Genomic DNA, 60,966 nt, shown 5'->3' with positions numbered 1-60,966 from the left:
TCTATATACAATTTGAATAATTAATTTAGCTTTAGTACAATGGCACTATAAAAGCCAGTTATTTTAATTTAGCAGACTTTATAATATCATTTGGGGGTCCTTTGCATTAAAAAGTTTGAAAACCCCTGAACTGAATGACGAAACTGTCTACACTGCAGTATATTAAAATCGATATAATCAGTGTTAAGGTATAATCACTCGTTTAGACACGGTGAGCAGTAGAAGTCAATGACAGGGGCAAGTCTGTTCTTGTCCCACGATTATTTATGTTTCTGTTCACATGACTCCAAATTTTAGCCAGGACCCATCCATTTTTAAATCATTTAATGTCAGTTCTGTACCGCCCTCTTCCCTGACAGACCGTACAGTTACCCTGTTCACGCCGATGCCGTCACAGTACGGGGGTTTTGGGACTTTTCAGAAGTGGAGGAGGCACTTAAATTTCGGTGCAATTCTTCAGCAGTCGCATTTTCTGTCAAGAGAAGCGCTGTACGGTTTTGTCTCTCACAGAGCCGTTGTTTTATGAAATAAAGCGCCGATAAGAAAAGAGTTTCTTCACAACACATCGCGATTTCCGCTTGTTTGGCTGTTGTTCTGCAGCGCATCAGCTGAAGACTAACAACAACAGGTTTGTAGTTATAAACTATTTATAAATCACTTATACTATTCTGACGTTTGATCTCCTGATTTCATACTTGACTGAATTAATAATATATGTAATGTAGGCTAATAGTAGATAGTAAACAAAAAAATTGCTCGTGTGCATATGTCATTTAAAAAGTTGTAAAGTTTAGATCGAGGGTCTTCAACAGGAGGTCCGCAAATTATTGTTTGACCCAGTTGTTTTATTCTGCATGGACAGAGTCTGTCTGTTTTAATGTCTGTCTGTCTGTCTATCTATCTGCCTGTCTTTTTTTTTTTTTTTTTTTTTATTTTGGAGGAGGTTTGGCACAGGGATTTACAGGGGAATTTAAAAATGTCACTTAATGTCAAAAATGTTGCAGACCCCTGCTGTACATCCCTGCTGAAAAGACCAGCTAAAACCAGCTTAAGCTGGTTGGCTGGTTTTAGCTGGTCGCCATCCTAGCCAGGCTGTTCAGTTAGCAGGTTTCAGAGGGGGTTTGAACACTTTTTAGCTGGCCAGGCTGGGAGACCAGCTATGACCACCTCGACCAGCTAAGACCATCCTGACCAGCTAAGATCAGCCTGACCAGCCTGATCAGCTAAGATCAGCATGACGAGCTAAGGCCAGCTAAAACCAGCCAACCAGCTTATGCTGGTTTTAGCTGGTCTTTTCAGCAGGGCAGCATTTAATGATTATTTCAATGGCTTTGCAATGTAAACATCATGAAGTATGTACATACAATAATATGGTAGCCTACCATCCATGTTTTTATAGGCATAAAACGCAACACTCAATTTTATACAATATGTAATGGGGGTCCCGGCTCCATCTCTCTACCCACCAAGGGGTCCTTGGCCTGAAAATGGTTGAAGACCCCTGGTTTAGACTGTTTCATGGAGTTTCAAGAAAATCTAGTGGTGGAGATGAATGTTATTTATATGCTCTTACCGTGAACATCCTCTCTAGCCTTTCTGAGGAACACCATTCACACATTGCCCAGTTGCCCCATCTGGGTCATAAATTAGGAAAACATTGGAAAAATCAGGTCTCAAAAACAGTGCTCATTTACTGGTTTGGTAAAATGCAAATTTTTTTAGAACATTTCTTTAAGGATGTATGCAAATAAAGGTTAAGAGTCAGCCATTGAAAAAAAAACCCTGACTGATCATTGACTGTTATGTGGATTCAGAGTTTTGATTTTCTTTAGATTGTCTGTTCTCTTACATGCTTTTATTTCACTTGATTGGGGAATGTGATATGGAATGTGATGCCAGCAGTAAAGTATTTAAAGGGATAGTTCACCCAAAAATTCTCTCATCATTTACTCACCCTCATGCCATCCCAGACTATCTATATCTTCTGAAGTGATATTATATGTGTAGGTTAAAGCAGATCAATATTTAACCCTTGTGCATCAATAAAAAAAAGTTACTCAGAGGTCCTTAGAGGACAAAAGTGTCCATGTCAAAAAACTGCCATAATAATATTATATATTAATATTATTTTCCACTTTCAATTAGTTAATTTTTTTTAACCAATATCAGTCCTGATCATAACTACCAAATATTCATTCATTTTCAAGATTTTAACCCTTTAAATGGTAGTTTGTTTATATAATGCCACTGTTTGTTTTTTATGGGGGTGAAAAAAACACAAAAAATGAATTATTTTCCATATACTAAATGCTAAGGGGAATTTTTTTTATTTTATTTTTTTTAATTTTTTTTTGATTAACACAGTCTGGGATATGTCAATGATTAGCAACAACACTGATGTTGATGCATTATTGTTTTTTATGCAGTGTCAGATTAAAAAAAACAAAAAACACTCAGGAGTGCAAAAATGTCCGCATCAAAGAACTGCCATAAAAATATTATATATTAATATTATTTTCCACTTTCACTGACTTAGATTTTTTAACCAACATCAGTCCCAAACATAATTACCAAATATTAATTAATTTTCAGGATTTTAACCCTTTAAATGCCAGTTTGATTACATAATACCACTGTTGTTTTTTACACACACACAAATTTCTCAGTACACACATACAAAACACACTCTGACATCCATACCAACACACTCACACAATTTTACCTGCATCATTTATTCAATTTGCCTGCAGTGCTCTATAATACAGCAAACAGAAAACAGGAAAAAGCATGTATTTGCTCCATAGGCTAAACATGAAAAAAATAGCGCCACTGGTGGAAAATATTTAAAATTTTAATTTTGAAGCCAGGGCTCCAGAATGAAAGCATAAAATCATAGAATTCATGATTTTATGCTTTAATGGCACTGGGATCAATTATTGCACTTTTAATGGGTTTCAATGGGGACATTTTTGTCCTTAAGGTCCTGAGTGTCAATATTTTGTGTACACAGTGTATTATAGATGTATTATAGGAACTGATGTTGAAATATCAAAATTCCCCCAAAAATACACACCTTTGGCAAAATGTATGCCATTGGCAGTAACACAGACAAAATGATCAGAAAAAACAAAAATGAAAAAGACAAAAATATCCCGAAGGTCGCACAAGGGTTAAGTCCTTATTTACTATCAATCTCCATCTGATATCGCACCCAATCAGTAGGTGGCAGAATGTAAAAATAAAGGTAAAGTTGTAGATTTTCAGTAAAAAAAAGGACTTAAAGGGATAGTTCACCCAACAAAATATTCATTTACCCACCCTCTTGCCATCCCAGATGTGTATGACTTTCTTTCTTCTGCAGAACACAATTCATGATTTTTAGAAGAATATTTCTAAAAGTAGGTCCATGCAATGCAAGTGAATGGGTGCCAAAAGTTTGATGCTCCAAAAATCACATAGAGGAAACATAAAATAATCCATATGACTCCAGTGTTTTATCCATATCTTCAGAAGTGATATGATAGGTGTGGGTGAGAAACAGATAAATATTTAAGTGCTTTTTTGTTACTATAAATTCTTCTCCCTGCCCAGTAGGGGGCGATATGCATGAAGAATGTGAATCACCAAAAACACAAGAAGAATGTGAAAGTTATAATTGGTGAATTTCTTGTAAAAAAGGACTTAAATAGTTATCTGTTTCTCACCCACACCTATCATATTCACTTATGAAGACATTGATTTAACCACTGGAGTCATATGGATTACTTTTACGCTGATTTATGCGATTTTTGGAACTTCAAAATCTTGGCACCCATTCACTTGCATTGTATGGACCTAAAGAGCTTCTAAAAATCTTAATTTGTGTTCAATAGATGAAAGAAAGCCATTTACTCACCCTTATGGTTGCCATAAGGGTGAGTAAATGATGAGAGAATTTTCATTTTTGGGTGAACTATTCCATTAAATATTGATCTGTTTTTCACCCACACCTATGATATCGCTTCAGAAGATATGGATTTAACCACTAGAGTCGTATGGATTACTTTTAGGACCTTTTGGACCTTCAAAGTTCTGATCACCATTCACTCGCATTGTGAGGACCAACAGTGCTGAAATATTCTTTTAAAAATCTTCATTTGTGTTCTGCAGAATAAAGAAAGTCTGATACATCTTGGAAGGCATGAGAGTGAGTAAATGATGAGAGAATTTATGTTTTTGGGTGAACTATTCCTTTAAGATGAGAAACTTAACTAACACCAAAACACATCCATCATAGGAATGTTGGAAAGTTCTTAAAGTTTGTTATACCTGCTCCCACATCTGTTGTTTATCAAGAGCAGGGGCGTAGATTCTGGGGGTGAATCTTGCATTCCCCAATAATCAAAACAAGCAAGTACAACCCTTGTTGTATTATTTATGGTTTATACCATAAATAATATTTATGGTATAAACATGTTGTTCCGAACCCGCATGACTTTCTTCTGTGGAACACAAAAGGAGATGTTAGGCAGAATCTTATTCTCAGTCACCAAAAAGATGCGATTGATGTGAATAGTGGCTGAGGCTAACGCGGAGCATGTTCCGCAAAAGAAAGTCATATGAGTGTGGAACAACATGAGTTGAGAGTGAGTGATCACAGAATTTTCATTTTTGGGTGAACCATCCAGGGTCGGAAATTAAGGGGGGTTTAGGGCAAAAATGGCACAAAAAATTACATAAATGCCCACAAAATTAAAAAAGGATGGGGCAAAAAAAAAAAAAAAAAAGCCCTAATAATGAATTCTTCTGGGTTTGTTCATTAGTAACATCTGATATAGTTCTTAATATTCTATTTTAAGTTATAAGTTTAAGTTTTTAAGTAGTTATACATATTATGGCATAATATATGAGCTGATAATGATTTAATTCTTAGAGTAGGAGATAATAAATTATAAATCTTGAGAATTTCTATTAATACATTGATAAAATTGATGTATTTGACATGACAAATATGCCTTCAGAAAGGTAAAAAATGCCCCTGAAAATCAAATCCAGGGGGCAAATATTGCCCCTTAATGTAAAAGTGAATTTCTGACACTGGAACTATCCCTTTAATTCATGTGTTAATGTTGCCATGTTTGTGTATGTGCAGGGGATGTTTGAGAAAGCGACGAAAAAGCTGGTCCGGCAGATAGATCCTAATGGTGCTCTGATTGCGTCTTCCAGTCTGAATGATTCAAAAAAACTCCAGCCGCTTGCGGTGGTGCTGAAAAGCCAGAAAGTTTGGTTCTGGCAGCAAACTAAGTACATACCTACACCTTTCACTCTTCAAGACCTGCTGCTGGGGAAAGCAATAAAACCAGGTAATGATCCTGTGTGAGTGCTCATAGGCCCACCTGCTTTTCAGACCTCAATTTGCACAGCACAATTCCGATCTTGCAGGCTGGTTCATTAGTTTTTGTTGGCAAACATGACACTGGTATAAGTCTCAATATGTTCTCAGCATGTACAAGTTGATTTCGATGTGCACAAAACTGCTCCAATGGAAATGTAAGTGTTATTGTAATGTGACGGCAAGAATGTTCATGAGCTATAAAATGAATAAACTTGCTTGACTGCTTCTGTCCTTGTTAAACTGAATATCCCTCTTTGTATGTATCAGTGCGTGAGGAGACAGACCTTGTGAAATATCAGGGAACATACACAAACTCTATGAGTGGATCTTTGGAGGTGGGAGGTGGCGGTGTCACCCTAAATGCGAATGGACAGGGCACGTCTAAACTCTGCTTATCTCTCGGGACACTTCGCAAGGAGGATGTAAATATTCCACAACTTTTGAAGGACTCCAGAGGCAGGTTAGAGAAAAACACTCATGCAATATGTATATGATGTCAATCTACTTAAAGGGATAGTTCCCTCAAAAATTTAAATTCTCTTATCATTTACTCACCCTCATGCCATCCCAGATGTGTATGACTTTCTGTCTTCTACAGAACACAAATGAAGATTTTTAGGTTTCATTTTTGGGTGAACTATCCCTTTAAATTGACAAGAACTACTAACGTGGTAGAAATTTCACACTTGAGTCTGCTTTAACCTCCTGAGATCCCCGCGTGACTGCTTTGTGCATTTTCCATTACCCTTTTTGATTTGTAACTAGTAGGACCCAATAAACAAGCAAAACAATTTTACCAAAATATATAGGAATGCATTTACTAATGTTAATGAATAGAACCATATTGTACAGTGATAACAAAATAAAACAATAACAAAATTTATATTAAAATGAAACAAATTGACCCACAGATGTGTTCATGTATAAAATATTAAAAATAACTAACATGGGGGGCCTGGGTAGCTCAGCGAGTAAAGACGCTGACTACCACCTCTGGAGTCATGAGTTCAAATCCCAGGGTGCTGAGTGATTCCAGCCAGGTCTCCTAAGCAACCACATTGGCCCAGTTGCTAGGGAGAGTAGAGTCACATGGGGTAACCTCCTCATGGTCGCTATAATGTGGTTTGCTTTTGGTGGGGCACATGGTGAGTTGTGCAGATGCTGCAGAGAATAGCGTGAAGCCTCCACATACACTATGTCTCCGCGGTAACGCGCTCAACAAGCCACATGATAAGATGCGCGAATTGACGGTCTCAGATGCGGAGACAACTGAGATTCGTCCTCCGCTACCCGGATTGAGGCGAGTCACTACGCCACCACGAGGACTTCGAGCACATTGGGAAATTTGCATTCCAAATTGGGGAGAAAAAGGGTAGAAAATCAGAAATACAATTTTTTTTAAAAAGAACGTTCTTTTTTTTTTTTCAACTTTTGAGGTAACGCGGTCCTACTTTCAACATATGTGGACATTATGTTTATCAGCACGCTGACACGTGAAAATGAACAGATTTTTTAAAACCGCATATCAAACTATAGACGCTAATCTTTACAACCAAACAGGTTTCAATCAAAAAACTTAAATAGATTTCTTACCAGAGGCACTTTTGTTGGCGCTGTGCCAGTAGCACGCTTCCTGTATATCAACGTCACGCTGTTGTGTCACGTGACGCAGTGCGCCAGAAGTTTAACCCTTAAATGACAGTGTAGAGTCTTGTGAACAGTATTCAGTCGGTTTTAATTTATTTAAATTACGCATTGCGTATAGCAAAGCCAAAATACAACATGTGTTGTGGACGTGTGGACGTGGTGTCGCATGAGGTTAAAAGAACCAAACTTGGACCATTTTTAAGTGGACCAAAAAGCAAACAAAGTGAAAAGGAACCCAGTTCTCTTGAAAGTGGGCTCAGATTTGGTTCATTTCACTTTTGACCAGCTTTTAGTCCACTTTTTATTCACACTGTTGTTTTTTGGAACCCGGAGCACTACAATATTGTATTATGTGTTCTATTTTTTATTATTATTAAAAAATTATTATAAAATAGTAATATATTTCTGAGGTAATTTCTCTACTTTGGACCTAAATTTTAATCTTATCTCTTAACATTTACAGTCATGCGAATAAGCTTGCAAATTAGAAATTTGACATGAGTGGGCAGACTACTAATTACAAGGCACAAGAGATAGGCTGCATGTCTTTGTAATAATATAGTGATTTGTTCTGGTTTTGATTTGACCTGTTGGTATTGATGGCCCCTGTAGTACGATAGACACCCATCACTCCTTGATTCAGCAGTCACTGAAAAGGAAAAAGGTTTTTACCCTCCTGAAAGAGCGAATCTTTACCACCTGTGAATGTACCATCTCCTATACCGGACTGGAGAAGAGCGGCTGCCTCGCCATTTTGGGAGCACGTTGTGCAGAGGTTTGTAAGAATTGCATGCATGTTCAGGGATTAACTGAATTTACACCATTGCATGAATGAATGTCTGTTTATCTGAGGGTGTCTCTGGTCTTTCAGATATTCATGAAAGAGACCGGTAAACTACAATACGACTCTGAGATTGCTATAGAGATCCCACCAGACACTGTAATGGCTTACAGTGTCATTGAAATGAACATCAGCAGTGATGGCTACTTTGGTCAGTGATGTTTACGTGGCTTTCCAGAGCACTCAATATCCATCTGATTTTTTTTTCATTTTTTTTAAATTATATTAATTTGTTTAAACTATTTAAATGCATTATTAATTTGTGAAAAATATTCTTAATGTCACTTACATATTACTTATACAGTGTGTCCCATCTGCTTTTTTCTACCCCAAGTACGCCAAATCCACATCAATAGGTCTCAAGTACCCCTTTTAAACCGAACCAGAAATGCATTCCTACTCAAATTATGTTATATTATTTTATTATTTATTTATTATATTATTATAGATATTATTTAGCCTAATCATTATTGTTATTTATGTTACTTCAGTTAGAGAGACACTGGAGCAAATGCACACCTTAAGTTTGGAGGTGCAGTTAGGACAAAACTTTCAAAAGAAAAATATAACCACACTCTTTTACAGGTTTATTTTATTACCAACGTTTCAGCAACAAGCCTTTATCAAGGTACAATTTTCTCACAATGGAGAGCAGTATAACTAGAATCAGTCATTACACACAGGTGAAGATCAGATCCATGAAATTCTTGATTCACTCTTTCAAACTGGTGAGATTACTAAAAGGGAACTTGAGTTCTTAAAGATCAAGAACCCTATTACTCAGACTTTTTATGTCTTACCTAAAATTCATAAAAATGTCTCGATTCTCCTCCTGGCTGTCTAATAGTAGCAGGGATTGACTCATTAACATCTTCAGTATCTACTTTTGTCGACTTATGCCATCTTTTCTAAAGGACACTAACCATATGTTGTCCTTTATTGATTCAGTCAATCCTGTCCCTAATGATATTCTGCTTGTATCTTTGGATGTTCTGTCCTTGTATACAAGTATACCACATAAGGAAGGCATGACTCCTGAGTCCATGACTTATTTATTATCAAAACGTAATGTTGACCAACAAAGGGGTGTGGCCATGGTGAGTGCATTTGCACCCTCTTTTGCAAATATATTATTGATATATGGGTCTTTTTAAAGAAAATGTCATCTATTCACAGCATGTCTTTAGTGCTAACGATTTGATTTTGGAAGAGATATTTGGATGATTGCTTCTGTCTTTTTAAGGGAAGTGTTGAACACCACGACTCTTTCCACCAATACTTAAATAATTGCTCTGAATATTTGAATTTTACCATGATGTTGATCAGAACCAAATTAGTTTTCTGGATTTATGGATTGTAAAAGAAAATTGGCTTCATTCTGATCTTTTTAGGAAACCTACTGCCAGTAATACATTACTGAGAGCTGATGTTACCTTTAAAGAATAGTCTTCCATATAGTACATTTTGTCAGATAAAAAGAGGAAGATTAGGAAGATAAGAATTTGAATGGTATGAAGAAATGTTTTTATCGCAGAGGCTATAATGCCAAACAGTTACAACCTGAAGAAAACATTTTTGAAAAACAATCCCGTTTTAGACCTATTCAAGAAAAGAGAAATGCTAAAAAAAAGTTCCCATTGTGTTTACCATGAAATATATTAAATGTTCAGAGCAAATCAAGAAAATCATAAATCAACATTGGCATATTTTACAGTCGGATAAGAGAATTGGTGTTTTTCAGGACCCTCCACTTACAGTGTTCAAAAGAGGACGTAATTTAAGATACTGCTTGGTTAAGACTGACTTGATCCCTTCTCCACCTGTGAAATTACAAGGCATGTTGACACCTGTCCCAGAAGGTAACCGTCATTGTAGTGCATGTAACCAATGTAACTACACTTACCGTTGAAGGTCATTAAAACATCCTCACTCTGGGATATCTATTCCAATAAAAGGTATAATAAGCTGCAACACAAAAGCTGCGATTTACTTAATAACGTGTCCTTGCAGTAAATCATATGTGGGAAAAACAAGCAGGGAATTAAAAACACGAATTGCAGAACATCGTAGTACTATAAGATATAAAATATAAATGACCCATTAGCAGCACATTTTATAGAACGTAATCATCCAGTTGCATCATTACGTTATATAGGTATTGAGAAGGTGTCACTACCAAGAAGAGGTGGGGATTTGGATCAGCTCTTGCTGAAACGAGAAGACTTTTGGATACACAGATTAAAAACTTTGGTGCCACATGGTTTAAATGTTGATTTTGAATTGAGATTTTTTTTTTTTTTATATATAAATGAGGAAATGAAATCAATTTTGTACACATCTTGAATTGAAGGTTGGGAGTTCTCTAAAACAATTGATTGTTGTGTGTGTATAGGGCTTTTTAGAATTTATAATTCTATCATGTTTTTAAATGTGCTTAAGTAATGTCTCTTATGACATACAAATCAGCCTGGTATCTCAATTGTTTTAATTGGTTGAGACAGGCTTGTTAGCTAATTACTAAAATCCATTGTGATGCCACTGTGTGTAATGACTGATTCTATTTATACTTACTCCATTGCACTTATATAGCACCTTTTTTTAACCTTAGCAGTTCCAAAGCACTTTACATTTACATTTATGCATTTGGCAGATGCTTTTATCCAAAGCAACTTACAGTGCACTTATTACAGGGACAATCCCCCCAGAGCAACCTGGAGTTAAGTGCCTTGCTCAAGGACACAATGGTGGTGGCTGTGAACCAGCAACCTTCTGAATACCAGTTATGTGCTTTAGCCCACTTCACCACCACTCTACACTGTGCTTTACACTGTGACTCATTCACCCATTCACACACCAATGACAGCAGAGCTGCCATGCAAGGCGCTAGCCTGCCATTGGGAGCAACTTGGGGTTCAGTGTCTTGCCCAAGGACACTTCAGCATGTGGAGTCATGTGGGCCGGGAATTGAAATGCTCACCCTGCGATTAGTGGCCAACCTGCTCTACCACCTGAGCCACAGCCGCCCCACGATTGTAAGGAAATTGTACCTTGATAAAGGCTTGTTGCCGAAACGTTTGTATTAAAATACATTTGTAAGAGAGTGTACAGTTTTATTTTTCTTTTGAAATATTTAAGTTACTTCAAACAAAAAACAATCATTATTGTGAGTTTAAAAACAGACTTGCTAAGGACCACATATACTATGCTACAAGTGTCATCCACTCAAATTTATAAAGCTTGCACACATAAATTTTTTTTTCTTCTTTCCCTAAATAAGAACTGGAAAAAACTACACACACACAAGATGAATCACAATTAAAAGTTGTCATTTTAACCTATTAGTACTTTTGTAAGTATTTTAATTCATAGTTCTTCTCTTTGACTGCCCTAATATTTTTATGCGCAGTTCCCGTTTTGTTGGTTTACCAAAGCAACATTTTTCCAAGTACCCCTTGGAAACGGCTTAAGTAACCCCTGGCTAAGAATCACTGATTTTAACTACTTTTTATAATAATAATAAAAAAGTGGACATGCTGTATATGTATTTGGACTTTCTCTGTTTGAAAGTTGTTGTTTTTTGTGACTGTTGGAGTGTAGATTTGTGCGTTGAGCCTAGTGGGATTGAGGCAGATGACATTTCTCAAAATACCTTTTCTGGTTACTCTGAGGTGGATGGTCTGTGGACACCACAAGAGATCAAGGAAGGGTCCCCACTTAGTACCCTGAAGAAAGGTATGTGTTTGAGTGCATGATATTTGCAAGAGTTGAAGTTAGATTGTCCTTTTTCTCCCACTTCCCCTTTCAGTTCCCAAAACAATCTGGCTGGTTAGAAAGACCTTGTCATATTTTTCATATAGGATATGAATCCACTGATTTTTTTTGTTTTGTTTTCTGAAAGATGTATGTGTGCTTGTGGTCTCTTTGTAGCACTTGCAGATGTTCAGATGAGGTTTTGTTTACTGGCTGATCTGTCTGCTGAGTGCTGTTCCTGCTTACTCAAATTGTTCAGCCAAATTCTGTTGGATAGATGCATCCTATCAGCTTTGATGGATAAGGTGAGTGATAGCTTGAAAGCATTCCCACAAATGGACTTTGTAGCCCCACTGTTTATAAAGGAGTTTGTTCCTCCTCATAACACTTTATTTTTTATCTTTCTGTCTTTCTCAGCTCGAGGTGCTAATCAGTGGCGAAGCACCATGTTTCTTCAAGAATGAGTTGTCTGATGAACAGAGCCAGGTCATTGGTGCATTTTTAGACTTGCTGAAGTGCGAACCATTTGAAAAGGGTGGTCACACCACAACATCAATGGAATTGTCCAATCAGAATGGATCTCGGGTATCAACAGCCAAAAACAATGGTCTTCCTTTGGCATCTGAAATGTACGGATCATCACAGAATGGTTGTCACACAGCTGTATCCCATCAGAATGGAAGTTCATCAAATGCAAAAGTTCTGATTGCTATGCATATGCTGATCAGCGCCACTGAGGGTTAGTACTTAAGCTTCAAAGTCAAACAAATCTTATGTGCAAGTCTTTAGATTCTTTTCGTCTGCATCATACACCCATCACTTTTTATTTATTATTATTATTATTATTATTATTATTCAGAGCTGACAGATGCTGGACAGGACCTGCTAGGACATTTCTGCACTTCTGAAGGTCTTAAAAGTCTACAGGATTTAGTAAGTTCAACATTGTTTAATGCTAATTCAACTCTAAATAATAAAATAATAAAAGGTTTAAAGCAGAATTAAAATTCTGTCATCCTTTACACATCCTCATGTTGTTCCAAACTCAGATGAGTCACAAATAGGAGGAATTTTAAAGGATGTCCTGTTCACTGATTTCAATAGAATGGCTGTTGACAAAAAAAGTTAAGCTTAAAAAGGATCCCAAAGTATCATAAAAGTAGTCTGTACGACCCGTGAAACATATTCCCGACGACTCATGCATCAAGTTTTCTAAAGGTATATGATTTTTAAGTTATTTTACAGTGAAAATCTTGACTTCTGTCATAGCTCTCCTATGCGTGTTTTTGAGCATGCATGAGAGAAGCATGTTCACAATGGCTCACGCTTAAAAGTTGCATAAGGAAAAACAGCGCAGGTTCTTGCGGGAACAACGCAAGTTTTTGCATGAACATGTGAACAAGCTTTGCATGCACTCAGGAATGTGCTGAGGAGAACCATGGCTAAAGTCAGGATTTTCCCTGTAAATACTTCACTGTATATACACTATATGGCCAAAAGTTTGTGGACACCCCCTTCTAATTAACGAATTTGGTTACTCCATTAAATCCAGTAGAGAAAAATCTTAATGTTTCTTTATGTAATGGCTTGGGCTTTGTGTGCTTCCAAATTTGTGGCAACTGTTTGGGGATAGCCCTTTTCTGTTCCAGCATGACAATGCCCCTGTGAACAAAGTGAGGTCCATAAAGAAATGGTTTACTGTGTCTGGCGTGGAAGAAATTGACTGGCCTGCACAAAGCCCAGACCTGAACCCCACTGATCACTTTTGGGGTGAACTGGAACAGCAACTGTAAGTCAGGCCCCATCGACCAACATCAGTTCCTGACCTCACTGATAGCCTTGTGTCTGAATGAGAGCAAATCCCTGCAGCCATGTTACTACTTACAGTATAGTGGAAAGCCTTCCCAAAAGAGTGGAAGCTGTTATTACAGCAAAGGGGGAAATTGATGCCTAAGGTTTTTGAAATCAAATGTTCATCAAGCACATATGACATCCACAAACTTTTGGCCATATAGTGTAGTTTCACTGTATATTTAATAACTTAAATTTCGGTAATCTTACCAAAACCTATCGTATGCTTTCATAAAACTCAGAAGACAACGTATGAGTTGCATGGATTACTTTTATGACACTTTTGGGTAAATTTCTAAGCTTTAAAGTGTCACTATCAAACACCATTGTATTGAAATCAGCAAATGAGACATCCTTTAAAATTCGCATGGGTTTAGAGCGACACAATTTAAATTTTTGGGTGAACTATTCCTTTAATGTGGTTATTTCTTTGTTCTATGACTGGAAAAGTGTCTGAAAACAGGTATTTTCACATAGCACATGAACTTTGGTAAATGTTTGGATTGTGTACTTTTTTGTTTTTTTCTGTAAACCTAGGCAAATCTTCTGACTGCTAACTGCTTGCCGCTCTGCAAGGATACCATTCCTGTTTTCTTACAAAAGGAGGATGAATTTCACAGAGTGGTGGAACTTTTTAAATCATGCAATGTTTTGTTAAGGAAAAAGGATAACATATTGACTGCTGAAATTAGTTCTGGAGAGGGATTCCTTCCGCTGGTTTTATGTATAGCCATCCATGGCCTTGCGTCCTTAGCTAGTAAGATTTGGTGATGGCTGATGTGTCAAAATGTGTAATGTATGAAATCTTCCTTGTGTTCTCAATACTGACTGACAACACCCTAGAACTAGACAGAAATGTTAAAGATGGATTTGTACTTGCTTTGTCTTTTTTATCTTTGTTCCTTTTATATCAGTTTATCTAATAACAAATATTTCTCTAACAAAATGCATTTAATAAATGTTTATGTATAATTTATTCATAAGTCATATACACACAATACCAAGTTATTTATTTTCCCTGCTACTATACAATTATTTTATGCATGTGCGAAGATTTAAAAAATCTGAATCTTAACTTTTACCAATTCTATTTTAAAAGGATTGATGTTGTTGTTATTTACATTCGAAACTTAAAGTAGGCCTACAAGTAAAACTTTATTTTAAAGAAGAAAACCTTGGCTTTGCTCACCTGAGAGCATTTAAATTCCTTTGTTTAGTTTAGGATGGGGTACTTTATTCATCCCCCAGGGGGAAATTGAAGTTTAGATTAGATTTATGGCATTTATTCTTTCTTTATATAACATTAAGGATGCTACCGTTTATCAGGTCTCTTCGTAATACTTTTAAGAATAATATAAAGATTTTTGTGTTATTCTGTGTAATTGTAAATATTAAATCCACATTAAGTAATAAGCTTAGTCACCTTACATGGAGTATTTGTGTTATAAATGTACAAAGTTCTTTATTGAAACCATTTGACTGAAGCTATTTGGACCTGGCTTTTGTGAATTTTTCAGATATTTTACTGGAAATTAAATTTGATTTTATAATGAAATGTATATGTGTGTGTGTGTGTGTGTGTGTGTGTATATATATATCTCATTCATCATATTATCTATGATGTGTTTATATATGTATTTTCAATAAAATCTTAATATTGACAATCTTTATCCAAAAGCTTCTGTGTTTGATGGGATCATGTATTTACATCATTATTAAATGGAAAAGAGGAACCGAGGGTAAAAATGTTCCGTTTATTTATTGCCTTGTTGTAGAGGTCATGATGACATGGAGACGGTGACAAAAACACATTAACAGAAACTTTGGCAGGCGTGTGATTTTGAGACAGAATTTTTGTTACATATAAGAAAAACATGCAGATGTTTTAATGCAGAGAAAGAGGTTGCTCAGAAAAGGTATGACTGAAAGCAACAGGACTATTTGTTCAGTTCCTTAAAGGACACTAAAGAAAACAACTGAGAATCATTAGACACAATGTGCATCCAAACATTTTACAACACAGATACAAATTCAGTGAATGTAAAGTTACAAAACAGACTAATTATAAAATAAGCTGCACACACTGATATGGACTTTTGCAGAAAAGAGATTCAATACATCTCTTTTGGATATGAAGACAAGCACATGATACAGTTCAAGTTATGTGGCTGAAAAAGGGTTGAGTCGAGGGTGTATGTAAACAGTTTTATGGTTCATAGTTTTCAGATCTAGATTGTGTTCTAGAATGTTCTATATGAGCCCTTGGCCTGCTACACTGTCAGGTTAGTCAGACATTTGAGAATAAATCAAAGTCACAGTTTAGGGTCTACAAAATGAAAAACAGAAACACATGCATAAATTACTAAAACAATAAATTAAAAAATATGGCCTCGGATTCATCAAGGCCAGCTTTAATTTTCCTTATTTTCTCTTCTCTCCAAACTCCCAAGATGTTACGATTAGAAAGATATCCTTTAAAAACATACAAATACTAAAATAAATAAGTACTCTTCCCTTTCAGTTTGAGTAGAAAAAACCATTGCATTGTGTACACAAAAGAGAAGTTGGGGCTATCGGTGAGGTTAAAGGAGATGACGCTCATTTGGTTGGTCAATCCAAACGCGTAACTTCACTTCCACAAATCCATCACCTCAGATACCACTCACACACACACACACACACACACACACACTCATACACGCTCAAACCCTCTTGTACGGTGATCTTTTAAAGGTGTCCTCAGTAGACCCAGCTCACTGGAACCCACTGCGGTTCATTGCAAAGTTTGTCCACGGCCGACTGCAGTGTCTCAAATGCACAGTCTAGGTTGTCATTGACAATGATGAGATCAAAGTAGTGTCTATAAGCCCGCAGAATACGAGCACTTTCATCCACAGTCTTCTTCAGGTCCACATCCTGAGGGAAAGAGAGAGAAATAGTTTCAGCATGTCTTGAATTAAGAGAGAATCTGTAGGTAACGGATTCAGGGGCGGTTCCAGGGGTCAGTGGATATTCGGGGCTTAGCCCAGACCTCTGTGGCTACATATGGGGCCATCCTTTAATGAAATATAGGACTAAAATACACTTTATAATTTAATTTAATTTAAACATTACATCTGTGGTGTGTCATGTCTAAAGTAAATCTTTAAATATTACTGAAACAAACTAAAAGGTCCCACTAACTTTCATCTCAGCCTCAGATATGCTCGAAGATCAGGAGTTGTGTGTTTATAACACAGTGTACTTTAAAAGGTGATTTTTAATTTTTGTCTCTTTTGGCATTCCATAGTCCAATGCACATTGCGACAATTGACAGTTTAATAGTGTATTACTGATTGGTCAGGTGTTTTAAGTTTTAAAAAATGCAGGCTGTAAATAGGCTAAAATAGGTGATTATGAGAAAAATTAGTTGCTAGATTTGCCAAAGTTTGTGAGGGTCATGGCATCGTTTCTTAATAATTGTGTTTTGCAAATGTACTGGCTCGTAACTTAAATATTCTGGGTTCAATACAAGTTAAGCTCAGTTAGAATCAGAATCAGCTTTATTGCCAAGTGTTCTCACGTACACAAGGAATTTTTTTGGGTGACAGGAGAAACAAGTGCACACAGAACATTACAGTGAGACACAGAATATAAAACAAGGCAAGAGTATAAATAGACATACAAATAATAGGACATATAACAATGATGTATGTATGTACATGTGCAAGTGGTGATATATGTGCAAGGTACGGGTATGTACAGTTATTGAATTAAATATGAGAATTTACATATGTACATGAGATTTGTATTTACATTATTGCACTGTGGGGGAGTCCTGAGGCAGTTTAATTGTTCATGTGGAAAATGGCCTGAGGGTAAAAACCATTCTTGTGCCTGGATATCCTGGCGCTCAGTGCTCTGTAGCGCCGGCCAGAGGACAACAGTTCAAGAAGGGAGTGGGCAGGGTGTGTGGGGTCCAGAGTGATTCTACCTGCACGTTTCCTCACTCTGGAGATGTACAGGTCTTGGAGGGTGGGCAGGGGGGCACCAATAATCCTTTCAGCAGTCCTGACTGTCCGTTGTAGTTTCCTTCTGTCTGACTTGGTGGCTAGTGAAGCACTTACAGTGGAAGTGAATGGGGACCAAATTTTGAACATTAAAATACTCACTGTTTCAAAAGTATAGCCACAAGACATAAACAATATGCATGTAAAAATGATTTTAGTGCGATAAAATCACTTACTAACCTTTTCTGTGTAAAGTTATAGCCAATTTTACAACTTTGTTGCCAGACCGATTTAATGTCTACAAACCCTAAAACCATAAAATGACTGTAAAAATTACAATTTAAACAACTTTACAGCTCAAATAAGTTTTAACAGAAGAATTGATGTAAGTGCTTTTATAAAATTATAAGCTTCAAATTCCTTCCTTTAAACCCTCCAAAATGGGCCACATTCATTCAGCCCACTGTAAGTGCCTCACTGTAACCCAAATCTTTGCTTTTTTTTTTTTTTTAAGAAAAGGAGGTCTAAATTCATTTTTATGTTAATCAACATTATGCCACAAATGCTGTTGATTGAGCTTAACTTGTATTGAACCTGGAATATTCCTTTAAATTTTACAAATTCCTCAAGCACATCTGTAGGTCTATATACTGTATATTTATAAAGTACTAGAGAGCATTTTTAAAGTTTCAAAAGTTTTCAGTGGAGGAAATCCCTGTTCCAGTGTGGATGAGGCGTAAACGTAGCAAAATCAATGTGTTTTCAACCAAAAACATATTAGTGTGGACATGGCTTCAGATAAGCCAGAACTGAATAATCAATTCCGTTTGTAAAACAAGATTTTTAGATTTTACTTTCTAAAGAAAATGTAAATGGTACTTGCTCATGCAAAAGCCATTGTTGCGACGCTAGGGTGATGCAGGTGGTTGCTAGGTGGTTTCTAGGGTGTTATCATGTTACTACGCAATTGCTAAGTTCTTCTGAGTGGTATTAAGTGTGCTGCTAAATGGTTGCTACACTGTTTGATGTGGTTGCTGGGGCGTTGCTAGGAGATTGCTTAATAGCCCAAAAGACAAAACAGCCCACGCCCCAGTCTCTATGATATTTTAGTCCCAAGAAATGTGGAATTTATAAATTAAAATTAAGTAAATCCAGTGGCTTAGAAAATACTAGCACTCCTCTCTTCAAAAATTTGCACTAATTCAGGTATCATGTCCGTAGGTCAAGCAGTACGGGACGAGTTCCAAAACAAAACTTAGTTTAGGGATTTGTTCACTAACTCAAAGTATGAGCAACATTAATAAAGAAGCTTGCCTAAACAAGCAGCACTAATCATTTACAGAAAACTCACTCCGAGCTGTTTGGTAGTGATTCCAGCATCAACCACAGCTTTGTGCATTGCCTTCAGTGTGTCAAACTCTGGTGCTGCGATGAACACAACATATGGCATAAACTCTGCTGTTTTCAACACCTTCAGAGCCTGAGGAGAGATCAGGAGAAGATTAAAACAGTTATGCTTTTGTAATATGAATATAAACCAGATATATCCTTTGTTTGCACACAGAAGCTTTTAAGGTGAAGTTTGTCATTTCTGAGCGACTAGCGGCACCAAAAAACGTTTTCCATTTTGATGTTTTACGTAAACAAAGAATCCCTTTAAAAACTTATGATTCAATAAATGAATAGTATGTGGCATTAACTGTCAACAATAAACCTCTTAGAGGAAACTGGTGAGTAGAAGTTTGTTAAATTACTCACCTGAGGATTGACATCTAGAATACAGGTGCGCCCAGTATTGACCACCTCGTGGATGGAATCGATTTTAGTGCCATAGAGGTTGCCATCATATTCTCCGTGTTCCAGGTAACGGCCAGCCTTAATGTCCATCTCCATCTCTAACCGTGTTACAAATCTATACGACAGACCATCTCGCTCATCTTCACGGGGCCGCCGAGACGTGTCTGAGATTGAGACAGAGGCAGAAAGAGAGAACGTTAAAATGAGAAATGGGTTACTATATAGACACTCAGTTATTGGTGATATTTTGTGGGTAGGAGTTTCACTGAGTGTACATATGTGTACTTACGTGGTACAGTGTTACCAAAGCGGGTGGGATGTAATACAACTAGTCTGTTTTTTAAGCTACGACGGCCCACTCCCTGTGCTCCAATCAGAACGAGGGTTTTTCTCTGAAATGGCGGCATACGTGCTACCTCTTCATAGATTTGAAGTTCATGTCGGTCAAATTCTTCAACAAAACAAATCAAGAGAGGGAGAAAAATGTGTTTAAACAGACATGGATTGGTGGATTAAATCAGTCAAGTCAAAACGCAAGATGAGACATATTTTGATAATCGAATTCAAATGAGATTTTGAAAAACTTTATTTAAAGTTCATATAACTAAACATCTGAAAAATGTATCAGAGGCTTACCTGAATTCTTAGCTGTAAGATACATCATCTTCTTCTTCTTTTTCCCAGTCATTGTTCCACACAGGATTCCTAAAAGGCAAGACAGAGCAAGAGAGAAATAATGTTATGTAATACTATAGGGGCCACTAGAGGGGATTTCACCTGTATTGTCTGTTGGGTTGTGGCAATAAATGGTTTTGTATGAAATTTCCATGGTAACCACAATTTTTGCCAAGAAACCAAAGTTACTAGAGATATTGTGACTGTAATAGTATATCAAATTAATATGGGATCCCTTTCAAACAATTTAAAGGGATAGTTCTCCCAAAAATGACATTCTCCCATCATTTACTCACCCTCATCCCATCCCAGATGTGTATGACTTTCTTTCTTCTGCAGAACACAATTAAGGTTTTTAAAAGAATATCTAAGCTCTCTAGGTCCATACAATGCAAGTGAATGGTGACCAAATCTTTGAAGCTCCAAAAAGTATGTAGAGGCAGCATAAAATTAATCCATATGACTCAAGCGGTTTAAAGGGATACTTCACCCAAAAATGAAAATGATCTTTTTATTTACTCACCCTCATGATATCCCAGGTGTATATGACTTTCTTCCTGTGATTTTTGGAGCTTCAAAAATCAGATCGTCATCGACTTGCATTTTAAGGACCTACTGTGCTAAGATATTTTTCTTCAAATGTTTTCTTGTGAAGAAGTCGTACACACATTGGATTTCATGAGTTTGAGTAAATAATTAGATTATTTTCATCTTTGTGTGAACTATCCTACAATCCTTGCCTTCTGAAGTGATCCAATTAGCTTTGGGTTAGAACACACCAAAATGCAACTCCTTTTTCACTATAAATCTTTTAGGAGCTTTAAAGTTTTGGTCACCATTCACTTGATTGTATGGACCTACAGAGCTGAGATATTCTTCTAAAAATTTAATTTGTGTTCTGCAAAAGAAAGTAACACATGTGGGATGGCATGAGGGTGAGAAAATTATGAAAGAATATTCATTTTTGGATGAACTATCCCTTTAAGCAGCCAAGTTACTACAGTTTTATTCAGAAACTGCAGTAAATTTAATATTTTTGTGACACTGTGGTAGGTTTTTGTAAGGGACTTTGTTTAAAGTGTGTTTACTTGTATAGAACTGTATATGCTACTTCTGGTGAGTGTTTCTGTGTGTTCGAGTGTATCACCTGCTCCATCCAAGTCTCTAGGAACAAATGCTTTTCTCTTTTCTTCCAGGAACTGACTAGGAATCAGCCCGGTAGCTCCTCCCACCAAATGGCATGCCTAACAGTCAAAACAAAATCCTCAATCAAATACAATATCCTCATCCAAGCAAACAGACCAATGCAAATCAGTTCAGAAGAGGCCAGTAAAGACCAGGCAAAATATCACACCTGCCACCAGTTTGGGTCTTCCCGGTTGACAATCTGCAGGATATCACCCCTTTTGAAAGCAAGCCCCGCCTCTCTGCATGGTATTAGATTGTCATTGGATGGATTGTAGTCAAAATGTGGTTGCACGTATACCTGTGAGACACAAAACAGGTCAGATTAGTCTAAACTCCAAAAAGCACTTAGCATGATTATTATATTCACTGATGTATTACATCTCCAATGATTTACCAATCAGCAAATGACTTCTGGAAAAAAAAATTACAATTCCGCAACAACTCTGTCTCTCAGGAAAGTTTAAACTCGAGCTGTTTGGCATATCTGATGGGATTACAGAGAAAATGATAATAGCCTACTGGATAAAGAAAATTTGGTGTAACTTCATTTAAGATCACTTGTAAAAAGTTTCTTATTAAAGTGATAGTTCACCCAAAAATAATCTCTCATTATTTACTCACCCTCAGTGACAGACACAGACCTTAGCAGGGACAGGTGCGGAAGGATAAAAAAGGGCACTGATTAATTTTTTTTAATTTTTTTTAATGAGTAGTAATTATGAATACTTAACCAATTTCTTTGCTTTGTGAGTATTTAACCATTTTCTTGTATATACACACACACACACACACACATATACATACATATATATATATATTCACACTGTACATAATTTTTTCCATTTTGCCTTTATCACAAATAATAGCGTATTCTGTTATATTTCTCACAAAAGGCACCATGGTAATACACTTGTTTATTTATTTATTTTCAGTCATGGTTTGTGATAACCCCATGTTTTTGACGTGTCATAGTAAAACCATGGTATTTTTTTTAAAAGTACCTTGGAGTACCATGACAGTATCATGAAATATGAACATGATCAATCATTCAGCACCATGGCATTACCCTGGTAACGTGGTGCACGGTGCGAAGGCGCGATGAGAAAGTGTGAGCGTGAGGAGATCAGCTGTTTTCCACGAATGATAAAGGGTCCTTGAATAATGTATAACATGTGAGTAAGGGCAGCTGGTGGAGTTTCTGGTGCCCCCCTATGGAGTTGGTGCCCTACGCAGACTGCGTAATATGCGTATAGGGAGCGGTGTTACTGTGGTAGCCTAATGGTATTTTTCTGAAAGTAATTAGTCTAATGGCTTATTAGTTTCAACAAAACCAAACTGGCTTTGGCTGAACCTGACAGCTTCAGTTTATGTCAATATTCTATAAAAGACTAATTTTATTTCTATCACTGAAAGCAACTTGACCGCTCCCATTATAATGAATAAATCTGTCTAAATTGCAGGTGCACAATATCGGAAATGCAGTAACAGTAGAGTATTATTCTTTTAAAGAACTTACAGCAAAATACATGGAGTGGACTTTTTATCTGACCTGTTACTCGTCTGAGGTAACAGCACTTCGATGCTCCGGGGTGAATCAAAACTGCATTTTTTGCTTTCTTGAAGGGCACTGCTGTGGGAGGGGACACCACTCGAAATCTCGTTCAAAACGAAAGTGAGAAAATGAATCTTTTCTCAGAGGGCCCTTCCATAAGACTGTTAGCGAAGGGTACATACATACAGTAATGTCATGTTTCCTTCAGGAGTACCCCCTTCAAGGGCTTTCCAGTTCGGAGTGAGTATAGGGCATATGGAAGATCACTTGTGATTGGAATATGCCCCGATCACGTGCTCCTAAAGGCACCTCTGCTTAATTTTGTTTAATGCGATTTACAAAGAAATCTCATAATAACACATTATTACTGTTATTGTGAGATTATGAGGATATTTTAATTTTGTTTTATTTAACTATTTTAATTAAATTATTAAAATTTCTCCCCTTTTTCTGGACGACCAAAAGGGCACCTTTAGATTTGTGCACGAAAGGAGCAGGGGCTTGTGCCCCTGCTGCCCCCGTTCTGTGCACGTCAGTGTTCACCCTCATGCTATCCCAGGTGTGTATGACTTTCTTTCTTCACCAGAACACATCTGAAGAAAAATAGAAAAATATCTCAGCTCAGTAGGTCCTTAAAATACAAGTGAATGGTGATTTCTCTTTTGAAGCTCCAAAAATCACAGACAGTCAGCATAAACATCATTCATACGACACCAGCTGTTAATTTAATGTCTTCTAAACCAACATGAACACTTTTGTGTGCGAAAAAGATAACTATTTAAGTACTTTTTAACTCTAAACCATGCTTCCATTCTGCAGCGGTATGCGCGTGACGTAATCGTATTGGCATTTGAAACACAAGAACTGACGCATGTGCAACACAGCCGGAAGAGCAGCACTGTTTACAACTCTGCAGGAGGAATGCTATACAGATGCTTTGTTGATTTTGGTTTAGATCTGTATTTATCTGTTTCTTTACTCACAATCATGCATTTGTGTGCTCATCCTGGATGTCTCAACAGAGAGGAGAACATGAGATTACATCTGTATCATGGCAACAGATTACGTTACACGAGAGACCGCTTGGACTCTACCCTCTCGTGTAGCCTAATGGAAGTGATGGTTTAATATTTAAAAAGTACTTAAATATTTATCTTTTTTTTTCTCACCAAAAGTGATCGTATTACTTTAAAAGACATTAATTTTACACTCGTATCGATGAGGTTTATTCTGATTGTCTGTGATTTTTGGAGCTTCAAAAGAGAAAATCACCATTCACTTGCATTTTAAGGACCTACTGAGCTAAGATATTTTTCTATTTTTCTTCAAATGTCTTCTGGTGAAAAAAGAAAGTCATACACACCTGGGATATCATGAGAATGAGTAAATAATGAGAGAATTTTCATTTTTGGGTGAATTATCCCTTTAATAGAGATAACCAGTAAAAACGGATTCCTCTTATTAAATCAAGTTTGAATATGCAGAAGTGTGAAAGAGATTAGAGATCTAAGGCAGAGGGCAATATTTTTTGGGGATGGGGGGGTCCCCCGAGACTGTCTTTAGCCATTTTATGCTTTCATTATATGGAAAAGAGCAGCGTGAAATTTTGCGAAACATATCCTTTTGTCTTCAACAGAAAAAATAAGTCATACAGGCTTGCAACAACATGAGAAATTTTCCTGTTTGAGTTAACTATTCCTTTAAACACTCTGAATCAAATACCTATACCTACCTCTCAAAGTCATATTTTGAAGTACTATGATCTAGTTTCATTTACTTCTATATATGTGATCATTTGTTTATATGTGAATTCCCTTCTAAAAGCCTTCTGAAATCACATTAATAAATTATAACTACACACATTCACAGAAAGAGAGAGACGTGTGTCAGATAAAAAATATATCATAAGCCATGTAATGAGATTGAATATTGCATGTGTGTGTCTTGCCCCAGATAGCATGTGGGGTGTTATTAATAGGGCTCTTAGGGATCATTTATCACAAAGCATCAAGGGATTTCACAAATGGACAAATTTGTGGAGCCCTGAGGATGAAATTCTAATGTGTTGGTATGCACACAAGTGCAATAATTTACAGTATATGTGTACGTGTGACACTGGGCACAATTTCACAAAGGGAGACGGACAGAGAGAAAAACTGGTGAAATAATCTGGTTTAAATGGTCTGCACGAATATCAGAATGAATGTCTACAAATGCATATATTTGCTTTTGCAGTGTAATTTTATGCATATTTGCTTGTATGCATAGGAGTGTGTGTGTGTCTGTACCTGTGGTGGTGCTGGAGCATCTCTATAGCTGGGCAGTATTTTCAGTGTTATTCCTCCACTACAATCTTTTAGCATCTCCTGAAGCTCAGTAGGATTATTGCCAACATCCTTCCCATTCACCTCCTTTATGATGTCACCCACATGTAGCAGCCCCTGCCTGTCAATCAGCCCTCCGTGAAGAATCCGAGCAATCACCAGGTCCCCCTTGTCCATTCGGAAGGTCACACCCTGGGCAAACCGATAACATGAGTAATTACATGAATACAGACACTCTTTCACACACCGAGAATACATAAATATTAAGAGGTCCTCTGTGTTTATCTGAGTTTATGGACTAGATGCTGACTGAAATTATGATTGAATGAGATAAGTAGTGATTGATGTTACATAGCCAAACCTAATACAAATGTATGTATTGTCACAAAAGTGCACACACATACCAGTGGTTCTCCTGCTTTCTTACGGATACCAATCATCCTGACTGCATCAGCCTGCAAGAGAGCATTGTTCACTGCTGCATCATTGGTTAATTCAGGAGGGGGTGGGGCCTCATAGCATTTAGATGCCACAATGTCATGGGCCTCCAGAAGAGACTGAAAGAGAAACATTAAGAAAAAGGATGAGATGAGACAAGTAGAGGCAGTATGAGAAGAGAAGAGACAAGACGAGAAGAGACAAGTTGAGAAGAGAGGAAAAGAGACAAAATGAGAAGAGACAGTAGAAGAGACAAGATGAGAAGAGTAGAGATGAGATGAAGTCAAGATGATAAGTCGAGATGCAACGTCGAGATGAGACGAGAAGAGAGATGAGAAGTGAGAGAAGGTACGAGACGAGATAAGACAAAGGTAGAGGAAAAGATGAGACGAGAAGGTATGAGAAGAGAAGAGACGAGATGAGAAGAGATGAGTCGAGAAGAGAGGAGAAGAGACAAAAAGAGAAGAGATAGTAGAAGAGACAAGTTGAGATAAGAAAAGACGAGACGAGACGATACGAGATGAGAGGAGGAGACGAGACAAGACAAGAAGGTATGAGACGAGAAGTGAGAGAAGGTACGAGATGAGATCAAACAAAGGTACAAGATAAAATGAGACGAGAGGAGAAGGTATGAGAAGAGAAGGCACAATATGAGACGAGACGAGAAAAGACAAGAAGGGAAGAAACAAGAAGAGGAGATTAGAAGAAAAGGTATGAGACGAGACGACAAGAGAAGTGAGAGAAGTTTCGAGACAAGATGAGACATGAAAGTAGGAGATATGATGAGACAAGAGAAGAATGTATGAGAAGAGAAGGTACAAGATGAGATGAGAAGAGAAGAGACAAGAAGCGAAAAGACAAGAAGAGAAGATGAGAAGGGAAGGTATGAGAAGAGAAGACAAGAGAAGTGAAAGTACAAGATGAGAAAGTATGAGAAGATAAGATACAAGATGAGACAAGAAATGAAGGTACAAAGCAAGAAGAGAAGAGAAAAGATGAGAAGGTACTAGATTAGAAGAAAAGTGAAGAGAAGGTACGAGAAAAGAAGAGACAAATAAGAAAGTTTTAGACAAGATGAGATGAGACAAGAAGGTACGAGATGAGAAGAAAAGTGAAGGAAAGGTACGAGGAAACGAGACAAAAAAGTAAAAAGAATGTACAAAAAGAGAAGGTGAGACTAGTCGAGAAGAGACAAGAATGTACCTGAAAGTGAGGTTCCTGCAGGATTTTGGAGAGCTCTGCTGCGCTGTCATCTCGTACACTCAGTCCGCTGATGTCACCCAGAATCTCAGTCACAAGCTCAACATTATTCTCTTGTACTGCCTCCAACTTTACATCCTCCAAACGCTCATGTGCCTGAAGACAAGCATTATAATTTCTCAATTAGGTCATCAATAGTGTAATCAATACATTTATATTTCTGACAGTGTTTATCGACTTCTTTCTGACAATTTAACACTACTTGTCATGACACAGCCATGAATAATGGCTGTGTTATTCAAACATGACAATAGTCACATAGCTTTATTCAGTCTGAACCTCATTAGCTATTTACCTATAAAACTATAGTAAAACATAGAATAAAATTAGTGTTTTACCTTGGCCAGCGAGCGTACGATAGGGCTCTCCATGATGCCTTTGAGGAAGATGAGGTCAAGGTCTTTAGCCCCTGTGGTGGAGGGCAACTCACCCAGGTTTTCCAACACCTGCTGCATAGCTACACATGTACAGAGAGAGTATTGTTATGACATGCCATAAACACACCTGCAACCCAACAAGTGATACACCAGGGTAAAAGCTGTCAAAAGATTCACCTGTAGGATTAAACAAATCAGAATATTAAATGGCTAAAATATGATTCCTCCCTCCCTGGTGGTAGTATAGAAGATAGTATCATGTCTCATCATAGGTGTTTATCTATTCTTTTGTGTTCTGTATTCATTTGTTCCACTGAGCTCATGTCCTGAGTGTGTAAACTAATACATTGAAAAACGTAGATCTAAGTTGTCAGAGTTTGTCCATTTGTGGGTTTACTTTGCTATAGTTTGGGGACCAATTTGTCCCCACAGGTGAGCTAAATCTGACAAAACCTTCATTTGGGGACATTCTGGGACTTCCTCAGTTGGAAAAATCAATTCATAAATAAAGAAAATATGGTTTCGTTTTTTTTTTATCCAACAAATGCTACGTTTTATTTCAGGAGTTTACATTTGAATTTTTTGACAGTTGGAGTTTGAACTGTCAAAACATTCCATTTAAAGTTTGACCCGTTTGAACATTCCGCCAATGTTAGTCTATGGCATATTTCTAAGATTTGATTGCCCGCTGTGCAAAAACCGTTATAGAGTGCAAGGTTCTGCAAGTATTTTTCTCAATTATTTCTTCCATAGACTTAAATTTAGAAAAAAAAAATGTAAAGCCATGAACCAAACCAACCAGCTCCAAGGTGAATCACAACACTACAAACTTAGTTTTAAAGCAAAAACATATTTGAAAATCTGACAAAATGAGAAAGGTACAACACTGTGTACTTACTGTCTTTCACGAGGGCATGAAATACAATCCCATGAAGCATTACGAATGAGGTAATCGAATATAAAACTAAGGACATATATAAAACTATTGACTTAAGGTTGTTGATTACAAGTATAGAAACAATACAGTTAACGTTTATTGCTAAATATTTTGACATACACAAATACAGTAATACAAATACAGTATTACAGTATACAGAAGTTTGAGGGTGAAGGGAGACCTACTCGTCTCTCAAAGCGAGTCATGGGAGTGGGCAGTCGCTACCGGGCTTGTTTGGGCAGGCTTTCTTGGCCGCAGTTCACTGATTGGTGGATCTGTCTCTGCTGGGCCACGGGAAGTGTAGTTGTTCACCAGGACCTTTTTTTTTCTCTCCGCTTTTCTCCCTAATTTGGCATGCCCAATTCCCAATGCTCTCTACTTCCTTGTGGTGGCACAGTTACTCGCCTCAATCTGGGTGGCGAAGGATGGATATCAGTTGCCTCCGCTTCTGAGACAGTCAACCCGCGCATCTTATGTGGCTTGCTGAGAGACTTAGTGGAGGCTCACGCTATTAACATTGCGGTCCATGCACAATTCACCACTTGCCCCACCGAGAGCGAAAACCACCACAATGAGGAAGGTAATCCCACATGACTCTATCCACCCTAGCAACCAGGACAATTAGTTACTGAGGAAGCCTGGCTGGAGTCACTCGGCACACCCTAGATTCAAATTCGCGACTCCAGGGGTGGTAGTCAGCATCTTTCCTTGCTAAGCTACCCAGGCCCCCATTCGCCAGAAACGTTGCTATTAAACATGATTTTAAAACAATGAAGTTTATATATCACAGACTGATGGCTTTAACAGATGTATAGTATATATCATCAATTAACAACCTCGGAGCTCACGGTATGCCTGTTTTTAAAGGTTTAAAAGTTATCTGTAAAATCATTTAGTCTATGGAAACAATTTATGGCATTTTTACTTCTGGAACCAGACTGTTGCACACTATTCTGATCAGTTAGAAAAGTTATAGAACAGTCTGTATATATAGAACAGTCTTAAGGTCTGAGTTGAGTTTGGTGGATGTAGCTTGAAAGCTCTGGGAGTTGTTGGTAACTAGTAATTTTGGCCTTGGTTTAGGGATTTTGGAAAAACCCTAAACCTTGTCTGTAGAATAACAGTATGTTGACTTTGTCAAGCCAACATAATAAATAGATTTTATTTTGTTTATTCATAGGGATGGTAAGACCACACTTTAACACAGTAATTGACAAATCTCCCTCATCTCTACTACACACACACACACACAACCATATTGCAAGGCCAAGCGCTCATTGAGTCATGTGACTACACAAGTCATAGCCAGCAGTAGTGTAATCCATCTGTGACAGTACAACAGAGCAGAGGGTGTGGGTGTGTGTGTGCGCGCACATTTAATCACCATCAGGAAACAATAGGCGAGACAACAGATCAATATTTAACCTGAGTTCAGTGGTTCAATTCCGCTCAATTTAGGTCAGACACTCAAGCAGTCCAATAGCAACCATCAGCAAGCTTGGACATTTTACTGTTGTTCTATTGCTAATATGTCACAGAGTGCAATGTACCCTGGGGCATCCCTTATTTAGCTGACCAGAGAACATAATAGATGAACCAGCAGAGTTATAGATAATCTAGGAACAAATAAAAGCAAAAGCAATTGAACTAACACTGAACACCCTGTAATAAAAGCATCCTGTCATATTTATTAGATTCTGTAAACTGCACTTTTATTTGGTTTGAAGACCTTATTAGATACATTATTTTGTTTGACAGCTTTGGCACATATTGTTGTTACACTCCCAAAAGTTTAATTGCACAGCTGATTAAACTAAATTCTATGCACATAGTCAGAGCAAAATCTTAATAGGAAACCATCCCGCATAACACACACACACACATGACAGGAGTGTGATTGGCTTCAAAATATCAGGTTTTCTAAATTAAATTAGAATAAGACCTTGAAATCATGTGATTCAGAAAAATCCAGCTCAAGTTAGCAGTTTTGTTGTGAATTGTGTTCTGATTTTTATACTGGCTTTACCCAGACATATATGTAAAAGTATTTTATCCTTCTTAAAAATACAAAAACTGCCTTCAAGCCATTGTTCAACTATGCTCAAAAATTATTGGTATACTTTTACGTAGTTTAACTGTATTTTATGAGCAACAGGTGATAAGAAGGGCTTATAGCATCATGGGAGATGAAACACATCCCTTGCACTCTCAGTTCAAGCTTTTGCCCCTTGGGAGGCATCTACGTGGTGTAAGGTGCCTTACAAATCGATATAAATTTACCTTTGTGCTTGTGGCTATTTGACTATGTAATGGGTGATATCAAAGTTTCTTTTCATTATTATTGTATTTTTATGTATTTATTTATCTTTAATATTTATTCTCAATGTGTGATCTGGTATGCTGTATTCTTGTTTAGTTATTGTGTTGTTGTGTGAAGCACTGCTGTAGCCCTATATTAATTGCCCTGCAGGGATTAATAAAGTTCTAATAATAATAAAATATCACATGAATGTGTCACAGGTTTATAATAGTACAGCTTCTTCAAGCTAAGAAGGTAAATAACCACGAATGAACAATGTACATTTTAATAACGTATAACATTTTCAAAACATCAGAAACTTGGAAGTCTAAGTTTACTGAGCAACAAATTAGTATCTGTGTGTTGACTGAATCTTGAGCGTAAGTTCCATTTGATTTGTCCACAGTCAATTTATCTCTTTCTCTCCAATTACTCTGATTCTTTGCCCTTTTTTATAAACCATGACTCTGTTGCTACTCCTGCTTTGCATTCAAACTCTGAATGATTTGAAGACTACTTTCTAAACATTTGCCATCAAAATGGAACAAACATGACATTAAAAAAACCTCTCATACCAATGCTACCAGCTACAACTCAACAAGCTCGGATCTAAAAAAAAATGTGCCACTATTTGGCAGCACACAAATAACCCCTTGATTTGTTCAGAATATTTCACACCCCCATCACTAAGAGGTATGAAATCTCCTCACTGTTGTGTGAAATGCCAATTTGAACATACAGTATAATTACAGAATAAGAAGTCTATAAAATTATGAAAATGTATGTCTAACCTCCTGAAGAGTCTGCTCCCTCAGGGACCTCTGGCACCCCCTCCCCAGTTTCTCCGATCCCCCTGGCATCCGAGTTAGAACTTGCTCCGTTTGAGAATGTTTCACCTACAGTTAAAATCATTCCTGCTGTAACTCTGAACTCCGCACTGCTGAACTCAATGAAAGCTACGCAAATGCTGGCTTGCCCTAAGCCAATAAAAACAGTGACTAATAGATAGAGAAAAACGTGGACAGAAACTACTCTCTACTTTGGTACTTTAAGCTGGCAAGTACAAAAGTGAAAAAAGACAGAAAAAGAGGCAAAGAGAGATACAAAGAAAGAAAGGAGAGCCTTCCACACGTCTGCAAAACACAGATGTGGACACAAACATACATACATACACACACACACACACAGATCCTCTTTACTAGCACTTCACTTTAACATTCCTCCCTCCAAACACCTAATCCCACAATCCTCTCCTGCTGTTTTAGACTCCGCCCCTTACATCAGAGACTGCCCATCGCCCAGTTAAGCCCCCCACTGCATCTTACATAAGTGTTCTTATATAAGCTCTGTAACAGGGGGACTGGAGGGCCTAAGAGTCTATATCACCCACCCAATTTCTTTGTCTTGGTCTGCACAGTGTACTAGTATGTAAACTGTCTACATCTACATTGAGTTTATTGTGTAATTTGCAAATTATGCAAAGCATGTCTGTCTATCCATCCATTCATTATGTATTTAGGGGGTTCCTGTAGCTCAACAGGTAGAGCAAGGTGCTAGCAATGTTGAGATCATGGGTTTGATTTCCAGGGAACACACAAACAGATCAAATGTATACCTTGAAAGCACTGTAAGTCACTTTGGATAAAAGTGTCTGCCAAATGCATAAAGTAAATGTACAGGTAATATACTGTATGTATGTTTGTACAATTCTCATTCCATGACCATAAGAGTCAACCAAATCTCAGAATTCCAACCAATCAGGTGATTTATGCATTGACAGTGGAGTAGGAATGAGTCAGGTAGGTTTCTTGAGGGGCCATTATCAACCACTAACACTAAATACATTCACATTTATGCATCTGTCAGAGGCTTTAATTCAAAGCAACTAAAAGTGTTTTTAAGCTATAAATTTTTTCAGCATGCACGTTCCCTAGGAATCGAACCCGTGACAATGCTATTGTCATGTTCTATTAGTTGCGCAACAGAAACATTTCAATTTATGTTCAAAATGCAGATTTAGATTTAACATGCATCTCAGCAAAAAAAAGAAATGTCCCTTTTTCAGGACTCAATATTTTAAAGATAATTTAGTAAAAATCCAAATAATTTTACAGATCTTTATTGTACTGGTCTTAAATAATGTTTTCCATGCTTGTTCAATGAACCATAAACAATTAATGAACATGCACCTGTGGAACGGTCGTTAAGACACTAACAGCTTACAGACAGTAGGCAATTAAGGTCACAGTTATAAAAACTTAAGACACTAAAGAGACCTTTCTACTGACTCTGAAAAACACCAAAAAAAGATGCCCAGGGTCCCGGCTCATCTGTGTGAACGTGTTTTAGGCATGCTGCATGGAGGCATGAGGACTGCAGATGTGGCCAGGGCAATAAATTGCAATGTCCGTACTGTGAGACGCCTAAGACAGCACTACAGGGAGACAGGAAGGACAGATAATTGTCCTCGCAGTGGCAGACAATGTGTAAAAACACCTGCACAGGATCTGTATATCCGAATATCACACCTGCGAGACAGGTACAGGATGGCAACAACAACTGCCCGAGTAACACCAGGAACGCACAATCCCTCCATCAGTGCTCAGACTGTCCGCAATAGGCTGAGAGAGGCTGGACTGAGGGCTTGTAGGCCTGTTGTAAGGCAGGTCCTTATCAGACATCACCGGCAACAACGTCACCTATGGGCACAAACCCACCTTCGCTGGACCAGACAGGACTGGCAAAAAGTGACGAGTCACGGTTTTGTCTCACCAGGGGTGATGGTCGGACTTGCGTTTATCGTCGAAGGAATGAGCGTTACACCGAGGCCTGTACTCTGGAGCGGGATCGATTTGGAGGTGGAGGGTCCGTCATGGTCTGGGGCGGTGTGTCACAGAATCATCGGACTGAGCTTGTTGTCATTGCAGGCAATCTCAACGCTGTGCGTTACAGGGAAGACATCCTCCTCCCTCATATGGTACCCTTCCTGCAGACTCATCCTGACATGACCCTCCAGTATGACAATGCCACTAGCCATACTGCTCGTTCTGTGCGTTAGTTCCTGCAAGACAGGAATGTCAGTGTTCTGCCATGGCCAGCGAAGAGACCGGAGCTCAATCCCATTGAGCATGTCTGGGACCTGTTGGATCGGAGGGTGAGGGCTAGGGCCATTCCCCCAGAAATGTCCAGGAACTTTCAAGTGCCTTTGTGGAAGAGTGGGGTAGCATCTGACAGCAAGAACTGGCAAATCTGGTGCAGTCCATGAGGAGGAGATGCACTGCAGTACTTAATGCAGCTGGCGGCCACACCAGATACTGACTGTTACTTTTGATTTTGACCCCCCCTTTGTTCAGGGTCACATTATTCCATTTCTGTTAGTCACATGTCTGTGAAACTTGTTCAGTTATGTCCTAGGGGCCATTTACACGACAACGTTTCCAACTAAAAACGAAAACTTTTTATGCGTTTTGGCTGTTTGTATACACGACAACGGCGTTTTAGGGCCTGAAAACGCAAACTTTTGAAAACGGGTTTCAAAGTGCAACTTTTTGAAAACGATGCCATTATCGTCTCCGTGTAAACATACAAAAACAAGAATTTGTGAAAACGATCACGTCATGTGCGCACGTATTACGTGTTATATAAAGAATGATGGATTGATAGGCATCAATTTGAGATGTATAATTATCAATATGAATACTGGTGTCTGTGCAAATAACAATAATCAACAATTTATTCATTTGGATTAATTCATTCATTCGTCTGTATGCGGAACTTTTCAAAAATGCAAAGGAAAAACCTTTCCGTTTTTAGTACATCGTTGTCGTGTAAACGTACCCTTAGTTGTTGAATATTTTTATGTTCATACAAATATTTACACATGTTAAGTTTGCTGAAAATAAAAGCAGTTGAAAGTGAGAGGACATTTCTTTTTTTGCTGAGTTTATTTATGTTACCTGGAATGTATGAATATATATTTGGAAATTAATGCTTTTTTGAGCTAAATCTAGAAACACTGGGCATTTGTTTGCATGATTATTTTATATTTGATATCCAATCATGTAAAGATTTTCATTTGTATTAATCCACTCGTTTTAATTCCCTAATGATTTTAACCGTTACAATGAAAGAAAGAACAACAATCTTATATAAAACAAAGTTTAGCATGCACTATCCAGATATCCAGAGTATGCATCAGACTATTTGGGTTTGTATAAGCATTCAGAGCACAAACAAAGGGCTGGTCTGATGCAAGTACATATGAAGGCCCTGTTTAATATTGATCCAGCAGTCTCATCTATTCTTAGGTCAGTTTGTAGGGGCATCTAGCGATGGTAGTCACTCTCCTGCACAGCTGTGCCGTAAGAGGATACGATATGTCCCTAATCCAGTCGCCCTGCCCCCACATCTCTCTCTCTCTCTCTTTTCCTCCCCCAACTCATGCCAGTGCCTTCTGTAAATCTGAGATGGATTTTAATCTCAATACAACCACAGTGGATTAGGGAATCCATTATGAGCTTGTTGAGGAAAGACTGAAAAGTCCAAGCATCAGTTGTGTAAATGACTCGTTGTAGAAGCGGGAAATAAAGAAGAGGTGACGAATAATGCCAGAGGGCTGAGATATTTCCAGTAATGGTCCATATGTTGACAGTACAGGTGTTTTATTTTCTCCCAATTTGGAATGCCCAATTTCCACTACTAAGTAGGTCCTCGTGGTGGCGCGGCTACTCACCTCAATCCGGGTGGCAGAGGACAAGTCTCAGTTGCCTCTGCTTCTGAGAAGGTCAATCCGCACATTTTATCACGTGGCTCATTGTGCATGACACCGTGGAGACTCACAGCATGTGGAGGCTCGTGCTACTCTCCACGATCCATGCACAACTTACCATGTGCCCCATTGAGAGCGAGAACCACTAATCGCGACCATGAGGAGATTACCCCATGTGACTCTACCCTCCCTAGCAACTGGGTCAATTTGGTTGCTTAGGAGACTGACTGGAGTCACTCAGCATGCCCTGGATTCGAACTTGCGACTCCAGGGGTGGTAGTCAGCGTCAATGCTCCCTGAGCTACCCAGGCCCCCCCGACAGTACCTGTGTTTAACAGGGGTGTAACGGTACATGTATTCGTCCCGAACCGTCACGGTACTGACGTCACGGTTCGGTGCATGCAGTCAGACGAAGAATACATCTGAGTCAGTCACAGGCGTTCCACTCAAATCCAGTAGGGGGCGCGCGCGGTAATGCACCGCTGTTTGCTAACCGCCACAACAGGAAAAAGAGCACAAGAAGAAGAGACCATCTATGCACCAACCCAAAACAAGAATGGCTTCTCCTAATGCACAAGTTTTATTTTTCATTATTCAATTTATTTTGAAATTTTATAAACACAAGAGATGCTTTTAAATTTTGTAGCTGATTGTGACCAAATACCTTTTTTTTTTATCAACCCTACAAAAAAATATGGCCTATGCAAGAGTACATTCTGTATACACTAAAATACCTAATACTTTAGTGCCTAATACACTAAAGGAGGCTGTCATTGTATATCTTGGCACAGCATTTGTGCATTACCATATAAATAATGTTATTTCTAATAAAGTAAAATAAATAATTTACAAAATTATTCATAGATGTTATCCTGTAAATGCAGCCATAAATGTACTTTTTGAAACACATAATTTGAAGTTACTGAACATTTATTTTTTTTATTGCCCTTTTTCTATTTCTTTCTGGACTGACTTTAAAATAGATATGACAAAAAATTAAGCAAAACTCTTAATTTAGAACCTTATTTTACTTTGCTTTCAAAACCCATATTTTTCTGAAAAACTAAATTACATTATTAATCTTTTAATTATTTTGGCAAAGTTTTATATTCATAAGACAAAAATAACTCAAAAAAAACCCTCATATATTACCTTTTGTAATACTGATCTCACAATATACTTTGAAACCCTTTCAAACATGAGATCACAAAACAAAAAGCTTATAAAAACAATAAAAATGTTAAAGATTTTCAAATTCATGTAACTGCCCTAATATTATATAGCACTTTTTTAACCCAGTATTTGTTTTTTGTTTTTGTGTGTTTGTTTTACGTACATGTTCATTTTATGTTTTAGTAGTTGTTGTTATTCTCTGTTTCGCATACTCTGAACTGTACCACAATGCCTTATATTTGCCTTGAACTTTTTGCATTGTACTTGTCTGTAATTGAACTAAATAAAAAATAAAATAAAAAATAAAAAAATAAAGGAGGTTGTACTGTATCAACTACCTAAGGGGGGACTAAATTCCGCTAGGTGGAACAAACTGTAATTTGCACTACTGTCTGTTCAAAATAAATGAAAAGAAACCAAGCATTTAGGATTTGTTGCTTTTTCCTGTTGTACCGAACTTGTATCGAACCGTGACCCCAAAACCGAGGTACATACCAAACCGTGACTTCTGTGTACCGTTACACCCCTAGTGTTTAACATGTTCCATTTATCACAAATTTGAAGAAGGACAGTAGTGAGTTTAGAAACTGATGCAGAATTTGAAAACTAAAGCTTTTTTCTAGCATTAGCAGAATTAGCAGTTTTGTCAACTACGTTCTTCTCTTTAACTTTTCAGAACAAAAAATATGAACAAACAATTTCAAAGAAGTAAATCAGGAGACACTTAGCAAATTAGTTTTGATGGACCATAGACACACAAAGCACTGGCTTTCAGGTACAATCTGCAGTTGCTGAAAAAGCCCATTATCTTTTAAGGTATTAGGCTCTAAGGCAAACTCAAAGCCTCAAGTTTGAATACACATCCTGGGCAAAGTTAACAGAGGCATATGAGAGGCATTATCTTTGCAACTTTGTTACTAATATAAGTTTTTAGCAACCACAGAATGTACAGCTAAAAGAGAACTGTTTTAGTAGTTTAGAATTTATTTAGTACTATATCCTACATACACCGTTAAAACATAACCAATCAAACCCAAATGAAGGCTTTGATTTCCCAACAAAAGTAAGTATGTTTAATGAACTTTTCACTCAATGTTAGTGTTACTTCAGTGTATAGGTGTGTCCCAAACTGCACACTTCTGCACTATAGAGCACAACAGTCTGGTTCCGGTAGTAAAAATCCCATTCATTTCTTCCATAGACGAACTGGTTTTCAACGCTAACTTATAAACCTTTAAAGACAGACCAACCATAAGTTCCGAGGTTGTTCGTCAATGGTATATGCTTCCGCTGAAGCCATCAGTCTACATTATTTCAACTCATTATTCCATTGTTTAAAAATTATGTTTAAAGGGATAGTTCCCCCAGAAATGAAAATTATCTCATTATTTACTCACCCTCATGATATCCCAGATGTATATGACTTTCTTTCTTCACCAGAACACATCTGAAGAAAAATATCTCAGCTCAGTAGGTCCTTAAAACGCAAGTGGATGATGATCCGATTTTTGAAGCTCCAAAAATCACAGACAATCAGCATAAACGTCATCCATACGCCTCCAGCTGTTAAATTAATGTCTTCTAAAGCAACACGATCACTTTTGGTGCTATTTAAGTACTTAGTTTAACTCTAAATCATGCTTCCGGCCAGAAGCGGTTCCCTCGTGTGAGCAAACGCATTGGCATTTGGAGTCACAGCCGGAAGAGCAGCGCTGTTTACAATTCAGGAGGAACGCTGTACAGTAGCTTTGTTGGTTTTGGTTTAGATCTGTTTTTATCTGTTTCTTTACTCACAATGGGCATTTGTGTGCTTATACTGGATGTCTCAACCGTGAGGAGGACGTGAGATTACATCCATATCATGGCAACACCAAAACGTCACACAAGAGACCACGTGATTTCCACTCTCTCGTGAAGCTTACCGGAAGCGATGATTTAGAGTTAAAAATTATTTTTTCCGCACCAAACGTGATCATATCGCTTTAGAAGACATTAATTTAACCACTGGAGTCGTATCGATGACGTTTATGGTGACTGCCTGTGATTTTTTGGAGCTTCAAAAATCTGATTACCATCCACTTGAATTTTAAGGACCTACTGAGCTAAGATATTTTTCACATTTTCTTCAAATGTGTTCTGGTGAAGAAAGAAAGTCATACACACCTGGGATATCATGAGGGTGAGTAAATGATGAGAGAATTTTCATTTTTGGGGGAACTATCCCTTTAATAGCGGAATTCTTGTTGAACATCTACATTACCCATGGTCCAGCAGAGAAAGCTTCACTAATCAGAGAATTGCAGCCAACGAAGCCCACGAAATCAGCCCAGAAGCGAGCGCCCATTCCCATGATGCACTCTGAATGACACAAATGGGTCGGTCTCTCTGCACTCTCAAACTGCTTGTATATTTGTGTATATCGGAATATTTCACAATAAACGTAAACTATATTGTTTCTATACTTCTAATCAAGCATCCTAAAATCAATACCGTAGGCCTGTTGCAATTATTATATAACCGGTTATTTGATCTAACCGCGATTATTGGGCATTCAAATTCCAGTCACATTTCAATGCCCAAATAAGCTAATTTAAGCTAAAATACCGTACGAAGGCCATGAACGGCACGTTTGTGTGTCATTCAGTCAGTAGCGGATTTAGGCATGGGTGACATGGGCAGTTGCCCAGGGCGGTATCACGAGGAGGCGACACAACCCGCTCCCCTTGGTCGTCAACTTCGGGGGCGTTCACATTTACAGTCACCATCCACCCTCCCCCCCACACAACTCTGGGGGCGTGTTGAAGCGGGTTTCGCCCAGGGTGCCATACAAGCTAGAACTGCTACTGCATTCAGTTGAACTCTGCATTCGAGCATCACTGAGCCGCACCGCGGAGGTCAACCAGCTCCTGTCCCGAAAGAGCGCGAAACACTCTGATGCGTGCGCTGTCAGCAGAGGCTCACGCCAAACTGCCGCGAAAATCTAAACAAATAAGTATAAACTTTGATAGTGAATGCAGAGCGCTCCGGTTTCACTTTAAACGATCATGTACAGGCAAATGTTCCTGGTTCATACATGTTGTTAATGACACGCAGTGACAAAGAGGAGGAGACGCATATTTACTCTATTTCTATGAAGTGATGAAATTATGAAACGAAATCTCAAAGGTTTTGCTTCATGATAAATAAGTGTGGGTGGGTTTAATCAGAGCATTAAAATAATGTGTGAAAGTGAAGAAATTAGGTCATAAATATTTTACTATTGCATAATATATTAAAAAATAATATATATATATAATAATAATATATATTAGGGCTGCAACTACGATTATTTTGATTGTCGATTAATCCTCGATTATTTCCATGATTAATTGATTAATCAGATAAAAAATGAAATTGTATTTCCTGTATTTTATTAAAATATGATTTTTCAAAAAACTGAAATGAGAAAGGGCGTAAGGATTTGGTTTAATTTACATTACTGAATTAACGATTCTATACTCACAAAACTTTGAACAAAGCCTGAATCATCAAAAGTTAAGTTTGAATTTATTGTGGAGCCACGTGACGCCATGCGAAGGGCAGATGTGTGAAAGACAGCTCTGCGCACTTTGATAATTTTTAAAATTATTTTCATGATATAATCCGGTGAAATTCGATACACCCAGTTACACATTTGCTGTTTGAGGTAAACATGGCAAAGAAGTCAAAATCCTCGGGCTCTGGAGACATTAAAAGACACTTACGGGTTCAAGATGAAAGCCCAGACAGGCCTGTGGACCGGGGACTCGATTTGGATGGCGTGGTGGGAGAAGGAATCCAGCATCAACTGTCCAACATGTCGGTGATGTTGACGAAGGTACTTGCGGACTTTGAGGATCTCGCTGTAATACGGTGATCGATTATGGAGATGGAAAAAAAATTCTCTGAGTTAGTCACAAGAGTGACAGATGTTGAGATTATTTGGAGTCATCAGAGAGGGAATTAGCCGCTAATCCGCCCGCGACCAAAGTTGATTTGGAACGTGTTCTTGAAAAGCTTGAAGATGTTGAGAATAGAAGCCACAGGAATAACATTCGAATTGTTGGAATTCCTGAGCATGAGGAGGGCAGAGATATGGTGAAATTCCTAGACGAGCTTTTCCTGAGTCTGCTCGACATAGCAGGCCACAAGCTGGAAATCGAGCGAGCTCACAGAGTCCCAGCTCACAGATCTGCTGAGGGAGGAAGGCCCCGATCGATTCAAATTTTTGAGATCATCTGATAAAGATCTCGTGTTGTGCCAGGCGAGGAGCAAAGGAAAGCTTTCTTGGAAGAATCACAATATTTTCTTGTTCCCGGACTTTGCGAACTTGACGAGAGAAACGCGATCAGTTTCAGGAATGCAAGAAACTCTTACATCAGCGGAAGATCTCTTTTGCTCTGATGTTTCCGGTCAGACTGAGAATAAACACCAAGGACAGCAGCAAAGTATTTACATGTCCCAATCAGGCAATGTCTTTTATTGAATCAATGGGTGAGTAACCACTGGGTGTTTTTCTTGTGAGTGGATTGACTCACTGACATACTCTGGCTTTCGGAGGAAGCTGGGCACCATTTGTTTCTTTTTGCGTTGGCTCCACCGAGCGGCTGGAGTTTGTTTTGTGGATTAACACTTTTCCTTAAAGAAACTTTTGCATTGACAGAAGATCACTTTTACAATGAAGTTCCCGGGCAGATTGAGAATAGACACTATGGATGACCGCAAAATATATACATGCCCACATAAAGGATGTCTTTTATAAAGTTGGCGGACTGTGTAAATCTTGGGATATACTTTTATGCGGCCTCCGAGTGAATTGACTCTTGACCATCCGAGAAACCGGGATGCGTGTTTCGTTTCCTTTTGTGCTGGTTCTGCCTAGCAGTTGGAGCTTGTTTTGTTAAATAACATTACTTCGGGACAGTTATGGATGAATCTGTCAGTTCCTTGTGCTTATGCCTCCTGTTGGCTGGAGTATGATTTGTGGAGTATTTTCATGGGACATTGGAATGATTACGTCATCTGCTGCACTCATCAGCTGGCTCACTGAAGATTTGTTTGTCTGTCCGAGGAAAATGAACGGCTTTATATTGGCTGGAATTTGTTTTGTGAAGGAACACACCTTCGAGACAGTTCTGTGAATGAGTCTACACGTTCTTTGTGTTTATTCCGCCTATTGGCTGGGGTTTGTTTTACAAAATATTTGATGTTATGTAATTTTGCCTTACAAATTTGTGAGGCAAAATTGAGCAATCCGATGGCAAAGTTGTCGCGTGGGCTCTCGTAGGTGTACATGGACACTTTGAGTTTAAAGGGTTTGACGCCGGTTGGCGCTTTCGTGCGCGGGGTTAATGCGCATGTTTTTCTTTTTTCTGTTTGTTTTGTTCAGGGGGCAGTTCGGGGTTTTATTGTTGCATTAATGTTGAAATGTGGTCTTCATAATTTTGTTTTTGGCACACAATTTATTTTTTCTATTATATCAAAATGTCAAAAGTTAATATGAGTGTACTATCTCTCTCCACATGGAATGTGAATGGGTTGGGGCACCCCATAAAAAGAAGGAAGGTTGATCGCCAGGCAGGTTATTTTGAGGGGTTGGAGGTCAGCTGGTGCGCCCCCATATCCGGAGTGGTGCAAGGAGATGGGGAGGGTAGCGGCTTATGAGGAGGTGTCATTGGGAAGACGGGGTGATTTAGATTTTTTTGTCCGGAAATGGAGCAGGTTTTTGGAATTTTTGGGGGGCTCTCGGGTGGGGTGTGGAGAGAGTATTGTAGTATAGTTTTTAAATGAGTATGATTATTATGTGTGTATATGTATATGTATGTGTATGTATGTATGTATGTATACATATATATATATATGTATGTGTGTGTATGTATATATTTACTTATGTGTGACCACAGGATTGTTTTTTGGGGAGGCGGGGTTTAAATGTTGTGTGTATATATATATATATATATATATGTTTCTTGCTATTATAAGATTTAATAAAAAATGTTAATTACAAAAAGGTTGAATTTATTATTATTACTTTCAGGACATATGCGAAACAGTTCCTTCCTTACTTGTAAAACTTTACAAAAAATGCTCATCATTAAAGAGTAAAATTATCCAAAGGGCATGGAGTGGGACTAAAAAATCAGCCCAGCAGAGGGCAATAGTGACACGAGAATAGAAATGTTAATAATTCTGCCCATGCAGCTGAAAACTACATAATTATGTTAGATACATATGCTTGTACACTGTCACTGATTATATACATTTAAGTATTTTAATATTATAGTTTTTAAAATACTATTTTCACTGATTACATGTTTCTAAACTATTCTTTTTGTATTATTATTGTGTATGCTTATCTAGTAAAATGATGTTTGCCATAGTAAATTTACTAGTGAAATCAGACATTACATGTGGCATTATCAGGAGGACTTTCAAATATCAGCACCCTTAGTATTATTATACATTATATTCAGCATTACATACAGTTTAATATAGTACAATCATCTGTAACCCCTGTGCAAATTCCCTCTCGCGCTGAAAAGACTCATCCCAGTGCTCACTGTATTACATGCGCTTTCATGTAATACATGGTTTGATTGACGTGGATGCGCGCTCGCATGCTCATTAGAGTTTAACTGAGACTCGCATGTTGTAAGAACAAACAATTTTGAGAAATACGCGGCTGATTTTGAATTCATAACATGTTTACATTATAAAACAGAGAAAATAGCAGTAAAATGTAAGTGATGCGCTGGAGAGAAACAACTCTCGCGCATCAAACAGCACCACATTAAACGGTATAATTATTATGATCTTCTTTTAAGTGCGTATGAAGTGCTCTCGTGCGCTGGACAACTTGGGTCGTGTTTTTTCCGCTACAACTTGTCTCCGTTGTTTTTCAAACGAGTTTCATAATGGAACAAATTTTTCATTTGGCTGTGAAGTGACGTCACTGACGGAGCTTTTCCGTGCTTCCCATAAATATCCAACTAATCGATAACGAAATTTGTTGTGGATGATTTCCATTATCGATCAGTTGTTGCAGCCCTAATATATACAGTTGAAGTCATAAGTTTACATACACTTAATTTGAAGTCATTAAAACTCATTTTTAACCACTCCACAGATTTAATATTAGCAAACTATAGTTTTGGCAAGTCGTTTAGGACACCTACTTTGTGCATGACACCAGTAATTTTTCCAACAATTGTTTATAGACATATTGTTTCACTTTTAATTGACTATATCACAATTCCAGTGGGTCAGAAGTTTACATACACTAAGTGAACTGTGCCTTTAAGCAGCTTGGAAAATTCCAGAAAATTATGTCAAGCCTTTAGACAATTAGCCAATTAGCTTCTGATAGGAGGTGTACTAAATTGGAGGTGTACCTGTGAATGTATTTTAAGGCCTAGCTTCTAACTCAGTGCCTCTTTGCTTGACATCATAGGAAAATCAAAAGAAATCAGCCAAGACCAAGCCAAGATGTTTTGGATCTCCACAAATCTGATTCATCCTTGGGAGCAATTTCCAAATGCCTGAAGGTATCACGTTCATCTGTACAAACAATAGTATGCAAGTATAAATATCATGGGGCCACGCAGCCATCAAATCACTCAGGAAGAAGACGCATTCTGTCTCCTAGAGATTAATGTAGTTTGGTGCGAAAAATGCAAATCAATCCCAGAACAACAGCAAAGGACCTTGTGAAGATGCTGGAGGAAACAGGTAGACAAGTATCTATATCCACAGTAAAACGAGCCCTATATCGACATAACTTGAAAGGTTGCTCAGCAAGGAAGAAGCCACTGCTCCAAAACCACCATAAAAAAGCCTTACTACAGTTTGCAAGTGCACATGGGGACAAAGATCTTATTTTTTGGAGAAATGTCCTCTGGTCTGATAAAACAAATATTGAACTTTTTGGGCATAATGACCATCTGTATTTTTGGAGAAAAAAAGGTGAGGCTTGCAAGCTGAAGAACACCATTCCAACCGTGAAGCATGGGGGTGGCAGCATCATGTTGTGGGGGTGCTTTGCTGCAAGAGGGACTGGTGCACTTCACAAAATAGATGGCATCATGAGGAAGGAAAAGTATATGTATATATTGAAGCAACATCTCAAGACATCAGCCAGGAAGTTAAAGCTTGGTCACAAATGGGTCTTCCAAATGGACAATGACCCCAAGCATACCTCCAAAGTTGTGGCAAAATGGCTTAAGGACAACAAAGTCAAGGTACTGGAGTGGCCATCACAAAGCCCTCACCTCAATCCGATAGAAAATTTGTGGGCAGAACTGAAAAAGTGTGTGCGAGCAAGGAGGCCTACAAACCTGACTCAGTTACACCAGTTCTGTCTTGAGGAATGGGCCAAAATTCCAGCAACTTATTGTGAGAAGCTTGTGGAAGGCTACCCAAAACGTTTAACCCAAGTTAAACAATTTAAAGGCAATGCTACCAAATACTTACAAAGTGTATGTAAACTTCTGACCCACTGGGAACATTATGAAAGAAATAAAAGCTGAAATATTTCATTCTCTCTACTATTATTCTGACATTTCACATTCTTAAAATAAAGTAGTGATCCTAACTGACATAAGACAGGGAATGTTTTATACGATTAAATGTCAGGAATTGTGAAAAAGTGAGTTTAAATGTATTTGGCTAAGGTGTATGTAAACTTCTGACTTCAACTGTGTGTGTGTGTATATACGTATATATATATTACATTTTATTAAAAAAAATTATAAAATATGAGTTCAAAAAACAATATAAATGTAAAATTGCCTAAAAATAAAGTTGACCAAAAAGAGACATATTTTAATTCTTTAGAAATATTTATATATTTCTTTAATTTTTCATGTCATTCATAAGTTTTTAAAGCCTTAAAAGGAAATCATAGTTTATCACTATTTTATTATTTGATTTATAGCCTATTCTTAAGGTGTATGAAGCACACATGCAGAAAAAAGCACACCTAAAAAAGTATGACAATTTGTATGACAATTAATTGTGAAAGCCCTAAATGAGACAATTAATCGGCACAGCCCTAAAACAGGCAATTAATCGTTATAATCGCAATTATTTGTTTGACAATTAATCGTCAGCCAAATTTCATAATCATGACAGCCCTAATCAATAGTTTTATATATTTCCATAGTTTTATATTCGATTAAATCAGTCACAATGCTTTATGGGATTGTAGTCCATGCCCTCATGAAAGACAGTTTGTACACAGACTTGTACCTTTGTCTTTTTGTCTGGTTTTCAAATACTTTTTGCCTTAAAACAAAGTCTGTAATGTTGTGATTCAACTCGGAGCTGGTTGGTTTGGTTCATGTCTTACAACTCTTTAATGGAGGATTTTATTAAATCTATGGAAGAAATGAATTGGAAAAATTCTTCTGGAACCCAGACTGCTGAAAAAGTGGGCAGGCACTGCACTTTATTCTATATGTCATTTTGTAGAGTACGTAGTATGTTTACACTGAAAATGCAACAAACAGAAGTGTATGAGTACCCGGATGATGCACTTCTTCAACCATCAAAACACAGTGAGGTATTTTGGACACTTCATACACTCTTGCTGGCTTGCTGTACATAGTGGAAGGGGCAGAATCACCCGGCTACGTTGCTGGTCTGACAAAATAATTGTAAATAATGGAGAATGTTGCAACTAGCCCCACGCTGCATGAATATGTATGTTGTTTGAGATACAAGTATTGAACTGAGGATGGCTAATTCGCTAAAGCTAGCGGCAAGACATTGCATGTGTTTGAAACATCACTTGTGTCAGCTTTTAAATGGCAAATGCTTTCGTATAGTAATAAAATGCCGAATGTTCCATTTGGTATGATAGTACACTCTGAAAATTCATACACTACTTGGCTGAGTGCATAGTAAATATTGTAAGTGCATAGCGTACAGTGTGTCATTTGGTACATAGCTTATGTTTTAGTAGCCTTTAATCTATGAAGAAAAACCATGTGGACTTATCAGACCAACAAATAAACTCCAAGAACTCTTTCAAAAGTGTATGTACACAATGCAGCAGTTTAAGTACTGCCAAGCTAATAGAACTACCGACAGCAGTAAGTACTACTGCAGTAAAGATATTGTTGGTTGCGGTGATTCAGGATTCCAATGGCTATAAAAATGAGAGCCAAACACTTGTAAATAATACCAGATTTTATTAGTCCTGAGAATGTGAATTCAGACAATACTGCATACCCCCAGCACTGAAAAATAAATGCATGTTGGTCTGTCTTAAAACCTGACCACCCAGACAGATGAAACAAGGTTGAAATTAACCAGCCTTATTAATTATTATATATATTTTTTCTGTCTACAAATCTTTATAGCCATTGAAATTCTAAATCACTGACTTCTAAGACAACTCTAAATCACTTGCAGTCTTATAGTAAATATGGTAACATAACTGTAGGTCAGATAAGTACACTCAGTCTCTCTCCTTCTCACTTCACCAGCTCTACCTGTGATCATGACTGCCAATCAATGGGACTCCGGCTGTGAAGACAATGCCACATTCACTAATACTGTTGATGCAAGTGACAGATAAACATTCACCATACACAAGAAGGACACATACATGTCCACCTTTGGCCATACATTTACACACTCACGCACAACTCACTTGTGGACGATGTTGTTCCCTCTCCCTCCCCAAGCTGCTATACACTTCTCATCCACTGCTCCAGGAGAGTGCAAAAACTATTGAGAGAGAAAGACCATTTAACATTGATCACACAAACAGACTTACACACAGTTCTCATATTGGGTCAGAACGGAGACTGTCACTGCCAGATACAGTGAGGTCATTGTGGGATCTGTCATTCGGGGTCAGGAGGCAGTTGGCTGGTTTGTTGCGTTAAGGGCATAGTTCACTAAAAAATTAAAATTCTGTCATAATTTATTGACATTTAAAACTTTCTTTTTTCTGTGGAACACAAAAGATGTTAGGCAGTATGGTTGTCTCAGTCACCATTGACTGTCATTCTACATTTGTTCAATAAAATGAAAGTGAAAGGAACTGAGACTGAGATTTTTTTGTGTGTCCATGAAGGAAAGTCATCCAGGTTTGGAACCACTTGAAGGTGAGAAAATAATGACAGAATTTTCATTTTTGGATGAAATATCCCTTTAAGCAAAATTATAATTTCTGTTTCTGTTCCCTTGTCCTCTACACATCTCAAAATTCTTTCTGAAAATGATTTTAAGCAATGCATGATGATGACGTTATTTAATGATAGTTGCCATAGCAACATACACTTCCATATTTAAGACATACATGATCAAGATGTGAATTTCTACAGTAGTTGAAATGAAATACTCTTGGGAAATTGACAATTCCAGAGATGTAATATGCTATCCTCCATTTAAAACAATTTTAAACAGCATTTTGCCATTTATTTATTTATTATAATTATGCATGCAGCTTTTATGACCTGATATTAATTGAGAGACTACATGGAATATTTGTACTTTTAAAATTTAATTTCTCACAGCACAGGACCATTTGAAATGAACTACTAAAGCCTAAATTAGTTTAAACATGGTGAAAAACTTTAAAGAAATGGTGACAGTCACAGGACTTAAGGATTTACACTTTCCTTATATATTTATTTAAATTTTAACCTAAAATATTTATGTTTATTGCAAAAAGCCCATGTACATGTTATATGTCCACTACTTATTGTATATCACACACATTTATTTAATAATTTGTAATACTGTAATATGCAAATAATTTAGTATGCAACTATTACACAAGATCAGAAGACAAAGAGTGTTCTCTTCAAACACAGAAGAAGTCACATTGTATGTTAGGCATTTTAAAAGATATATAAAAATAGATGCACAACATACATGTTGAATTTAGCTGGTAGCTTCAGTGAATACCTGTGCTATTACTGGAAATTCTCTTTACATGAACAAGTTACTATTATTAAAAGGCACATGTTTTACAAACATTTACAAGACAAAAATATTGAGCACCATACAAGAGCACCAAAAAACACAATTGATAAAACACAGAGCAAAAGTTACTTAGAGACAACCATTAAAGTTTGTGTAATAGTCATTATGAATCTCCATGTAGAGCTGATCTAATAAAAGGGGGCTGGTAACCTGGATCTGCCAAAAGCCTAATGTCCTTTCCACAGCATGCACTGCTGCTGAGGTCTGAAGAAATGCTTGATAATTAGTGAACTTGATGGACCGCACACACAGCTCATCTCTCAACAAAGTGTACTGCACACTACCCTACAGCACCCCCCCGCCCCACACACACACACACACACACACAAATATATAGGTCAGTTTGCATGGTGATGTGCTCTGCAAACAAGGGGATTACACTGATTGTGCCATGTGTTACAGCAAAACAAAAGCATAAAGCAACAACAATAATAATTCTCCTCTTCCTAATTCTCATTTTGAATCTAGATCTTTCTATTAAAGATGAACAACATCTATTACTTTCGTTTTCATTATTTATGAAATTGTTTTATTATATGATGATGCCCATTTTTGTCAGTTGGGTAGGGAGAGGGCAAAGATCATGTAGACTACAAAAGCTGTTTCATACTTAACACACATTCACATGTACTGTAGAAACTAGAGATGTCTTGCTCTAAAGATTCCTGTCACTGCCAGGTAATTGAAGCCCCGCCCCTTTGGAACCCCAAGTCTGCTACGTCATTACGTAGAGGGATTCCCCGGTCTCTTCCCAGGAAATGTGTTGTTTTCACAGGCAGATGTCCAATGTCCAGGGTTTAATTGTGAACTAAAACATCATTTTAACACCCTAGTATTTGTCCGAACATTCACATAAGCAAATTTATGACTTATTTGCACAGTAGGGCAATTTTTGATTGACAGCCCCCTTTAAAACACTATTACAATTTGGGGCCGACAAAGACGCCACGCACGAGGACGTTTAATCAATGTGCCATACCAACAGTGACAGATTGATATAACCAACACAATAGAAGCAAAATCTATTGACTGCAAAAAAAAAAAAAAAAAAAAAAAAAAAAAATCCTAAATATACAGTATCTTTACAAACATTTTGCAGAGACTTAACCTGTTCCACCTGAACCATGACAGGACACTGGACAGATGAGGAGAGACTCATGTCACGCACAGAGAGATCATTCATAAAAGACCGAGCCTGGTGCCGTACAAACACACACACAACACACCAAAAGAGGAGTGCTTTGGGGGTTGGACATCCGAAGGCAAAGTCATTTCTCACAAAAGTGGCTCTCTCCTGACATATAGTGTGACTTTTAACTGAAGCACAACTTTCCCTCATGCACACTTCGCAAATAATGTGCTCTCTGCACTCACCTTGTATTTGCTAGGTTAATCCGAGTCGTCCCGGTCAGATATCCAAAAGCTTTCGTGGATCCCGTGGCTAACTATTCGGACACACACAATGCCAATCAAATGCTAAGCCACGCTTTTCGGGTGACGTCTATGAGAATGGACCAATCAGAAGACGCTCTAGGTTACTCGCCTCTCCCTCTCGTGGCAGATTATGCTGGTGATTATAAAAATGCGTTTTAACAATGGGATGAGGTGGTCGAACTACACTATATTGCCAAAAGTATTCGCTCATCTGCCTTTAGACGCATATGAATTTAAGTGACATCCCATTCTTAATCCATGGGGTTTAATATGACGTCGGCCCACCCTTTGCAGCTATAACAGCTTCAACTCTTCTGGGAAGGCTTTCCACAAGGTTTAGGAGTGTGTTTATGGGAATTTTTGACCATTCTTCCAGAAGCGCATTTGTGAGGTCAGACACTGATGTTGGACGAGAAGGCCTGGCTCACAGTCTTCGCTCTAATTCATCCCAAAGGTGCTCTATCGGGTTGAGGTCAGGACTCTGTGCAGGCCAGTCAAGTTCTTCCACACCAAACTCGCTCATCCATGTCTTTATGGACCTTGCTTTGTGCACTGGTGCGCAGTCATGTTGGAACAGGAAGGGGCCATCCCCAAACTGTTCCCACAAAGTTGGGAGCATGGAATTGTCCAAAATCTCTTGGTATGCTGAAGCATTCAGAGTTCCTTTCACTGGAACTAAGGGGCCAAGCCCAGCTCCTGAAAAACAACCCCACACCATAATCCCCCTCCACCAAACTTCACAGTTGGCACAATGCAGTCAGACAAGTACCGTTCTCCTGGCAACCGCTAAACCCAGACTCGTCCATCAGATTGCCAGATGGAGAAGCGTGATTCGTCACTCCAGAGAACGCGTCTCCACTGCTCTAGAGTCCAGTGGCGGCGTGCTTTACACCACTGCATCCGACACTTTGCATTGCACTTGGTGATGTATGGCTTGGATGCAGCTGCTCGGCCATGGAAACCCATTCCATGAAGCTCTCTACGCACTGTTCTTGAGCTAATCTGAAGGCCATATGAACTTTGGAGGTTTGTAGCGATTGACTCTGCAGAAAGTTGGTGACCTCTGCGCACTATGCGCCTCAGCATCCGCTGACCCCGCTCTGTCATTTTACGTGGCCTACCACTTTGTGGCTGAGTTGCTGTCATTCCCAATCACTTTCACTTTGTTATAATACCACTGACAGTTGACTGTGGAATATTTAGTAGCGAGGAAATTTCACGACTGGACTTGTTGCACAGGTGGCATCCTATCACAGTACCATGCTGGAATTCACTGAGCTCCTGAGAGCGGCCCATTCTTTCACAAATGTTTGTAGAAGCAGTCTGCATGCCTAGGTGCTTCATTTTATACACCTGTGGCCATGGAAGTGATTGGAACACCTGAATTCAATTATTTGGATGGGTGAGCGAATACTTTTGGCAATATAGTGTATGTGTGTGCATGTAAATGCTTTAAGTGTGTGTGCCTCATTCAGTACAATTAATAATGAATAAAGTTCGAAGTTTATATCTGAGTATTGTGGATAAACATACTAATAGCTAATAATCAATGGGTTGTACAGGCAAATCGAGTCAAGGCGAGTCTTTTCTCATATAATTTGCATTGTATTTAATAGGCAAAGTAAGTAGAGTTAGTGCCATCTTTTTGCCTCTCAGTAGGGTAACCTCTGTTTCTAGAACAAAAGATAAATAATGGGGATCTTTTTATATTTCTACCTTTGTTACTTTCTCCATGAACAGTAGTCCTAATAAGTTTAGTTGTTCTTGAGTGTTAATGACGTTTTACAAATATAGCCTACTGACGACTCTATCTTATGCATAAAATGAAGAGGTCTGGGCACTAACATAAAAGGGACAGATAAAGGAAAATAAATGGACAAGTAAAATATTGGTCGATCGAAGTCCCACAAGAGGGCGCACTTTCTCCAAAATGTTCGATTCACCGTGTCCTTGATGTGATGGATGTCTTTTATTTGTTGGCAAGGCAAGGGTGCCGTAGTCACTACAGTCTAGTGCAAGTGAAAGGCATCTAGTGTAGGTGCTTGCAACTCTAGAGCCAGTAAAGGCATCAATGGAGAAAATGTCTCCTTAGGGACCTGGAAAAGGGCACCACTTTTTCAGGGAGTGAGCATTGTGCACTGTCTGTCTGTCTGTCTGTCTGTCTTTTCTGTCTATCTATCTATCTATCTATCTATCTATCTATCTATCTATCTGTCTGTCTGTCTGTTCGTCCGTCCGTCCGTCCAAGAGTGTAGATTTGGCGTGGCGTGAAGCATGAAGCATTGATCGTGGTTTAAATAATGGGTTGTACTTGCTTGATTCCCCCGGAATCTACGCCCCTGCACCCGCCCGTCCGTCTGTCTGTCTATCTGTGTATTGTTAAGCCTAAATGTTTGTTGTTTTCATGCATAATTTGCACTACTTATAAGAATTTACAGTACATTGATATGTAGAACAAGTGCTAAAACATTACTGTCTCTTTAAGAATATGTCAGTTCAGTGAGATGAAGCATTTTGGTTGAATGCACATCAAGGAGAGTGTCATACAGCTTCTTGATTAGAATTACATGTTTAAAAAAATTTTTAAAAAAATCATTTTGTTTATTTTTTTTTTATCAACAACTGACTGTAAAGAACCTAAAGGGTATGAAAGGAGACATTATCAATGACAAATGGATTTCATGAATCAAATTTTTAGATACAGAAACGAATCAAACCAAACTTTCTTGGTGCTGAGCTTTGCATTGATCAAAATCAAATGAAGATTATGATTAATTGGAAAATATATATTTTTACCCAGCCCTAATCCCAATTAGCTTATATTTATTTAAAATCATACATTTTGTTTTATAGGCTAAACAAAGCAAAATCCAATGATTTTCATGTACCCCAGAATCACTGGTTTAGAGTATATTCTGCAACTGAGTTCTGACAGAATAGCAAAAAAAACATACAACTTATACCATCGGCATCGCCAGGTCATTTTTCCGGGGCTTCAGCCCCGAATGTTTTGACTGTAGCCCCGAATGTAATTTTAAATGTAGGCTATGCAGTAAATTTCTACATTATGTTTGAAGTTCAGCAAATGTGTCTAAGAAATATGATGTTCAAAACGCAAGTAATGTTAATTCCCAAGCTGAAGTACCTCAGTAGATGGGTGCAGAGTATACAATATGTATAACTATAGTAATATATAATTAACATAAAGTATTATAGACTAAAAGTGCACATGTAAAATATATTTTCTTTTCTCTCTACATCATTATAACTCTCCTAAAATTTACTTCATACATTCTCTTCCAAAGGGACTTTGTTCCCTTCTCACTCAAAGCTCTTAAAGAGTGGCTGTCATAGCAACCATGATAAGTTCTGTTTCCATTTGTCCTACGAAGGCCTTTTCGTTTAAACGAGGCTTGTTTAAAGCAGGACGCTCGGTATCCACCCTGGGGGTCTTACTGGGGAAACGGATATGGGATGAACTTCCGCCAGGAGTTGCTCTGTAGCATTCGCTAATGTAGGCAGCGGTCATTTAGACCCCGTTTTCAACTGGTATATGACAAGTGATCAGCACTATAGGTGTAAATAGGGTGCAAAACCTTTTGTGATCAAATCACAAAAAACACACATGGAGGGAGTCAAAAACACATTTGAAACGCTGTAAACACCATCTGGGATGCAGCGAAGTGCCACTCGTTATCTGTCTTATACAGATCTTTTTCAGTGTCTTCGTGTGCACTTACAGTAGATGAAATTTGAGCTGTACCTGGTGCACCAGTTTTCCATGCTTCTTTGTCTTTTGTGCCATTTTTCTGGTTAATTAATTTATGATATAGTGATGATACAATATACACCATCATGAAACCCTCCCCTCAAAAAACAGTCACAAGTGCTCACAGGAGATGCATTTGTGCGAACAACAGCTATGTGTCTCGCCTGACCACATGTGATCAGATCACCCCAGATACATCTTAATACTGTGATGATGTGCATTAATTACAGTACCTGTTTTTCTTTAAGAATCCAGTAGATGGCACTGTGTTACAGCAAATATTATAAATGGTTTGAGAAACAGACGTACAAGACCATGTAATGTGCAATTAGTCAATAAACAGACATGTTGAGATGTGAGTCAAAAAGTGAGTCATTTTATTTTGAATCATTGAACAAAACAAATACCAGCTATAAACAAGGTCTTAGTGAGTATTGTATTATGTTTTGCTCAAGCCATTTTGGCTAGAACATGTTACGATGTCCTTACAGAGCCAAGGTCTGTGCACGTCACTGATCACTTCAGTGAGGTTTTGCAGGACTGACACGTTAAAAGAATAAAGTCTGTGAACTCTAGTTTTCTCCATGTTTATTACTGTATTAAAATGATGCCCAAAAAAACAACAAATGTTGATGGAGTATAATGACTCTCACAAGCCATCAGACTTTCGCGAGCTTACAGTAGGGAACATTGAGATAAAAACAAAACGATAAATGTCCTTCGTCTGCCACTGTAGTATCGAGTTCTTGCCCACAAGTCACCATCCACTGCATCCTCGATTTCAAGGACACATCCGAGTAATTTCCTGTGTTCTCTTGCTTCTTGAGGATTGGAATTGAACTTCAGCAGTGGATGATGACATAGAACAAGTCCACGAGAATGTAAGAACACAAAAGTATGCACATTGAGACACAGCCAATATCAATTTAAAAGGATTCTGAATTTGGCAAATTAACCACTGGAAAACAATGAGAACAATGTAGCATACAGGTACTGCTGTTTGAAATATTTACTGTTCCATAATGCACACTGTTTTACATACTACTTTCAAAAACTAGTAGGCAGTATTCAGTGCAGTATGCTGTGAGCAGCACAGTAGTATTCCATTCTGAGCTAGCCTAGGAATGGAATAACACAATGTGTACTGCATACTGTGTAGTATACACTGAATAACTGATTCGGTAATGAGTCAAATAAAGGTTTTACAAACTGTGGAGGAACAAAGCCAAGACTAGTGACTAAACAAAGGGCAGGGGTGCACTATTAATATGACTGGAAACAGGAGCTCAAAAACAAGCAATCACATAGAAACTAGAACACATAACCTACAAAAGGACACAGTGCCACCAAGGGGCCACTGGGGAAAGCCACAGGAGATCCATGAGAAGAATCTGGAAAAACTGGAAAAGGTTTCATAATCTGCTATTAACTGACATTATGTTTTTGGTTTTCTGAAGATTTCTGAAGAGGTTGATTAAACTTTTCTCTATAGAAATGAACACCTTATATTGGATTTTAAACTTGCTTGTTTTCACATGGAAGAAAGGCATTGAGTAAGGCAATGAAAAACAAAAATGTGCATATGATGTTGATTAGCTCTTAAATTTGTAATACTTTGGAAGTCACATTTTTGTCACCTGCATGATGAGTGCAAATGCTCTTAACATCATTAATTTCATTCTATATATACAGTATCTGTTTCCTTAACCATCTTCCTAATGTCCAAAATATGTCACTCATTTTGGCAAGGACAGTTTCAGGTTTATGTTTTTGTTTAGATTGATACATTTTGGAAGTTTTTGATGTTCTGCTCTTAATTTATGGAGGAATTTGTATTTAAGATGATTTGACCCTGTTTGCGGAAACATCTGAAATGTTTTCGATGTTTTTCTAATGCGATAGCATTAGTCAAGGGTGTAGATTCTAGGGGGGATGGAAGGAGGTAACCCCCCCTCCAAATAATCAAAACAAGCAAGTACAAACCCCCAATATTTATACCATGATTAATGGAAACATGTAAATGCTTCACGCTGCAACCACCCCAATGTTCAAGCCAAATCTACACCATTGGCATTAATGATTTATGTTGTATGCAGGGTTGGGAGGGTTACTTTTGAAATGTATTCCACTACAGATTACAGAAAACATGCTGTAAAATGTAATTTGTAACGTATTCCGTTAGATTACTCAAGGTCAGTAACATATTCAAATTACTTTGGATTACTTCTTCAGCACTGGTAGATTTTTTCACTTGTTTTGACTATAAAAACTCTGCCAGTACGGTAAGACAAAATACACGTTAAAAATACGTTCTCTGAAAAACCTAAATATCTTATGCAGTGTTGTTTCTAAAACAAGATAAAACAAATTGATCTTAAGGATTTTTAGATATTTTTACAGGAAAACAATAAAAAAATAATTATCAAAAATATGATTTTTGCCCTAATATCAAAGGTCTTACTAGAAAAAAAGTAAGTAAAAGTGTAAAATTCTAAATACCAATTATTTAAATTGTAACTGTAGTGGAATACAGTTACTTATATTTTGTATTTTAAATACATAATCCTGTTACACGTATTCCGTTACTCCCCAACACTGGTTGTACTTTAACTTCATTGTTTTAAACATTTTCATGATCCTTGTCCATTTGTAGCAATTTTTCTTTTCTTTTTCAGAGAACTGTTGGAAAACTTTTTAAAAACCATTAAAGACAAAGCCCAGAGCATATTCTTTAATACGACTGGCATATCCATATCATTACTGAGAGAAGACCACAGACAACTCTTTCAAATATAGTGGATTTGATTATCACTGTTTTACTGTGCAGTAAGTAATGACTCTCCTTTGATCTTTAGGATTACAATGGACACAACAGGCATACACACAGTAAGCCTTTGTACAATCACCTTTTTGGATGGCTCATTGATCTGTGATGAAAGAGAGCACAAATTTCTACAAGTCCATATTCAACAGAACTATATATGTTGGAGCATTTCACACAGACGTGTACTCGTACAGACATTTTCCTGTTCGATGATCTGATGTGTTTTATTTTAATGTTCTGCAATGTGTTCACTATCCTTATTGGGACAGTGGTAGCTTCACAAGAAGTTGCTGATCTTGATGTTACAGAGGATTTTAATTTTATGAGACCTGGTTGGTGTAATAACGTTGAACAGATGATGACACGTAACTGGATGAACACACAATTGCTGAGATCACCACACCAAATGGTCCTCATATCTGTGGATGAACAGGCAATAAATGCTTATTGTTGAACATTATTGTTTCTACAGTACATAATAAGCACTTTCCACTGCTGAACAGCGGTCATCAACTTAAAATGAGCTAAAATCTTTTTTTATTACTATTATTGTTCACTTGATTAATGCTAAATGGAACAAAGTCAGTGATAATTATAATATTGCTGTAATAGCCAGCAATAATAAGTGCAAATTAGGGTGCACATTTCTCAGTGTGATAATGGAAGGATGGAGCTGCGTAAACTCATTTTCTAAACCTTACCTTGACTGGGGGTGGGACTCTGTTTCACCAAGCAGAAGGTCTGAAATTAAGTTGTCAGCACTGGATCTTTTGCCATACCTGTGAGACAAAACAAAAGAGTAAAAATCCCATAGATTCCCATTTCAATGGTAGTTGTAGGCAGAGCTGTTTATCTTATTGCCAGTTGTGACCACCAGTCAGAAAGAACGCCTCGTTTCCAGCTCACTTGTGATATATTTCATCTCCTGTTTAGTTGTGTATAAGAATTCAGCTTTTTGCAACTGTTGTTGAGGGGGAAAGTGTGTGTCTGATTCTCGCGACTCTGCGAAAATCGCAGATTTTACCATTTTACTGTATCCACTTAATTATCTAGAGAAAAAGAAATAGTTTCGTTATGTCAATGCATTCAGCTTACATTTGTAAATGTTGTTGAGGGGGGAAGTAGGCAATGCGAAGCAATCCACATTTCCTAAGACATCTTTGGTAGGTTTTCGCGATTTTTTGAAAATCGGTTACGCTGTTATACCATTTTATTTGCCCCCCTTTCGTTACATAGAGAAAAATAAAATTGTTTAGTCCTATTTATGAATTCAGCTTACATATGTAACTGTTGTTGAGGTGGAAAAGTAGGCAATGCGAAGCAATCAACATTTGACATCTTCGGTTGATTTTCGCGGTTTTACGAAAATCGCTGATTTGACAAACAAAAGACCTTTAAAGTGTATTTTTCGACACAGTTATTGGGGGAAAAAATCATTTGGTAAAATACAGTTTTTTAACTACAAATCCACAACCCGCTGTTTTAACATAACAAAGAAACGCATTTAAAGTGCTGCATGGGATGCAGTTAATTAGAGAATCAGCGGGGTTATCAGCGGATTAATACCGAGCTTTCGGAAAGAAAGGCTATGCTGTTTTATTCTCTCCAGTTGCCTCAAGGTAGATATTTTAGTAGAGACTGCTGTCATTATGAACTCACTTTCTTAAGACAGATTTAGCCAAAATACACAATACACACATACAAAATTTTTTACCAACGCAAAATAAAAAAATAAAAAAGTGCAAAGTTGTTTTGAGATGAGATTTAAATGTTTGTATATTATTCTTTTGACTAGTATATCAGAGTTGAAGAATTTACCTCTGCCTTGTTATGAGGTTGATGTAGTGTCTTAATGCTGAATAATACTTGGCGAGCTCTTCCGCAGGTGCGTCCTCACCCGGGTTGTTGGGTTTTGTTGGGTAACCTTCCGTAAGAGTTCCCAAGCAGGAGAACAAGAGGAAGGCGCACGCTGCCCAACCGATCCACAGGTTCATGTTACAATGCATCTGGCATTAAACAAAACAAAAGATTCATTTTTGTGCCAACACGTAATCCTATATAAACCACTCATTTCAAACATACATTTCTTACAATCAAGCCATTCCTAAGTAATTACTAATAACATACCTAAAATACTTCTCAGTATTGTGGATTACAATTAGTATTACTATTTAGGTTGAATTTTAATAATCACATCTGCATGTTCTATTACTGTCTAGAAATAATTAAGCGAGAAAAAAAGTGTCTAAAATAGCACTGAGAAGTATTAAGACCTCAAACTTCGTCTGGAATGAAATAGTCAAAAGGTTTTAAAATGTAAAAAATGTATAATAGCATTATTAAATTAAATAGCCTACTAACTCTACCTTGGACGAGGACTTTGATGATTGCACTTCTTGCCAGCTGGGTGTCGACTTTTCCGATTTTTCTGAATGCTGAATCGTGCGTCGTCTGGTTTTATACCTGTGCGGCTCGTGCTATAAAGAGCGGAGCCCACGCGCCAGTAATCGCGACTCTTTTTGATACGCGCGAGCCCGCGTCACGGATTAAATCCTCTGTCATCAGTGCCTTAGAACGCGCACAATTCTTGTTTGGTCCTCATTTTAATGTGAGTAGGAGGTTTTAGGGACGCTCGTTGCACTAAACACAGCAGTCGTGTCGACAGGAACTAAGAATCTTGATATGCATCTGTCAGTCATTTAGATGAAATGGTTTTGCTCCATTGAAGGCTACTAGTTTCCACCAGCCATTCTCATGTGCTGATGAGAATCAACAAATCTTTACATTTTACACAACTTCTTGGGTTGTTCTGATTTTCTTTATCTCTGCTTTATTTAACAGATTGCTTCATAAATTCTTACACCGTTATTTATTCTAACTAGCACAAAGGTAGAAGAAATAATGAAAGGGGTTTTATGATTGTCAATGGCTAAGTCTCATGTGTCTCATGGAGTAATATGGATGCTCTCAAAACTCAAGGAGTCCAACAAAATACACACATTAAAATGGAGAGGAAATGAAAGGCACTATATTGATTCGTGAAACTGGGTCAAAATGCATACGTTTTTGCCAGAGCTTGGAAAATATGGCCAATGTGCTCAAACCATATAAGATAAAAGCATTAGAGCTGCCAGAGAAGCAGGAATAAGAGATTTGGGAGACAGAGAAGATGATTTCAAGCAGTGCCCAAATTGATTCCAGTTTTATTGGAGTCCCTTGAGCGGTATGTAGGGGCTCAGTCGGTGTTCAGGTTAATACAACTAATGTATCAAAACAGAGGATGCATGCATTCAAAATTACTACAGAATTCATTAACAAAAGATTCTACATACATGACAAAGGACGTCTTCTCTGATAAATCTTTTTAAAATGATTATTTTTCAATTAACCTTACAGGCAGCACCAAACTACACCAGTCCTGATGGATCTCCTTAAGCCACTAATAAACTAATAATATATATTGGTGACAATTTATACTTCCATTTTCCATTAACAAACTAAAGGTATGACTAATTAATAACAGATTAGTAGCTAGTTCATCAACATTTAAATCTTTCAAATCAAACTTTCAGGACATTCATAACTACATGAATGTAATTTCAGTTTTACTACTAAGCGTTGTATTCATGAAAGTTATACAATATATTTTTTTTTTCTCCTGTTTTTCTCCCCAAATTGGAATGCCCGATTCCCAATGCGCTCTAAGTCCTTGTGGTGGCGTAGTGACTCACCTCAATCCATGTGGCAGAGGACGAATCTCAGCTGCCTCCGCGTCTGAGACCGTCAATCCACGCATTTTATCACATGGCTTGTTGAGCGTGTTTCTTGTGTGGAGGCTTCACGCTATTCTCCGTGGCATCCACGCACAACTCACCATGAGCCCCACTGAGAGCAAACCACATTATAGCGACCATGAGGAGGTTACCCCATGTGACTCTACCCTCCCAAGCAACCAGGCCAATTTGATTGCTTAGGAGACCTGACTGGAGTCACTCAACACGCCCTGGATTCCAACTCGCAACTCCAGGGGTGGTAGTCAGCGTCTTTACTCGCTGAGCTACCCAGGCCCCCAAAGGTTATACAATGTAATATATTTTATATGAAATAAACTACCAGAAAGAAGCAAGTATGCATCTGCATATGCTGTTTTTTTTTTTTATTATTATTGTTTTTCTATGAAAATATGAGCCAGACCATTGGTTCCCAAACTTGTACCTTGAAGCCCCCTCAACTTATATACTGCATGTCTACACATACAGCATATGCAAAGGTTATGCTATGCACGTTCCCAAAAATCATGTATTATAATACAATGATGGATACTTAGGCCATGGATGCACGCTCTCTCTCCTCACGCTCTATGTGTTTGCTCGTGTGCGCGTGCGAGAGAGCACTATCATCGATGGCCGTGAGAAATGCAAAATGATGATTATAATACAAGGATTTTTGGGAACGTGCTTTGCCACAGGTTTTGCATAACCACGATAGACATGATACTTGATACATTTCTAGCGATTGCCATTTCTACTGGTCTATTACATATTGACGCAGAGCCATGCGGCTGCTAGATGGTCTTGTTATAAAGCACCAACAAGGTATGCCGGTCATTGTGTCGGCATACTGTTGCCCAGGGGCAGACTGGGAAGAGAAACTGGGCCGGGATTTTATATAGAAACTGTCCCAA

The 60,966-nt window shown here is 37.9% G+C and overlaps 3 protein-coding genes across 7 annotated transcripts; 1 reads left to right on the top strand and 2 right to left on the bottom strand.

Annotated features, from left to right (window-relative positions):
- Positions 1-407: 407 nt before the first annotated feature.
- Positions 408-14,573, top strand: LOC127421467 (gasdermin-E-like). 2 transcript variants are annotated; one of them, XM_051664527.1, is made up of 11 exons: positions 408-628; positions 4,150-4,186; positions 5,132-5,342; positions 5,642-5,834; positions 7,634-7,796; positions 7,893-8,013; positions 11,460-11,594; positions 11,790-11,917; positions 12,030-12,351; positions 12,472-12,545; positions 14,001-14,573. In XM_051664527.1, exons 2-11 carry the CDS (start codon positions 4,181-4,183, stop codon positions 14,232-14,234), a joined length of 1,587 nt encoding a protein of 528 aa, XP_051520487.1. In that variant the 5' UTR covers positions 408-628; positions 4,150-4,180; the 3' UTR covers positions 14,235-14,573. The 2 variants fall into 2 exon arrangements, with proteins under 2 accessions (XP_051520487.1, XP_051520488.1); XM_051664528.1 differs by lacking the exon at positions 4,150-4,186 and having other exon boundaries at positions 409-628.
- A 630-nt stretch (positions 14,574-15,203) lies between these two features.
- LOC127421550 (protein PALS2-like) lies at positions 15,204-49,694 on the bottom strand. Of its 4 annotated transcripts, XM_051664671.1 has the most exons (14): positions 49,630-49,691; positions 46,913-46,989; positions 46,752-46,785; positions 27,025-27,143; positions 26,630-26,782; positions 25,393-25,545; positions 24,953-25,180; positions 21,279-21,410; positions 21,072-21,168; positions 19,886-19,954; positions 19,539-19,700; positions 19,211-19,413; positions 18,804-18,932; positions 15,204-16,379 (listed from the first exon to the last, which is right to left on the bottom strand). In XM_051664671.1, the coding sequence occupies exons 3-14, from the start codon at positions 46,759-46,761 to the stop codon at positions 16,203-16,205; spliced, it is 1,632 nt and encodes a 543-aa protein (XP_051520631.1). In that variant the 5' UTR covers positions 46,762-46,785; positions 46,913-46,989; positions 49,630-49,691; the 3' UTR covers positions 15,204-16,202. The 4 variants fall into 4 exon arrangements, with proteins under 4 accessions (XP_051520631.1, XP_051520632.1, XP_051520629.1 ...); XM_051664672.1 differs by lacking the exon at positions 46,752-46,785 and having other exon boundaries at positions 49,630-49,694; XM_051664669.1 differs by lacking the exons at positions 46,752-46,785; positions 46,913-46,989; positions 49,630-49,691 and adding an exon at positions 31,091-31,535.
- Positions 49,695-56,204: 6,510 nt separating this feature from the next.
- On the bottom strand, positions 56,205-58,753 carry npy (neuropeptide Y). Its single transcript, XM_051664042.1, has 4 exons — positions 58,649-58,753; positions 58,101-58,288; positions 56,984-57,061; positions 56,205-56,701 (listed from the first exon to the last, which is right to left on the bottom strand). Exons 2-4 carry the CDS (start codon positions 58,286-58,288, stop codon positions 56,677-56,679), a joined length of 291 nt encoding a protein of 96 aa, XP_051520002.1. The 5' UTR covers positions 58,649-58,753; the 3' UTR covers positions 56,205-56,676.
- Between the last annotated feature and the right edge of the window lie 2,213 nt (positions 58,754-60,966).

The sequence above is a fragment of the Myxocyprinus asiaticus genome, chromosome 30 (genome assembly GCF_019703515.2).
Source record: "Myxocyprinus asiaticus isolate MX2 ecotype Aquarium Trade chromosome 30, UBuf_Myxa_2, whole genome shotgun sequence".
Taxonomy (NCBI): domain Eukaryota; kingdom Metazoa; phylum Chordata; class Actinopteri; order Cypriniformes; family Catostomidae; genus Myxocyprinus; species Myxocyprinus asiaticus.
The sequence above is the reverse complement of the archived record's forward strand: the minus strand, read 5'-3'. Positions and strand labels throughout refer to the sequence as shown.

Coding starts and splice junctions, on each gene's coding strand:
- LOC127421550 (XM_051664669.1), bottom strand. CDS start 31,211: ATGATTTTAACTGTAGGTGAAACATTCTCAAACGGAGCAAGTTCTAAC. Junction 21,411..24,952: donor ATGCTCCAGCACCACCACAG/GTACAGACACAC, acceptor TGTGTCTCACAG/GTATACGTGCAACCACATTT. Junction 21,169..21,278: donor AAGACCCAAACTGGTGGCAG/GTGTGATATTTT, acceptor TTTGACTGTTAG/GCATGCCATTTGGTGGGAGG.
- LOC127421467 (XM_051664527.1), top strand. Junction 5,343..5,641: donor GGGGAAAGCAATAAAACCAG/GTAATGATCCTG, acceptor TGTATGTATCAG/TGCGTGAGGAGACAGACCTT. Junction 12,546..14,000: donor TTAAAAGTCTACAGGATTTA/GTAAGTTCAACA, acceptor CTGTAAACCTAG/GCAAATCTTCTGACTGCTAA.
- npy (XM_051664042.1), bottom strand. CDS start 58,288: ATGCATTGTAACATGAACCTGTGGATCGGTTGGGCAGCGTGCGCCTTC. Junction 57,062..58,100: donor AACCTCATAACAAGGCAGAG/GTAAATTCTTCA, acceptor TTTGTCTCACAG/GTATGGCAAAAGATCCAGTG. Junction 56,702..56,983: donor GAGTCCCACCCCCAGTCAAG/GTAAGGTTTAGA, acceptor GTTCATCCACAG/ATATGAGGACCATTTGGTGT.